The following is a 72,089-nucleotide window of genomic DNA, read 5'->3' as shown; positions in this document are numbered from 1 at the left end:
CATGACGTTCAAAACGTCTTTGAAGTCCCGATTCTAAGCCGTTAAGCATGGTGCACTAAACTATCAAGTTGTCATCATATTGAGCTAGCCAAACGTTCATAACGTCTGCATCTGCTCCTGCAATAGGTCTGTCACCTAGCGGTGCATCAAGGACATAATTCTTCTGTGCAGCAATGAGGATAAACCTCAGATCACGGATCCAATCCGCATCATTGCTACTAACATCTTTCAACACAATTTTCTCTAGGAACATATTAAAATTAACATATGAAAGCAACAACGCGAGCTATTGATCTACAACATAGATATGCTAATACTACCAGGAGTAAGTTCATGATAAATTAAAGTTCAATTAATCATATTACTTAAGAACTCCCACTTAGATAGACATCCCTCTAATCCTCTAAGTGATCACTTGATCCAAATCAACTAAACCATAACCGATCATCACGTGAAATGGAGTAGTTTTCAATGGTGAACATCACTATGTTGATCATATCTACTATATGATTCACGCTCGACCTTTCGGTCTCTGTGTTCCGAGGCCATATCTGCATATGCTAGGCTCGTCAAGTTTAACCTGAGTATTCTGCGTGTGCAAAACTGGCTTGCACCCGTTGTAGATGGACGTAGAGCTTATCACACCCGATCATCACGTGGTGTCTGGGCACGACAAACTTTGGCAACGGTGCATACTTAGGGAGAACACTTCTTGATAATTAGTGAGAGATCATCTTAAAATGCTACCATCAATCAAAGCAAGATAAGATGCATAAAAGATAAACATCACATACAATCAATATAAGTGATATGATATGGCCATCATCATCTTGTGCTTGTGATCTCCATCTCTGAAGCACCGTCATGATCTCTATCGTCACCGGCATGACACCATGATCTCCATCATCTTGATCTATATCAATGTGTCATCACATGATCGTCTTGCCAACAATTGCTCTTGCAACTATTGCTATCGCATAGCGATAAAGCAAAGCAATTATTGGGCACTTGCATCTTATGCAATAGAGAGACAACCATAAAACTTTTGCCAGTTGCCGATAACTTCAACAAAACATGATCATCTTATACAACAACTTATATCTCATCTTTGACCATATCATATCACAACATGCCCTGCAAAAACAAGTTAGACGTCCTCTACTTTGTTGTTGCAAGTTTTACGTGGCTGCTACTGGGCTTAGCAAGAACCGTTCTTACCTACGCAACAAAACCACAACGATAGTTTGTCAAGTTGGTGCTGTTTTAACCTTCGCAAGGACCGGGCGTAGCCACACTCGGTTCAACTAAAGTTGGAGAAACTGACACCCGCTAGTCACCTGTGTGCATAGCACGGTGTAAAACCAGTCTTGCGTAAGCGTCTGCGTAATGTCGGTCCGGGCCGCTTCATCCAACAATACCGCCGAACCAAAGTATGACATGCTGGTAAGCAGTATGACTTATATCGCCCACAACTCACTTGTGTTCTACTCGTGCATATAACATCAACACAAAAACCTGGCTCTGATACCACTGTTGGGGAACGTAGTAATTTCAAAAAATTTCCTACGCACACACAAGATCATGGTGATGCATAGCAACGAGAGGGGAGAGTGTTGTCTACGTACCCTCGTAGACCGAAGCGAAAGCGTTGATGCAACGTAGAGGAAGTAGTCGTACGTCTTCTCGGTTCAACCGATCCAAGCACCGTTACTCCGGCACCTCCGAGTTCTTGGCACACGTTCAGCTCGATGACGCTCCCCGGGCTCCGATCCAGCAAAGCTTCGGGGAGGAGTTCCGTCAGCACGACGGCATGGTGACGATCTTGATGTTCAACTGTCGCAGGGCTTCGCCTAAGCACCGCTACAATATGACCAAGGTGTAATATCGTGGAGGGGGGCACCGCACACGGCTAAGGAACGATCACGAAGATCAACTTGTGTGTCATGGGGTGCCCCCTGCCCCCGTATATAAAGGAGCAAGGGGGGAGGGGGCGGCCGGCCTAGGAGGGGGCGCGCCAAGGGGAGTCCTACTCCCACCGGGAGTAGGACTCCCTCCTTCCTTGTTGGAGTAGGAGAAGGGGAAAGAGGGGGAGAGGAAGAAGGAAAAGAGGGCTGCGCCCCTTGTCCAATTCGGACCAGAGGGGGGGCGTAGGCCTCCTTCCTTTTGGCCTCTCTCCTCTATTCCCGTATGGCCCAATTGTTGGGGAACACAGTAATTTCAAAAAATTTCCTACGCACACGAAAGATCATGGTGATGCACAGCAACGAGAGGGGAGAGTGGTGTCTACGTACCCTCGTAGACCGCAACGGAAGCGTTGACGCAACGTAGAGGAAGTAGTCGTACGTCTTCCCGATCCGACCGATCCAAGCACCGTTACTCCGGCACCTCCGAGTTCTTAGCACACGTACAGCTCGATGACGCTCCCCAGGCTCCGATCCAGCAAAGTTTCGGGGATGAGTTCCGTCAGCACAATGGCGTGGTGACGATGATGATGTTCTACCGGCGCAGGGCTTCGCCTAAGGACTACAACGATATGATCGAGGTGGAATATGCTGGCAGGGGGCACCGCACACGGCTAAGGAACGATCACGTGGATCAACTTGTGTGTCTAGAGGTGCCCCCTGCCCCCGTATATAAAGGATCCAAGGGGAGGGGGTGCGGCCTGCTCTAGGAGGCGCGCAGGAGGAGTCCTACTCCTACCGGGAGTAGGACTCCCCTCCCAATCCTTGTCCAACTAGGAGAGGTGGAGGGAGAATAGGAAAGGGGGGGCGCCGCCCCTCCCTCCTTGTCCAATTCGGACTAGGGGGAGAGGGGGCGCGTGGCCTGCCCTGGCAGCCCCTTCCTCTTCTCCACATTAGGCCCATGAGGCCCATTAACCCCCCGGGGGGTTCCGGTAACCCCCCGGTTCTCCGGTTTTCACTACAAGAGATCGGGCCTACTATGACGAGCCAAAGAATGTCATGGAATGGCCAAAAACGTCACAAAATACACCTTCATGACATTTTATGGGCGTCACAAGCATCGTCACAGAATCTCCGTCACAGATTACTCGTAGTGACGAGGCGCACACTAAACGTCACTGAAAATGGGACCTTCGGTGACGTCCTCTATAATGTCATCGACTTTGGTATTTATGTGACGGGCAATAAACGTCACATGTTAGATGAAAATATGCCATAGTCTACCATATTCAATGACAAAGCAACGCCACTGACTTGATGCCACGCTAGCATAGGCCACATCATGAATTATCAAATCCAATATAGTCAAAATGCATATCACAACAGGTATTTAATTCACATCCCATTATATAAATAAATTAGAGCCAATGCACATTATAGATTGAAATAAAATACAAATCATATTATAAATTCCATTATCTTAGCCAAATCATCCTCTTAACAAAAATTACACAGATTCACAAGCACGACAATAAAAAGTTGCAAAGCAATATTTATAGATAACTAAAGACCACAAAATTGTTGCCCCAATGGCCTTCATGCACAAGTTTGGATTGGGACTAAATAGTTGCTCGAGCCTTTAAGAGAAGACAAATCAGTTTATCCATTTCGTGTGGCTTCATTTTCAGGCTTCACTCTTGTCTTGCTGGATCTTCTTCACATATTCAGATTTTTCTTGTCGCGTCCTCTTCATCTCTTCAGGTGCTCTCTCTTCTGCTCAAGTCTCACGATTAACTCCTCACACTGCCTATAAATTAACAAAACACAACAACATTGCAACTTCGTTAAATGAAAACAAACAAGACAACAAGTTACAAGAGTACCACTAAGAATCTCACAATCTACCAATTTATGAATGTGAAATAGAAAAGTGCACTATTAAATAAACGCAAGAATTAGTTATAATGGTTAAAGAACATGCCTAACCCATAGCTAGAGTTATAATGGTTAAAGAACCTGCAATATGTGCATTCCTTAGGTTAGCATACACCTCGCGCTGCGTTTATCTTCCGCAAGAAATGCCCTCCTTTCCCTCTCACTTTACGAAACTAGTGGCATGATTGAGCACCTGAAGCTGCAAAAATATGACAGAAAATGGCACTGGATGAATTGCCAAAATACCTTTCAGCCTATGGTATCAACACTAACTAAATGAATTCCGCTTAAATTTGTTTGGAACTGGACCTTAACAATGCAGCCATTTTACATGTGCATATGTATTTTTCTAAAGCACGCATGAAGCTAATCAAGCAGCTAACTTAGAATGCAGATACAAGTTGCACTAGTATTGTATATTTCTCACGGCATTGATACTAAAACTGACTTGCTGCACCTGCACAAAAAAACTTCTGGAATATTTCTCAAAGTGCCAAGTATCTATGCACATAAAAGTGCTCCCAAATCACAGAAGGTGCTGATCTATATAACAATAAATTCTAACCATCTGAAATAAGTGTTAATTAACAAAGGTATTAGTTCATCACCTAGTTCATCACTAGCAAGTTCACTAGATGACCTATAACAGGGGGAAATAGAGAGAGAGAGAAAAGGGGATCTCCTCACGGTGCTCGTTGTCATATAGTTGGCCGGTGACCCGCTGCATCCATCGACCATTCGCGGGTGGAGCCTCTGGACGGCGGAAGCGGATCTGACGGTGAGGCAGGCAGGGGGTTGGCCTTGGCGGATGGTCGTCCTCGTGGCGGTGGTGGCGGATTAGGGTTAATGGGGATTAGGGTCGTCCGGTTTTAGTTAAATGGGCTTCGCTCCACAAAAAATGGCCACCCCACCTAAGCAACTTTCCGGACGACCCTAATAAGTACTTATAAAATTTCATTTTCGGCGCGCCAGAGGGCAAATCGATTCCACCCTTAAACTAGTGAATTTGACACGCTTACAAGAGAAAGTAGTAGGTTTTTTTATTATAAGACAAAATAAAAATAGTGGGTTTGACAAGTACCATGTCCGTGTATAATCTGATAAAAAACGCAGGTAACATGTATGTGTGTAATATTATTAAAAAAAGTAAAAAAGCACGTACCATATACGTGTATAGTCTGATCAAAACATTGGGAAACATTGGATTCATTTTGTGCTATACATGTGGGTTAGATGCAAATACAAATTTTCCTAAAAAAGACATAAATACAAATGTTTGTCGTGCAACCATAATAAAAAAATACCAACGAATAATAATGATCGCCAAAATTCTGAACTCGTGTACATTATAGAAAGCTGTGTTGCAGCTGGCAAATTCAAACTCTTCCTACCGAACTAATTCCCATCCAATCTCTTATTTCCTTTTTTGATAGAATGAAACAACTGCGACACTATGCTTCCATATCCATTGATGACGAACACCACCTATAAAATGCTACATTTGTAATCATCAATGACAGTAGTAGGTTCATCACGGAAATTACCAACACTTCATAGAAATTGGCAACCAGGTGTGGCTCAGTGGCCCAGGCGATTTAGTGACATTAATCGTCTTTGATTCATAGTAATAAGTGACACGACCTTCAAAACGTCACACATTAGATATTTCGATGACACTGTCAACCATCGTCACGAGGACTTTCGTCACAGTATCTCAATTTTCTTGTAGTGTTTATCTGATACTCCTCCGGAACCCTTCCGGTGTCCGAATATAGTCATCCAATATATCAATCTTTATGTCTCGATCATTTCGAGACTCCTCGTCATGTCCGTGATCACATCCGGGACTCCGAACTAACTTCGGTACATCAAAATGCATAAACACATAATAACTATCATCGTAACATTAAGCGTGCGGACCCTACGGTTCGAGAACAATGTAGATATGACTGAGACAAATCTCGGGTCAATAACCAATAGCGGGACCTGGATGCCCATATTGGCTCCTACATATTCTACGAAGATCTTTATCGGTCAGACCGCATGACAACATACGTTGTTCCCTTTGTCATCGGTATGTTACTTGCCCGAGATTCGATCGTCGGTATCCAATACCTAGTTCAATCTCGTTACCGGCAAGTCTGTTTACTCGTTCTGTAATACATCATCCCGCAACTAACTCATTAGTTGCAATGCTTGCAAGGCTTATGTGATGTGCATTACCGAGAGGGCCCAGAGATACCTCTCCGACAATCGGAGTGACAAATCCTAATCTTGAAATACGCCAACCCAACATCTACCATTGGAGACACCTGTAGAGCTCCTTTATAATCACCCAGTTATGTTGTGACGTTTGGTAGCACACAAAGTGTTCCTCCGGTAAACGGGAGTTGCATAATCTCATAGTCATAGGAACATGTATAAGTCATGAAGAAAGCAATAGCAACATACTAAACGATCGGGTGCTAAGCTAATGGAATGGGTCATCTCAATCAGATCATTGACCTAATGATGTGATCCCGTTAATCAAATAACAACTCTTTGTTCATGGTTAGGAAACATAACCATCTTTGATTAACAAGCTAGTCAAGTAGAGGCATACTAGTGACACTAGGTTTGTCTATGTATTCACACATGTATTATGTTTCCGATTAATACAATTCTAGCATGAATAATAAACATTTATCATCATGTAAGGAAATAAATAATAACTTTATTATTGCCTCTAGGGCATATTTCCTTCAGTCTCCCACTTGCACTAGAGTCAATAATCTAGATTACATAGTAATGATTCTAACACCCATGGAGTCTTGGTGCTGATCATGTTTTGCTCGTGGAAGAGGCTTAGTCAACGGGTCTGCCACATTCAGATCCGTATGTATCTTGCAAATCTCTATGTCTCCCACCTGGACTAGATCCCGGATGGAATTGAAGCGTCTCTTGATGTGTTTGGTTCTCTTGTGAAATCTAGATTCCTTTGCCAAGGCAATTGCACCAGTATTGTCACAAAAGATTTTCATTGGACCCGATGCACTAGGTATGACACCTAGATCGGATATGAACTCGTCCATCCAGACTCCTTCATTTGCTGCTTCCGAAGCAGCTATGTACTCTGCTTCACATGTAGATCCCGCTACGACGCTTTGTTTGGAACTGCACCAACTGACAGCTCCACCGTTTAATGTAAACACGTATCCGGTCTGCGATTTAGAATCGTCCGGATCAGTGTCAAAGCTTGCATCAACGTAACCTTTTACGATTAGCTCTTTGTCACCTCCATATACGAGAAACATATCCTTAGTCCTTTTCAGGTATTTTAGGATGTTCTTGACCGCTGTCCAGTGATCCACTCCTGGATTACTTTGGTACCTCCCTGCTAAGCTTATAGCAAGGCACACATCAGGTCTGGTACACAGCATTGCATACATGATAGAGCCTATGGCTGAAGCATAGGGAACATCTTTCATTTTCTCTCAATCTTCTGCGGTGGTCGGGCATTGAGTCTGACTCAACTTCACACCTTGTAACACAGGCAAGAACCCTTTCTTTGCTTGATCCATTTTGAACTTTTTCAAAATCTTGTCAAGGTATGTGATTTGTGAAAGTCCAATTAGGCGTCTTGATCTATCTCTATAGATCTTTATGCCCAATATGTAAGCAGCTTCACCGCGGTCTTTCATTGAAAAACTCTTATTCAAGTATCCCTTTACGCTATCCAGAAATTCTATATCATTTCCAATCAGTAATATGTCATCCACATATAATATCAGAAATGCTACAGAGCTCCCACTCACTTTCTTGTAAATACAGGCTTCTCCGAAAGTCTGTATAAAACCAAATGCTTTAATCACACTATCAAAACGTTTATTCCAACTCCGAGAGGCTTGCACCAGTCCATAAATGGATCGCTGGAGCTTGCACACTTTGTTAGCTCCCTTTGGATCGACAAAACCTTCCGGTTGCATCATATACAACTCTTCTTCCAGAAATCCATTCAGGAATGCAGTTTTGACATCCATCTGCCAAATTCCATAATCATAAAATGCGGCAATTGCTAACATGATTCGGACAGACTTAAGCATCGCTACAGGTGAGAAGGTCTCATCGTAGTCAACCCCTTGAACTTGTCGAAAACCTTTTGCGACAAGTCGAGCTTTGTAGACAGTAATATTACCGTCAGCGTCAGTCTTCTTTTTGAAGATCCATTTATTCTCAATTGCTTGCCGATCATCGGGCAAGTCAACCAAAGTCCATACTTTGTTCACATACATGGATCCCATCTCAGATTTCATGGCTTCAAGCCATTTTACGGAATCTGGGCTCACCATCGCTTCTTCATAGTTCGTAGGTTCATCATGATCTAGTAGCATGACTTCCAGAACTGGATTACCATACCACTCTGGCGCGGATCTCACTCTGGTTGATCTACGAGGTTCAGTAGTATCTTGTTCTGAAGTTTCATGATCATTATCATTAACTTCCTCACTTATTGGTGTAGGTGTCGCAGAAACAGTTTTCTGTGATGTACTACTTTCCAACAAGGGAGCAGGTACAGTTACCTCGTAAGGTTCTACTTTCCTCCCACTCACTTCTTTCGAGAGAAACTCCTTCTCCAGAAAGTTTCCGAATTTAGCAACAAAAGTCTTGCCTTCGGATCTGTGATAGAAGGTGTATCCAATAGTTTCCTTTGGATATCCTATGAAGACACATTTCTCCGATTTGGGTTCGATCTTATCAGGTTGAAGCTTTTTCACATAAGCATCGCAGCCCCAAACTTTCAGAAACGACAACTTTGGTTTCTTGCCAAACCACAGTTCATAAGGCGTCGTCTCAACGGATTTTGGTGGTGCCCTATTTAACGTGAATGCGGCCGTCTCTAGAGCGTATCCCCAAAACGATAGCGGTAAATCAGTAAGAGACATCATAGATCGCACCATATCTAGTAAAGTACGATTACGACGTTCGGACACACCATTACGTTGTGGTGTTCCGGGTGGCGTGAGTTGTGAAACTATTCCACAATTTTTCAAATGTACACCAAACTCGTAACTCAAATATTCTCCTCCACGATCAGATCGTAGAAACTTTATTTTCTTGCTACGATGATTTTCAACTTCACTCTGAAATTCTTTGAACTTTTCAAATGTTTCAGACTTATGTTTCATTAAGTAGATATACCCATATCTGCTTAAGTCATCTGCGAAGGTGAGAAAATAACGATATCCGCCATGAGCCTCAACATTCATCGGACCACATACATCTGTATGTATGATTTCCAACAAATCTGTTGCTCTCTCCATAGTACCGGAGAATGGTGTTTTAGCCATCTTGCCCATGAGGCACGGTTCGCAAGTACCAAGTGATTCATAATCAAGTGGTTCCAAAAGTCCATCAGTATGGTGTTTCTTCATGCGCTTTACACCGATATGACCTAAACGGCAGTGCCACAAATAAGTTGCACTATCATTATCAACTCTGCATCTTTTGGCTTCAACATTATGAATATGTGTATCACTACTATCGAGATTCAATAAGAATAGACCACTCTTCAAGGGTGCATGACCATAAAAGTTATTTCTCATATAAATAGAACAACCATTATTCTCTGATTTAAATGAATAACCGTTTCGCAATAAACAAGATCCAGATATAATGTTCATGCTCAACGCTGGCACCAAATAACAATTATTTAGGTCCAATACTAATCCCGAAGGTAGATGTAGAGGTAGCGTGCCGACCGCGATCACATCGACTTTGGAACCGTTTCCCACGCGCATCGTCACCTCGTCCTTAGCCAATCTTCGCTTAATCCGTAGTCCCTGTTTCGAGTTGCAAATATTAGCAACAGAACCAGTATCAAATACCCAGGTGCTACTGCGAGCATTAGTAAGGTACACATCAATAACATGTATATCACATATACCTTTGTTCACCTTGCCATCCTTCTTATCCGCCAAATACTTGGGCAGTTCCGCTTCCAGTGACCAGTCTGCTTGCAGTAGAAGCACTCAGTTTCAGGCTTAGGTCCAGACTTGGGTTTCTTCTCTTGAGCAGCAACTTGCTTGCCGTTCTTATTGAAGTTCCCCTTCTTCCCTTTGGCCTTTTTCTTGAAACTAGTGGTCTTGTTGACCATCAACACTTGATGCTCCTTTTTGATTTCTACCTCCGCAGCTTTCACCATTGCGAAGAGCTCGGGAATAGTCTTGTTCATCCCTTGCATATTATAGTTCATCACGAAGCTCTTGTAGCTTGGTGGCAGTGATTGGAGAATTCTGTCAATGACGCAATCATTTGGAAGATTAACTCCCATCTGAATCAAGTGATTATTATACCTAGACATTTTGAGTATATCCTCACTGACAGAACTGTTCTCCTCCATCTTGCAGCTATAGAACTTATTGGAGACTTCATATCTCTCAATCCGGGCATTTGCTTGAAATATTAACTTCAACTCCTGGAACATCTCATATGCTCCATGACGTTCAAAATGTCGTTGAAGTCCCGATTCTAAGCCGTAAAGCATGGCACACTGAACTATCGAGTAGTCATCAGCTTTGCTCTGCCAGACGTTCATAACATCTGGTGTTGCTCCAGCAGCAGGCCTGGCACCCAGCGGTGCTTCCAGGACGTAATTCTTCTGTGCAGCAATGAGGATAATCCTCAAGTTACGGACCCAGTCCGTGTAATTGCTACCATCATCTTTCAACTTTGCTTTCTCAAGGAACGCATTAAAATTCAACGGAACAACAGCACGAGCCATCTATCTACAATCAAACATAAACAAGCAAGATACTATCAGGTACTAAGTTCATGATAACTTTAAGTTCAATTAATCAAATTACTTAAGAACTCCCACTTAGATAGACATCCCTCTAATCCTCTAAGTGATCACGTGATCCAAATCAACTAAACCATGTCCGATCATCACGTGAGATGGAGTAGTTTCATTGGTGAACATCACTATGTTGATCATATCTACTATATGATTCACGCTCGACCTTTCGTCTCCGTGTTCCGAGGCCATATCTGTATATGCTTGGCCCGTCAAGTATAACCTGAGTATTCCGCGTGTGCAACTGTTTTGCACCCGTTGTATTTGAACGTAGAGCCTATCACACCCGATCATCACGTGGTGTCTCAACACAAAGAACTTTCGCAAGGGTGCATACTCAGGGAGAACACTTCTTGATAATTAGTGAGAGATCATATTATAATGCTACCGTCAATCAAAGCAAGATAAGATGCATAAAAGATAAACATCACATGCAATCAATATAAGTGATATGATATGGCCATCATCATCTTGTGCCTGTGATCTCCATCTCCGAAGCACCGTCATGATCACCATCGTCACCGGCGCGACACCTTGATCTCCATCGTAGCATCGTTGTCGTCTCGCCAATCTTATGCTTCCACGACTATCGCTACCGCTTAGTGATAAAGTAAAACATTACATCGCGATTGTATTGCATACAATAAAGCGACAACCATATGGCTCCTGCCAGTTGCCGATAACTCGGTTACAAAACATGATCATCTCATACAATAAAATTTAGCATCATGTCTTGGCCATATCACATCACAACATGCCCTGCAAAAACAAGTTAGACGTCCTCTACTTTGTTGTTGCAAGTTTTACGTGGCTGCTACGGGCTTAAGCAAGAACCAATCTCACCTATGCATCAAAACCACAACGATAGTTTGCCAAGTTGATGCCATTTTAACCTTCGCAAGGACCGGGCGTAGCCACACTTGGTTCAACTAAAGTTGGAGAAACAGTCACCCGCAAGCCACCTTTGTGCAAAGCACGTCGGGAGAACCGGTCTCGTGTAAGCGTACGCGTAATGTCGGTCCGGGCCGCTTCATCCAACAACAATACCGCCGAACCAAAGTATGACATGCTGGTAGGCAGTATGACTTATATCGCCCACAACTCACTTGTGTTCTACTCGTGCATATAACATCAAACCATAAAACCTGGCTCGGATGCCACTGTTGGGGAACGCAGTAATTTCAAAAAATCTCCTACGCACACGCAAGATCATGGTGATGCACAGCAACGAGAGGGGAGAGTGTTGTCTACGTACCCTCGTAGACCGCAACGGAAGCGTTGACACAACGTAGAGGAAGTAGTCGTACGTCTTCCCAATCCGACCGATCCAAGCACCGTTACTCCGGCACCTCCGAGTTCTTAGCACACGTACAGCTCGATGACGCTCCCCAGGCTCCGATCCAGCAAAGTTTCGGGGATGAGTTCCGTCAGCACAACGGCGTGGTGACGATGATGATGTTCTACCGGCGCAGGGCTTCGCCTAAGCACTACAACGATATGATCGAGGTGGAATATGGTGGCTGGGGGCACCGCACACGGCTAAGGAACGATCACGTGGATCAACTTGTGTGTCTAGAGGTGCCCCCTTCCCCCGTATATAAAGGATCCAAGGGAGGGGGTGCGGCCGGCTCTAGGAGGCGCGCAGGAGGAGTCCTACTCCTACTGGGAGTAGGACTCCCCTCCCAATCCTTGTCCAACTAGGAGAGGTGGAGGGAGAATAGGAAAGGGGGGGTGCCGCCCCTCCCTCCTTGTCCAATTCGGACTAGGGGGAGAGGGGGCACGCGGCCTGCCCTGGCAGCCCTTTCCTCTTCTCCACATTAGGCCCAAGAGGCCCATTAACCCCTCGGGGGGTTCCGGTAACCCCCCGGTTCTCCGGTTTTATCCGATACTCCTCCGGAACCCTTCCGGTGTCCGAATATAGTCATCCAATATATCAATCTTTATGTCTCGACCATTTCGAGACTCCTCGTCATGTCCATGATCACATCCGGGACTCCGAACTAACTTCGGTACATCAAAATGCATAAACTCATAATAACTGTCATCGTAACGTTAAGCGTGCGGACCCTACGGTTCGAGAACAATGTAGACATGACTGAGACAAATCTCGGGTCAATAACCAATAGCGGGACCTGGATGCCCATATTGGCTCCTACATATTCTACGAAGATCTTTATCGGTCTGACCGCATAACAACATACGTTGTTCCCTTTGTCATCGGTATGTTACTTGCCCGAGATTCGATCGTCGGTATCCAATACCTAGTTCAATCTCGTTACCGGCAAGTCTCTTTACTCGTTCTGTAATACATCATCCCGCAACTAACTCATTAGTTGCAACGCTTGCAAGGCTTATGTGATGTGCATTACCGAGAGGGCCCAGAGATACCTGTCCGACAATCGGAGTGACGAATCCTAATCTCGAAATACGCCAACCCAACATATACCCTTGGAGACACCTATAGAACTCCTTTATAATCACCCAGTTACGTTGTGACGTTTGGTAGCACACAAATTGTTCCTCCGGTAAACGGGAGTTGCATAATCTCATAGTCATAGGAACATGTATAAGTCATGAAGAAAGCAATAGCAACATACTAAATGATCGGGTGCTAAGATAATGGAATGGGTCATGTCAATCAGATCATTCACCTAATGAAGTGATTCCGTTAATCAAATAACAACTCTTTGTTCATGGTTAGGAAACATAACCATCTTTGATTAACGAGCTAGTCAAGTAGAGGCATACTAGTGACACTAGGTTTGTCTATGTATTCACACATGTATTATGTTTCCGGTTAATACAATTCTAGCATGAATAATAAACATTTATCATGATGTAAGGAAATAAATAATAACTTTATTATTGCCTCTAGGGCATATTTCCTTCACCAATAAGGCCCATATACTCCCCGGCGAATTCCCGTAACTTTTCGGTACTCCGAAAAATACCCGAACCACTCGGAACTTTCCGATGTCCGAATATAGTCGTCCAATATATCGATCTTTACGTCTCGACCATTTCGAGACTCCTTGTCATGTCCCCGATCTCATCCGGGACTCCGAACTCCTTCGGTACATCACAACTCATAAACTCATAATATAACTGTCATCGAAACCTTAAGCGTGCGGACCCTACAGTTCGAGAACAATGTAGACATGACCGAGACACGTCTCTGGTCAATAACCAATAGCGGGACCTGGATGCCCATATTGGCTCTTACATATTCTACGAAGATCTTTATCGGTCAGACCACATAACAACATACGTTGTTCCCTTTGTCATCGGTATGTTACTTGCCCGAGATTCGATCGTCAGTATCCAATACCTAGTTCAATCTCATTACCGGCAAGTCTCTTTACTCGTTCCGTAATACATCATCCCGCAACTAACTCATTAGTTGCAATGCTTGCCAGGCTTAAGTGATGTGCATTACCGAGAGGGCCCAGAGATACCTCTCCGACAATCGGAGTGACAAATCCTAATCTCGAAATACGCTAACCCAACAAGTACCTTCGGAGACACCTGTAGAGCACCTTTATAATCACCCAGTTACGTTGTGACGTTTGGTAGCACACAAAGTGTTCCTCCAGTAAACGGGAGTTGCATAATCTCATAGTCACAGGAACATGTATAAGTCATGAAGAAAGCAATAGCAACAAACTAAACGACCAAGTGCTAAGCTAACGGAATGGGTCAAGTCAACCAGATCATTCATCTAATGATGTGATCCCATTAATCAAATAACAACTCTTTGTCTCTGGTTAGGAAACATAACCATCTTTGATTAATGAGCTAGTCAAGTAGAGGCATACTAGTGACACTCTGTTTGTCTATGTATTCACACATGTATTATGTTTCCGGTTAATACAATTCTAGCATGAATAATAAACATTTATCATGATATATGGAAATAAATAATAACTTTATTATTGCCTCTAGGGCATATTTCCTTCATCAAAACGGTTAATAATGTACCAAATTATCAGATTTCTATAGGTAAGTTGCTATCTGAGGTGCATATAGATGCATGGACTACCCTCGAAGCATGAAATGGTGGAAACGATTTCGGGAGATGTCGATGACGCTTAATTAATAAGTTTTTAGTTTTGAACGAAGTGAAAATCTATAGTGATGGATCAAAAGGGAACAAAATTGGTGATGAAATTATATGCTTACTAGTTATAAGTTGTTATACGAGATCCATATGGTCGAATATACTACTTCCGAAGCTTGAAAGGAAGAAATGCTGGTGCAATGTCTAAATGATGCTATTTAAGTAAGTTTTCTATTTAGAGAATAAAAAATCGTCGGTAACGGATCAAAAGTTTATGTAAAGGTGCCAAACATGAATAATCTATGTGGATAAGCTGATCTATGACTTCCACATGGCGGTCGAGACTACTGTCGAAGAATGGAATGATGGAAAGGCTCTTATAATGTGTCTAATGTCCTACTTAAATGAGTTCTAAGTTTTGAAGGAGGAGAAAATGTAAAGTAATAAATCAAAATGTTATAAAAAATTATTGAAAATAATGTGACTCCTACATATATAAGTTGTTGTAGGATTTTCAAAATGGCGGCATAGACAACTTCGAAACAAGAAACGAAGCAAGGCTTCTATCACTTGTCGATAATGCTATTTTAACAAGTTTTCAGTTTCACAAAAATAGAAAATCTACCATGATGGGTCAAAATGGTTAATAATGTACCAAATTATCAGATTTCTATAGGTAAGTTGCTATGTGAGGTGCATATAGATGCATGGACTACCCTCGAAGCATGAAATGGTGGAAACGATTTCGGGAGCTGTCGATGACGCTTAATTAATTAGTTTTCAGTTTTGAACGAAGTGAAAATCTATAGTGATGGATCAAAAGGGAACAAAATTGGTGATGAAATTATATTCTTACTAGTTATAAGTTGTTATACGAGATCCATATGGTCGAATATACTACTTCTGAAGCTTGAAAGGAAGAAATGTTGGTGCAATGTCTAAATGATGCTATTTAAGTAAGTTTTCTGTTTAGAGAATAAAAAATCATCGGTAACGGATCAAAAGTTTATGTAAAGGTGCCAAACATGAATAATCTATGTGGATAAGCTGTTCTATGACTTCCACATGACGGTCGAGACTACTCTCGAAGAATGGAATGATGGAAAGGCTCTTATAATGTGTCTAATGTCCTACTTAAATGAGTTCTAAGTTTTGAAGGAGGATAAAACGTAAAGTAATAAATCAAAATGTTATAAAAAAACTACTAAAAATAATATGACTCCTACATATATAAGTTGTTGTAGGATTTTCAAATGGCGGCATAGACAACTTCGAAACAAGAAACGAAGCAAGGCTTCTATCACTTGTCGATAATGCTATTTTAACAAGTTTTCAGTTTTGCAAAAATAGAAAATCTACCATGATGGGTTAAAACGGTTAATAATGTACCAAATTATCAGATTTCTATAGGTAAGTTGCTATCTGAGGTGCATATAGATGCATGGACTACCCTCGAAGCATGAAATGGTGGAAACGATTTCGGGAGATGTCGACGACGCTTAATTAATAAGTTTTCAGTTTTGAACGAAGTGAAAATCTGTAGTGATGGATCAAAAGGGAACCAAATTGGTGATGAAATTATATGCTTACTAGTTATAAGTTGTTATACGAGATCCATATGGTCAAACATACAGCATCCGAAGCATGAAAGGAAGAAATGCTGGTGCAATGTCTAAATGATGATATTTAAGTAAGTTTTCTGTTTAGCGAATCAAAAATCATCGGTAACGGATCAAAAGTTTGTGTAAAGGTGCCAAACATGAATAATCTATGTGGATAAGCTGTTCTATGACTTCCACATGGCGGTCGAGACTACTCTCGAAGAATGAAATGATGGAAAGGCTGTTATAATGTGTCTAATGTCCTCTTTAAATGAGTTCTATGTTTCGAAGGAGGAGAAAGTATAAAGTATTCAATCAAAATGTTATAAAAAAACTACTGAAAATAATGTGACTCCTACATATATAAGTTGTTGTAGGATTTTCAAATGGCGGCATAGACAACTTCGAAACAATAAACAAAGCGAGGCTTCTATCACTTGTCGATAATGCTATTTAAATAAGTTTTCAGTTTCGCAAAAATAGAAAATCTACCATGATGGGTCAAAACAGTTAGTAATGTACCAAATTATCAGATTTCTATAGGTAAGTTGCTATCTGAGGTGCATATAGATGCATGGACTACCCTCGAAGCGTGAAATGGTGGAAACGATTTCGGGAGATGTCGATGACGCTTAATTAATAAGTTTTCAGTTTTGAACGAAGTGAAAATCTATAGTGATGGATCAAAAGGGTACAAAATTGGTGATGAAATTATATGCTTACTAGTTATAAGTTGTTATACGAGATCCATATGGTCGAACATACAACTTCCGAAGCATGAAAGGAAGAAATGCTGGTGCAAAGTCTAAATGATGCTATGTAAGAAAGTTTTCTGTTTAGCGAATAAAAAATCGTCGGTAACGGATCAAAAGTTTATGTAAAGGTGCCAAACATGAATAATCTGAAGGAAATATGCCCTAGAGGCAATAATAAAGTTATTATTTATTTCCTTATTTCATGATAAATGTTTATTATTCATGCTAGAATTGTATTAACCGGAAACATAATACATGTGTGAATACATAGACAGACAGAGTGTCACTAGTATGCCTCTACTTGACTAGCTTGTTAATCAAAGATGGTTATGTTTCCTAACCATGGACAAAGAGTTGTTATTTGATTAACGGGATCACATCATTAGATGAATGATCTGATTGACATGACCCATTCCGTTAGCTTAGCACTTGATCGTTTAGTTTGTTGCTATTGCTTTCTTCATGACTTATACATGTTCCTCTGACTATGAGATTATGCAACTCCCGTTTACCGGAGGAACACTTTGTGTGCTACCAAACGTCACAACGTAACTGGGTGATTATTAAAGAGCTCTACAGGTGTCTCCGAAGGTACATGTTGGGTTGGCGTATTTCGAGATTAGGATTTGTCACTCCGATTGTCGAAGAGGTATCTCTGGGCCCTCCCGGTAATGCACATCACTTAAGCCTTGCAAGCATTGCAACTAATGAGTTAGTTGCGAGATGATGTATTACGAAACGAGTAAAGAGACTCGCCGGTAACGAGATTGAACTAGGTATTGGATACCGACGATCGAATCTCGGGCAAGTAACATACCGATGACAAAGGGAACAACGTATCTTGTTATGCGGTCTGACCGATAAAGATCTTCGTAGAATATGTAGGAGCCAATATGAGCATCCAGGTTCCGCTATTGGTTATTGACCGGAGACGTGTCTCGGTCATGTCTACATTGTTGTCGAACCGTAGGGTCCGCATGCTTAAGGTTTCGATGACAGTTATATTATGAGTTTATGAGTTTTGATGTACCGAAGGAGTTCGGAGTCCCGGATGAGATCGGGGACATGACGAGGAGTCTCGAAATGGTCGAGACGTAAAAATCGATATATTGGACGACTATATTCGGACTTCGGAAAGGTTCCGAGTGATTCGGGTATTTTTCGGAGTACCGGAGAGTTACGGGAATTCGCCCGGAGAAGTATTGGGCCTTATTGGGCCATACGGGAAAGAGAGAGGGGCTGCCTAGGGCAGGCCGCGCGCCCCCCAAGGCCTAGTCCGAATTGGACTAGGGGGAGGGGCCGCGCCCCCTCCTTCTTTCCCTTCTCCCTTCCCCTTCCTTGTCTCCTACTCCTACGACATGGAAGGACTCCTAGTTGGACTAGGAAAGGGGGAATCCTACTCCCGGTGGGAGTAGGACTCCCCTAGGGCGCGCCATAGAGAGGGCCGGCCCTCCCCTCCTCCACTCCTTTATATACGGGGGCAGGGGGCACCCCATAGACACACAAGTTGATCCACGTGATCATATTCTTAGCCGTGTGCGGCGCCCCCTGCCACCATAGTCCTCGATAATATTGTAGCAGTGCTTAGGCGAAGCCCTGCGACAGTAGTACATCAAGATCGTCAGCATGCCATCGTGCTGACGAAACTCTTCCCCGACACTTTGCTGGATCGGAGTCCGGGGATCGTCATCGAGCTGAACGTGTGCTAAAACTCGGAGGTGCCGTAGTTTCGGTGCTTGATCAGTCGGGCCGTGAAGACGTACGACTACATCAACCGTGTTGTGCTGTCGGTCTACAAGCGTACGTAGATCACACTCTCCCCTCGTTGCTATGCATCACCATGATCTTGCATGTGCGTAGGAATTTTTTTGAAATTACTACGTTCCCCAACAGTGGCATCTGAGCCTAGATTTTATGTGTTGATGTTATATGCACAGGTAGAACACAAGTGAGTTGTGGGTGATATAAGTCATACTGCTTACCAGCATGTCATACTTTGGTTCGGCGGTATTGTTGGATGAAGCGGCCCGGACCGACATTACGCGTACGCTTACGCGAGACCGGTTCTCCCGACGTGCTTTGCACATAGGTGGCTTGCGGGTGACAGTTTCTCCAACTTTAGTTGAACTGAGTGTGGCTACGCCCAGTCCTTGCGAAGGTTAAAACAGCACCAACTTGACAAACTATCGTTGTGGTTTTGATGCGTAGGTAAGATTGGATCTTGCTTAAGCCCGTAGCAGCCACGTAAAACATGCAACAACAAAGTAGAGGACGTCTAACTTGTTTTTGCAGGGCATGTTGTGATGTGATATGGTCAAGACATGATGCTAAATTTTATTGTATGAGATGATCATGTTTTGTAACCGAGTTATCGGCAACTGGTAGGAGCCATATGGTTGTCGCTTTATTGTATCCAATGCAATCGCGTTGTAATGCTTTACTTTATCACTAAGCGGTAGCGATAGTCGTGGAAGCATAAGATTGGCGAGACGACAACGATGCTACGATGGAGATCAAGGTGTCGCGCCGGTGACGATGGTGATCATGACGGTGCTTCGGAGATGGAGATCACAAGCACAAGATGATGATGGCCATATCATATCACTTATATTGATTGCATGTGATGTTTATCTTTTATGCATCTTATCTTGCTTTGATTGATGGTAGCATTATAAGATGATCTCTCGCTAAATTATCAAGAAGTGTTCTCCCTGAGTATGCACCGTTGCGAAAGTTCTTCGTGCTGAGACACCACGTGATGATCGGGTGTGATAGGTTCTACGTTCAAATACAACGGGTGCAAAACAGTTGCACACGCGGAATACTCAGGTTATACTTGACGAGCCAAGCATATACAGATGTGGCCTCGGAACACGGAGACCGAAAGGTCGAGCGTGAATCATATAGTAGATATGATCAACATAGTGATGTTCACCAATGAAACTACTCCATCTCACGTGATGATCGGACATGGTTTAGTTGATTTGGATCATGTAATCACTTAGAGGATTAGAGGGATGTCTATCTAAGTGGGAGTTCTTAAGTAATATGATTAATTGAACTTTAATTTATCATGAACTTAGTCCTGGTAGTATTAGCATATCTATGTTGTGGATCAATAGCTCGCGTTGTTGCTTTCATATGTTTATTTTGATATGTTCCTAGAGAAAATTGTGTTGAAAGATGTTAGTAGAAATGATGCGGACTGGATCCGTGATCTGAGGTTTATCCTCATTGCTGCACAGAAGAATTATGTCCTTGATGCACCGCTAGGTGACAGACCTATTGCAGGACCAGATGCTGACGTTATGAACATTTGGCTAGCTCAATATGATGACTACTTGATAGTTTAGTGCACCATGCTTAACAGCTTAGAATCGGGACTTCAAAGACGTTTTGAACGTCATGGACCATATGAGATGTTCCAGGAGTTGAAGTTAATATTTCAAGCAAATACCCGAGTTGAGAGATATGAAGTCTCCAACAAGTTCTATAGCTAAAAGATGGAGGAGAATCACTCAACTAGTGAGCATGTGCTCAGATTGTCTGGGTACTACAATCGCTTGAATCAAGTGGGAGTTAATCTTTCAGAAAAAATAGTGATTGATAGAATTCTCTAGTCACCATCACCAAGTTAGTAGAACTTCGTGATGAACTATAATATGCAAGGGATGACAAAAGTAATTCCCAAGCTCTTCGTGATGCTAAAATCGACGAAGGTAGAAATCAAGAAAAACATCAAGTGTTGATGGTTAACAAGACCACTAGTTTTAAGAAAAGGGCAAAGGGAAGAAGGGGAACTTCAAGAAGAACAGCAAGCAAGTTGCTGCTCAAGTGAAGAAGCCCAAGTCTGGTCCTAAGCCTGAGACTAAGTGCTTCTACTGCAAAGGGACTGGTCACTGGAAGCAGAACTGCCCCAAGTATTTGGCGGATAAGAAGGATGGCAAAGTGAACATAAGTATATTTGATATACATGTTATTGATGTGTACTTTACTGGTGTTTATAGCAACCCCTCAGTATTTGATACTAGTTCAGTTGCTAAGATTAGTAACTCGAAACGGGAGTTGCAGAATAAACAGAGACTAGTTAAGGGTGAAGTGACGATGTGTGTTGGAAGTGGTTCCAAGATTGATATGATCATCATCGCACACTCCCTATAATTTCGGGATTAGTGTTGAACCTAAATAAGTGTTATTTGGTGTTTGCGTTGAGCATGAATATGATTTGATCATGTTTATTGTAATAAGGTTATTCATTTAAGTAAGAGAATAAATTGTTGTTATGTTTACATGAATAAAACCTTATGTGGTCATACACCCAATGAAACAGGTTCGTTGGATCTCGATCGTAGTGATACACATATTCATAATATTGAAACCAAAAGATGCAAAGTTAATAATGATAGTGCAACTTATTTGTGGCACTGCCGTTTAAAGTCATATTGGTGTAAAGCGCATGAAGAAACTCCATGCTGATGGGCTTTTGGAATCACTTGATTATGAATCACTTGATGCTTGCGAACCATGCCTTATGGGCAAGATGACTAAAATGCCGTTCTCCGGAACAATGAAGCAAGCAACAGATTTGTAGGAAATCATACATACTGATGTATGTGGTCCGATGAATATTAAGGCTTGCAGCAGGTATCATTATTTTCTGACCTTCACAGATGATTTGAGCAGATATGGGGATATCTACTTGATGAAACATAAATCTGAAACATTTGAACAGGTCAAAGAATTTCAGAGTGAAGTGGAAAATCATCGTGACAAGAAAATAAAAAGTTTCTACGATATGATCGCAGAGGTAAAATATTTGAGTTACGAGTTTGGCCTTCAATTAAAACAATGTGAAATAGTTTCATTACTCACGCCACCTGGAACATCATAGTGTAATGGTGTGTCCGAACGTCATAACCGTACTTTATTAGATATAGTGCGATCTATGATGTCTCTTACCGATCTACCACTATCGTTTTGGGGTTATGCATTAGAGACAGCTGCATTCACGTTAAATAGGGCACCATCTAAATCTGTTGAGACGACACTGTGTGAACTATGGTTTGGCAAGAAACCTAAGCTGTCGTTTCTTAAAGTTTGGAGTTGCGATGCTTATGTGAAAAAGTTTCATCTCGATAAGCTCAAACTCAAATCAGAGAAATATGTCTTCATAGGATACCCAAAGGAGACAGTTAGGTACACCTTCTATCACAGATCCGAAGGCAAGACATTCATTGCTAAGAATGGATCCTTTCTAGAGAAGGATTTTCTCTCGAAAGAAGTGAGTGGGAGGAAATTAGAACTTGACGAGGTAACCGTACCTGCTCCCTTATTGGAAAGTAGTACATCACATAAACCTGTTTCTGTGACTCCTACACCAATTAGTGAGGAAGCTAATGATAATGATCATGAAACTTCGGATCAAGTTACTACCGAATCTCATAGGTAAACCAGAGTGAGATCCGCACCAGAGTGGTATGGTAATCCTGTTCTGGAGGTTATGTTACTAGACCATGACGGACCTATGAACTATGAAGAAGCGATGGTGAGCCCAGATTCCGCGAAATGGTTTGAGGCCATGAAATCTGAGATGGGATCCATATATGAGAACAAAGTGTGGACTTTGGTTGACTTGCCCGATGACCGGCAAGCCATAGAAAATAAATGGATCTTCAAGAGGAAGACGGACGTTGATAGTAGTGTTACTATCTACAAAGCTAGAATTGTCGCAAAAGGTTTTCGACAAGTTCAAGGTGGTGACTACGATGAGAGTTTCTCTCTCGTATCTATGCTTAAGTCTGTCCGAATCATGTTAGCAATTGCCGCATTTTATGAAATCTGGCAAATGGATAAACAAAACTGCATTCCTTAATGAATTTATTAAAGAAGAGTTGTATATGATGCAACCAGAAGGTTTTGTCAATCCTAAAGGTGCTAACAAAATATGCAAGCTCCAGCGATGCATCTATGGACTGGTGCAAGCATCTCGGAGTTGGAATATACGTTTTGATAAGTTGATCAAAGCATATAGTTTTATACAGACTTGCGGTGAAGCCTGTATTTAGAAGAAAGCGAATGGGAGCACTACAACATTTCTGATAAGTATATGTGAAAGACATATTGTTGATCGGAGAAAATGTAGAATTATTCTGCAAAGCATAGAGGAATATTTGAAAGGAGTTTTTCAAAGAAAGACCTCGGTGAAGCTGCTTACATATTGAGCATCAAGATCTATAGAGATAGATCAAGACACTTGATAAGTTTTTTCAATAAGTACATACCTTGACAAGATTTTGAAGTAGTTCAAAATGGAACAGTCAAAGAAGGAGTTCTTGCCTGTGTTGCAAGGTGTGAAGTTGAGTAAGACTCAAAACCCGACCACGGCAGAAGATAGAGAGAGAATGAAAGTCATTCCCTATGCCTCAGCCATAGGTTCTATAAAGTATGCCATGCTGTGTACCAGATCTATTTTATACCCTACACTGTTTTTGGCAAGGGAAGTACAATAGTGATCTAGAAGTAGATCACTGGACAGCGGTCAAAATTATCCTTAGTGGAATAAGGATATGTTTCTCGATTACGGAGGTGACAAAAGGTTCGTCATAAAGGGTTACGTCGATGCAAGTTTTGACACTGATCCAGATGACTCTAAGTCTCAATCTAGATACATATTGAAAGTGGGAGCAATTAGCTAGAGTAGCTCCATGCAGAGCATTGTTGACATAGAAATTTGCAAAATACATAACGGATCTGAATGTGAAAGACCCGTTGACTAAGATTCTCTCACAAGCAAAACATGATCACACCTTAGTACTCTTTGGGTGTTAATCACATAGCGATGTGAACTAGATTACTGAATCCAGTAAACCCTTTGGGTGTTGGTTACATGGCGATGTGAACTATGGGTGTTAATCACATGGTGATGTGAAATATTGCTGTTAAATCACATGACGATGTGAACTAGACTATTGACTCTAGTGCAAGTGGGAGACTGAAGGAAATATGCCCTAGAGGCAATAATAAAGTAATTATTTATTTCCTTATTTCATGATAAATGTTTATTATTCATGCTAGAATTGTATTAACCGGAAACATAATACATGTGTGAATACATAGACAAATAGAGTGTCACTAGTATGCCTCTACTTGACTAGCTCGTTAATCAAAGATGGTTATGTTTCCTAACCATGGACAAAGAGTTGTTATTTGATTAACGGGATCACATCATTAGATGAATGATCTGATTGACATGACCCATTCCGTTAGCTTAGCACTTCATCGTTTAGTATGTTGCTATTGCTTTCTTCATGACTTATACATGTTCCTCTGACTATGAGATTATGCAACTCCCGTTTACCGGAGGAACACTTTGTGTGCTACCAAACATCACAACGTAACTGGCTGATTATAAAGGAGCTCTACAGGTGTCTCCGAAGATACATGTTGGGTTGGCGTATTTCGAGATTAGGATTTGCCACTCCGATTGTCGGAGAGGTATCTCTGGGCCCTCTCGGTAATGCACATCACTTAAGCCTTGCAAGCATTGCAACTAATGAGTTAGTTGCGAGATGATGTATTACGAAACGAGTAAAGAGACTTGCCGATAACGAGATTGAACTAGGTATTGGATACCGACGATCGAATCTCGGGCAAGTAACATACCGATGACAAAGGGAACAACGTATGTTGTTATGCGGTCTGACCGATAAAGATCTTCGTAGAATATGTAGGAGCCAATATGAGCATCCAGGTTCCGCTATTGGTTATTGACCGGAGACGTGTCTCGGTCATGTCTACATTGTTCTCGAACCGTAGGGTCCGCATGCTTAAGGTTTCGATGACAGTTATATTATGAGTTTATGAGTTTTGATGTACCGAAGGAGTTCGGAGTCCCGGATGAGATCGGGGACATGACGAGGAGTCTCGAAATGGTCGAGACGTAAAGATCGATATATTGTACGACTATATTCGGACTTCGGAAAGGTTCCGAGTGATTCGGGTATTTTTCGAAGTACCGGAGAGTTACGGGAATTCGCCCGGAGAAGTATTGGGCCTTATTGGGCCATACGGGAAAGAGAGAGGGGCTGCCTAGGGCAGGCCGCGCGCCCCCCAAGGCCTAGTCCGAATTGGACTAGGGGGAGGGGCCGCGCCCCCTCCTTCTTTCCCTTCTCCCTTCCCCTTCCTTGTCTCCTACTCCTACGACATGGAAGGACTCCTAGTTGGACTAGGAAAGGGGGAATCCTACTCCCGGTGGGAGTAGGACTCCCCTAGGGCGTGCCATAGAGAGGGCCGGCCCTCCCCTCCTCCACTCCTTTATATACGGGGGCAGGGGGCACCCCATAGACACACAAGTTGATCCACGTGATCATATTCTTAGCCGTGTGTGGCGCCCCCTGCCACCATAGTCCTTGATAATATTGTAGCGGTGCTTAGGCGAAGCCCTGCGACAGTAGTACATCAAGATCGTCACCACGCCGTCGTGCTGACGGAACTCTTTCCCGACACTCTACTGGATCGGAGTCCGGGGAACGTCATCGAGCTGAACGTGTGCTAAAACTCGGAGGTGCCATAGTTTCGGTGCTTGATCGGTCGGGCCGTGAAGACGTACGACTACATCAACCGCGTTGTGCTAACGCTTCCGCTGTCGGTCTACAAGGGTACGTAGATCACACTCTCCCCTCGTTGCTATGCATCACCATCATCTTGCGTGTGCGTAGAATTTTTTTTGAAATTACTACGTTCCCCAACATAATCTCTGTGGATAAGCTGTTCTATGACTTCCACATGGCGGTCGAGACTACTCTCGAAGAATGAAATGATGGAAAGGTAGTTATAATGTGTCTAATGTCCTCTTTAAATGAGTTCTATGTTTCGAAGGAGGAGAAAATATAAAGTAATAAATCAAAACGTTATAAAAAACTACTGAAAAATAATGTGACTCCTACATATATAAATTGTTGTAGGATTTTCAAAAGGCGGCATAGACAAATTCGAAACAATAAACGAAGCAAGGCTTCTACCACTTGTCGATAATGCTATTTAAACAAGTTTTCAGTTTCGCAGAAATAGAAAATCTACCATGATGGGTCAAAACAGTTAATAATGTACCAAATTATCAGATTTCTATAGGTAAGTTGCTATCTGAGGTGCATATAGATGCATGGACTACCCTTGAAGCATGAAATGGTGGAAACGATTTCGGTAGATGTCGATGAGGCTTAATTAATAAGTTTTCAGATTTGAACGATGTGAAAATCTATAGTGATGGATCAAAAGGGAACAAAATTAGTGATAAATTATATGCTTACTAGTTATAAGTTGTTATACGAGATTCATATGGTCGAACATACTACTTCTGAAGCTTGAAAGGAAGAAATGGTGGTGCAATGTCTAAATGATGATATTTAAGTAAGTTTTCTGTTTAGGGAATAAAAAATCGTCGGTAACGGATCAAAAGTTTATGTAAAGGTGCCAAACATGAATAATCTATGTGGATAAGCTGTTCTATGACTTCCACATGGCAGTCGAGACTACTCTCGAAGAATGGAATGATGGAAAGGCTCTTATAATGTGTCTAATGTCCTATGTAAATGAGTTCTAAGTTTTGAAGGAGGAGAAAATGTGAAGTAATAAATAAAAATGTTATAAAAAAACTACTGAAAATAATGTGACTCCTACATATATAAGTTGTTGTAGGATTTTCAAATGGCGGCATAGACAACTTCGAAACAAGAAACGAATCAAGGCTTCTATCACTTGTCGATAATGCTATTTAAACAAGTTTTCAGTTTCGCAGAAATAGAAAATCTACCATGATGGGTCAAAACGGTTAATAATGTACCAAATTATCAGATTTCTATAGGTAAGTTGCTATCTGAGGTGCATATAGAAGCATGGACTACCCTCGAAGCATGAAATGGTGGAAACGATTTCGGGAGATGTCGATGAGGCTTAATTAATAAGTTTTCAGATTTGAACGAAGTGAAAATCTATAGTGATGGATCAAAAGCGAACAAAATTAGTGATGAAATTATATGCTTACTAGTTATAAGTTGTTATACGAGATTCATATGGTCGAACATACTACTTCTGAAGCTTGAAAGGAAGAAATGCTGGTGGTATGTCTAAATGATGCTATTTAAGTAAGTTTTCTGTTTAGGGAATAAAAAATCGTCGCTAACAGATCAAAAGTTTATGTAAAGGTGCCAAACATGAATAATCTATGTGGATAAGCTGTTCTATGACTTCCACATGGCAGTCGAGAGTACTCTCGAAGAATGGAATGATGGAAAGGCTCTTATAATGTGTCTAATGTCCTATGTAAATGAGTTCTAAGTTTTGAAGGAGGAGAAAATGTGAAGTAATAAATAAAAATGTTATAAGAAAACTACTGAAAATAATGTGACTCCTACATATATAAGTTGTTGTAGGATTTTCAAATGGCGGCATAGACAACTTCGAAACAAGAAACGAATCAAGGCTTCTATCACTTGTCGATAATGCTATTTAAACAAGCTTTCAGTTTCGCAAAAATAGAAAATCTAGCATGATGGGTCAAAACGGTTAATAATGTACCAAATTATCAGATTTCTATAGGTAAGTTGCTATCTGAGGTGCATATAGATGCTTAGACTAGCCTCGAAGCATGAAATGGTGGAAACGATTTCGGGAGATGTCCATGACGCTTAATTAATAAGTTTTCAGTTTTGAACGAAGTGAAAATCTATAGTGATGGATCAAAAGGGAACAAAATTGGTGATGAAATTATATGCTTGCTAGTTATAAGTTGTTATACGAGATCCATATGGTCGAATATACTACTTCCGAAGCTTGAAAGGAAGAAATGCTGGTGCAATGTCTAAATGATGCTATTTAAGTAAGTTTTCTGTTTAGCGAATAAAAAATCATCGGTAACGGATCAAAAGTTTATGTAAAGGTGCCAAACATGAATAATCTATGTGGATAAGCTGTTCTATGACTTCTACATGGCGGTCGAGACTACTCTCGAAGAATGCAATGATGGAAAGGCTCTTATATGTGTCTAATGTCCTACTTAAATAAGTTCTGAGTTTTGAAGGAGGAGAAAATGTAAAGTAATAAATCAAAATGTTATAAAAAACTATTGAAAATAATGTGACTCCTACATATATAAGTTGTCGTAGGATTTTCAAATGGCGGCATAGACAACTTCAAAACAAGAAACAAAGCAAGGCTTCTATCACTTGTCGATAATGCTATTTTAACAAGTTTTCAGTTTCGCAAAAATAGAAAATCTACCATGATGGGTCAAAACGGTTAATAATGTACCAAATTATCAGATTTGTATAGGTAAGTTACTATCTGAGGTGCATATAGATGCATGGACGACCCTCGAAGCATGAAATGGTGGAAACGATTTCGGGAGATGTCGATGATGCTTAATTAATAAGTTTTCAGTTTTGAACGAAATGAAAACTATAGTGATGGATCTAAAGGAAACAAAATTATTGTTGAAACTATATGCTTACTAGTTATAACTTCTTATACGAGATCCATATGGTCGAACATACTACTTCCGAAGCTTGACAGGAAGAAATGCTGGTGCAATGTCTAAATGATGATATTTATGTAAGTTTTCTGTTTAGTGAATAAAAAAGCATTGGTAACGGATCAAAAGTTTATGTAAAGGTGCCAAACATGAATAATCTATGTGGATAAGCTGTTCTATGACTTCCACATGGCGGTCGAGACTACTCTCGAAGAATGGAAAGATGGAAAGGCTCTTATATGTGTCTAATGTCCTATGTAAATGAGTTCTAAGTTTTGAAGGGGGAGAAAATGTAAAGTAATAAATCAAAATGTTATAAAAAACTGAAAATAATGTGACTCCTACATATGTAAGTTGTTGTAGGATTTTCAAATGGCGGCATAGACAACTTCGAAACAAGAAACGAAGGAAGCAAGGCTTCTATCACTTGTCGATAATGCTATTTAAACAAGTTTTCAGTTTCGCAAAAATAGAAAATCTACCATGACGGGTCAAAACAGTTAATAATGTACCAAATTATCAGATTTCTATCGGTAAGTTGCTATCTGAGGTGCATATAGATGCATGGACTACCCTCGAAGCATGAAATGGTGGAAACGATTTCGGGAGATGTCGATGACGCTTAATTAATAAGTTTTGAGTTTTGAACGAAGTGAAAATCTATAGTGATGGATCAAAATGGAACAAAATTGGTGATGAAATTATATGCTTACTAGTTATAAGTTGTTATACGAGATCCATATGGTCGAATATACTACTTCCGAAGCTTGAAAGGAAGAAATGCTGGTGCAATGTCTAAATGATGCTATTTAAGTAAGTTTTCTGTTTAGCGAATAAAAAATCATCTGTAACGGATCAAAAGTTTATGTAAAGGTGCCAAACATGAATAATCTATGTGGATAAGCTGTTCTATGACTTCCACATGGCGGTCGAGACTACTCTCGAAAAATGTAATGATGGAAAGGCTCTTATAATGTGTCTAATGTCCTTTTTAAATGAGTTGTAAGTTTCGAAAGAGGAGAAAATGTAAAGTAATAAATCAAAATGTTATAAAAAACTACTGAAAATAATGTGACTCCTACATATATAAGTTGTTGTAGGATTTTTAAATGGCGGCATAGACAACTTCGAAACAAGAAATGAATCAAGGCTTCTATCACTTGTCGATAATGCTATTTTAACAAGTTTTTAGTTTCGCAAAAATAGAAAATCTACCATGATGGGTCAAAACGGTTAATAATGTACCAAATTATCAGATTTCTATAGGTAAGTTGCTATCTGAGGTGCATATAGATGCATGGACTACCATCGAAGCATGAAATGGTGGAAACGATTTCGGGAGATGTCGATGACGCTTAATTAATAAGTTTTCAGTTTTGAACGAAGTGAAAATCTATAGTGATGGATCAAAAGGGAACAAACTGGATGATGAAATTATATGCTTGCTTGTTATAAGTTGTTATACGAGATCCAGATGGTCGAACATACTACTTCCGAAGCTTGAAAGGAAGAAATGCTAGAGCAATGTCTAAATGATGCTATTTAAGTAAGTTTTCTGTTTAGTGGATAAAAAATCATTGGTAACGGATCAAAAGTTTATGTAAAGGTGCCAAACATGAATAATCTATGTGGATAAGCTGTTCTATGACTTCCACATGGTGGTCGAGACTACTCTCGAAGAATGTAATGATGGAAAGGCTCTTATAATGTGTCTAATGTCCTATTCAAATGAGTTCTAAGTTTTGAAGGAGGAGAAAATGTAAAGTAATAAATGAAAATGTTATTAAAAACTACTGAAAATAATGGGACTCCTACATAGATAAGTTGTTGTAGGATTTTAAAAAGGCGGCATAGACAATTTCGAAACAAGAAACGAAGCAAGGCTTCTATCACTTGTCGATAATGCTATTTTAACAAGTTTTCAGTTTCACAAAAATAGAAAATCTACCATGATGGGTCAAAACGGTTAATAATGTACCAAATTATCAGATTTCTATAGTTAAGTTGCTATCTGAGGTGCATATAGATGCATAGACTAGCCTCGAAGCATGAAATGGTGGAAACGATTTCGGGAGATGTCCATGACGCTTAATTAATAAGTTTTCAGTTTTGAACGAAGTGAAAATCTATAGTGATGGATCAAAAGGGAACAAAATTGGTGATGAAATTATATGCTTGCTAGTTATAAGTTGTTATACGAGATCCATATGGTCGAATATACTATTTCCGAAGCTTGAAAGGAAGAAATGCTGGTGCAATGTCTAAATGATGCTATTTAAGTAAGTTTTCTGTTTAGCGAATAAAAAATCGTCGGTAACGGATCAAAAGTTTATGTAAAGGTGCCAAACATGAATAATCTATGTGGATAAGCTGTTCTATGACTTCTACATGGCGGTCGAGACTACTCTCGAAGAATGGAATGATGGAAAGGCTCTTATATGTGTCTAATGTCCTACTTAAATAAGTTCTGAGTTTTGAAGGAGGAGAAAATGTAAAGTAATAAATCAAAATGTTATAAAAAACTATTGAAAATAATGTGACTCCTACATATATAAGTTGTCGTAGGATTTTCAAATGGCGGCATAGACAACTTCGAAACAAGAAACAAAGCAAGGCTTCTATCACTTGTCGATAATGCTATTTTAACAAGTTTTCAGTTTCGCAAAAATAGAAAATCTACCATGATGGGTCAAAACGGTTAATAATGTACCAAATTATCAGATTTCTATAGGTAAGTTACTATCTGAGGTGCATATAGATGCATGGACGACCCTCGAAGCATGAAATGGTGGAAACGGTTTCGGGAGATGTCGATGATGCTTAATTAATAAGTTTTCAGTTTTGAACGAAGTGAAAACTATAGTGATGGATCAAAAGGAAACAAAATTATTGTTGAAACTATATGCTTACTAGTTATAAGTTGTTATACGAGATCCATATGGTCGAACATACTACTTCCGAAGCTTGAAAGGAAGAAATGCTGGTGCAATGTCTAAATGATGCTATTTGAGTAAGTTTTCTGTTTAGTGAATAAAAAAGCATTGGTAACGGATCAAAAGTTTATGTAAAGGTGCCAAACATGAATAATCTATGTGGATAAGCTGTTCTATGACTTCCACATGGCGGTCGAGACTACTCTCGAAGAATGGAATGATGGAAAGGCTCTTATAATGTGTCTAATGTCCTATGTAAATGAGTTCTAAGTTTTGAAGGAGGAGAAAATGTAAAGTAATAAATCAAAATGTTATAAAAAACTGAAAATAATGTGACTCCTACATATGTAAGTTGTTGTAGGATTTTCAAATGGCTGCATAGACAACTTCGAAACAAGAAACGAAGGAAGCAAGGCTTCTATCACTTGTCGATAATGCTATTTAAACAAGTTTTCAGTTTCGCAAAAATAGAAAATCTACCATGATGGGTCAAAACGGTTAATAATGTACCAAATTATCAGATTTCTATAGGTAAGTTACTATCTGAGGTGCATATAGATGCATAGACTAGCCTCGAAGCATGAAATGGTGGAAACGATTTCGGGAGATGTCCATGACGCTTAATTAATAAGTTTTCAGTTTTGAACGAAGTGAAAATCTATAGTGATGGATCAAAAGGGAACAAAATTGGTGATGAAATTATATGCTTGCTAGTTATAAGTTGTTATACGAGATCCATATGGTCGAATATACTATTTCCGAAGCTTGAAAGGAAGAAATGCTGGTGCAATGTCTAAATGATGCTATTTAAGTAAGTTTTCTGTTTAGCGAATAAAAAATCGTCGGTAACGGATCAAAAGTTTATGTAAAGGTGCCAAACATGAATAATCTATGTGGATAAGCTGTTCTATGACTTCTACATGGCGGTCGAGACTACTCTCGAAGAATGGAATGATGGAAAGGCTCTTATATGTGTCTAATGTCCTACTTAAATAAGTTCTGAGTTTTGAAGGAGGAGAAAATGTAAAGTAATAAATCAAAATGTTATAAAAAACTATTGAAAATAATGTGACTCCTACATATATAAGTTGTCGTAGGATTTTCAAATGGCGGCATAGACAACTTCGAAACAAGAAACAAAGCAAGGCTTCTATCACTTGTCGATAATGCTATTTTAACAAGTTTTCAGTTTCGCAAAAATAGAAAATCTACCATGATGGGTCAAAACGGTTAATAATGTACCAAATTATCAGATTTCTATAGGTAAGTTACTATCTGAGGTGCATATAGATGCATGGACGACCCTCGAAGCATGAAATGGTGGAAACGGTTTCGGGAGATGTCGATGATGCTTAATTAATAAGTTTTCAGTTTTGAACGAAGTGAAAACTATAGTGATGGATCAAAAGGAAACAAAATTATTGTTGAAACTATATGCTTACTAGTTATAAGTTGTTATACGAGATCCATATGGTCGAACATACTACTTCCGAAGCTTGAAAGGAAGAAATGCTGGTGCAATGTCTAAATGATGCTATTTGAGTAAGTTTTCTGTTTAGTGAATAAAAAAGCATTGGTAACGGATCAAAAGTTTATGTAAAGGTGCCAAACATGAATAATCTATGTGGATAAGCTGTTCTATGACTTCCACATGGCGGTCGAGACTACTCTCGAAGAATGGAATGATGGAAAGGCTCTTATAATGTGTCTAATGTCCTATGTAAATGAGTTCTAAGTTTTGAAGGAGGAGAAAATGTAAAGTAATAAATCAAAATGTTATAAAAAACTGAAAATAATGTGACTCCTACATATGTAAGTTGTTGTAGGATTTTCAAATGGCTGCATAGACAACTTCGAAACAAGAAACGAAGGAAGCAAGGCTTCTATCACTTGTCGATAATGCTATTTAAACAAGTTTTCAGTTTCGCAAAAATAGAAAATCTACCATGATGGGTCAAAACGGTTAATAATGTACCAAATTATCAGATTTCTATCGGTAAGTTGCTATCTGAGGTGCATATAGATGCATGGACTACCCTCGAAGCATGAAATGGTGGAAACGATTTCGGGAGATGTCGATGACGCTTAATTAATAAGTTTTCAGTTTTGAACGAAGTGAAAATCTATAGTGATGGATCAAAATGGAACAAAATTGGTGATGAAATTATATGCTTACTAGTTATAAGTTGTTATACGAGATCCATATGGTCGAATATACTACTTCCGAAGCTTGAAAGGAAGAAATGCTGGTGCAATGTCTAAATGATGCTATTTAAGTAAGTTTTCTGTTTAGCGAATAAAAAATCGTCGGTAACGGATCAAAAGTTTATGTAAAGGTGCCAAACATGAATAATCTATGTGGATAAGCTGTTCTATGACTTCTACATGGCGGTCGAGACTACTCTCGAAGAATGGAATGATGGAAAGGCTCTTATATGTGTCTAATGTCCTACTTAAATAAGTTCTGAGTTTTGAAGGAGGAGAAAATGTAAAGTAATAAATCAAAATGTTATAAAAAACTATTGAAAATAATGTGACTCCTACATATATAAGTTGTCGTAGGATTTTCAAATGGCGGCATAGACAACTTCGAAACAAGAAACAAAGCAAGGCTTCTATCACTTGTCGATAATGCTATTTTAACAAGTTTTCAGTTTCGCAAAAATAGAAAATCTACCATGATGGGTCAAAACGGTTAATAATGTACCAAATTATCAGATTTCTATAGGTAAGTTACTATCTGAGGTGCATATAGATGCATGGACGACCCTCGAAGCATGAAATGGTGGAAACGGTTTCGGGAGATGTCGATGATGCTTAATTAATAAGTTTTCAGTTTTGAACGAAGTGAAAACTATAGTGATGGATCAAAAGGAAACAAAATTATTGTTGAAACTATATGCTTACTAGTTATAAGTTGTTATACGAGATCCATATGGTCGAACATACTACTTCCGAAGCTTGAAAGGAAGAAATGCTGGTGCAATGTCTAAATGATGCTATTTGAGTAAGTTTTCTGTTTAGTGAATAAAAAAGCATTGGTAACGGATCAAAAGTTTATGTAAAGGTGCCAAACATGAATAATCTATGTGGATAAGCTGTTCTATGACTTCCACATGGCGGTCGAGACTACTCTCGAAGAATGGAATGATGGAAAGGCTCTTATAATGTGTCTAATGTCCTATGTAAATGAGTTCTAAGTTTTGAAGGAGGAGAAAATGTAAAGTAATAAATCAAAATGTTATAAAAAACTGAAAATAATGTGACTCCTACATATGTAAGTTGTTGTAGGATTTTCAAATGGCTGCATAGACAACTTCGAAACAAGAAACGAAGGAAGCAAGGCTTCTATCACTTGTCGATAATGCTATTTAAACAAGTTTTCAGTTTCGCAAAAATAGAAAATCTACCATGATGGGTCAAAACGGTTAATAATGTACCAAATTATCAGATTTCTATCGGTAAGTTGCTATCTGAGGTGCATATAGATGCATGGACTACCCTCGAAGCATGAAATGGTGGAAACGATTTCGGGAGATGTCGATGACGCTTAATTAATAAGTTTTCAGTTTTGAACGAAGTGAAAATCTATAGTGATGGATCAAAATGGAACAAAATTGGTGATGAAATTATATGCTTACTAGTTATAAGTTGTTATACGAGATCCATATGGTCGAATATACTACTTCCGAAGCTTGAAAGGAAGAAATGCTGGTGCAATGTCTAAATGATGCTATTTAAGTAAGTTTTCTGTTTAGCGAATAAAAAATCATCTGTAACGGATCAAAAGTTTATGTAAAGGTGCCAAACATGAATAATCTATGTGGATAAGCTGTTCTATGACTTCTACATGGCGGTCGAGACTACTCTCGAAGAATGGAATGATGGAAAGGCTGTTATAATGTGTCTAATGTCCTTTTTAAATGAGTTGTAAGTTTCGAAAGAGGAGAAAATGTAAAGTAATAAATCAAAATGTTATAAAAAACTACTGAAAATAATGTGACTCCTACATATATAAGTTGTTGTAGGATTTTCAAATGGCGGCATAGACAACTTCGAAACAAGAAATGAATCAAGGCTTCTATCACTTGTCGATAATGCTATTTTAACAAGTTTTTAGTTTCGCAAAAATAGAAAATCTACCATGATGGGTCAAAACGGTTAATAATGTACCAAATTATCAGATTTCTATAGGTAAGTTACTATCTGAGGTGCATATAGATGCATGGACGACCCTCGAAGCATGAAATGGTGGAAACGGTTTCGGGAGATGTCGATGATGCTTAATTAATAAGTTTTCAGTTTTGAACGAAGTGAAAACTATAGTGATGGATCAAAAGGAAACAAAATTATTGTTGAAACTATATGCTTACTAGTTATAAGTTGTTATACGAGATCCATATGGTCGAACATACTACTTCCGAAGCTTGAAAGGAAGAAATGCTGGTGCAATGTCTAAATGATGCTATTTGAGTAAGTTTTCTGTTTAGTGAATAAAAAAGCATTGGTAACGGATCAAAAGTTTATGTAAAGGTGCCAAACATGAATAATCTATGTGGATAAGCTGTTCTATGACTTCCACATGGCGGTCGAGACTACTCTCGAAGAATGGAATGATGGAAAGGCTCTTATAATGTGTCTAATGTCCTATGTAAATGAGTTCTAAGTTTTGAAGGAGGAGAAAATGTAAAGTAATAAATCAAAATGTTATAAAAAACTGAAAATAATGTGACTCCTACATATGTAAGTTGTTGTAGGATTTTCAAATGGCTGCATAGACAACTTCGAAACAAGAAACGAAGGAAGCAAGGCTTCTATCACTTGTCGATAATGCTATTTAAACAAGTTTTCAGTTTCGCAAAAATAGAAAATCTACCATGATGGGTCAAAACGGTTAATAATGTACCAAATTATCAGATTTCTATAGGTAAGTTACTATCTGAGGTGCATATAGATGCATAGACTAGCGTCGAAGCATGAAATGGTGGAAACGATTTCGGGAGATGTCCATGACGCTTAATTAATAAGTTTTCAGTTTTGAACGAAGTGAAAATCTATAGTGATGGATCAAAAGGGAACAAAATTGGTGATGAAATTATATGCTTGCTAGTTATAAGTTGTTATACGAGATCCATATGGTCGAATATACTATTTCCGAAGCTTGAAAGGAAGAAATGCTGGTGCAATGTCTAAATGATGCTATTTAAGTAAGTTTTCTGTTTAGCGAATAAAAAATCGTCGGTAACGGATCAAAAGTTTATGTAAAGGTGCCAAACATGAATAATCTATGTGGATAAGCTGTTCTATGACTTCCACATGTCGGTCGAGACTACTCTCGAAGAATGAAATGATGGAAAGGCTCTTATAATGTGTCTAATGTCCTACTTAAATGAGTTCTATGTTTCGAAGGAGGAGAAAATGTAAAGTAATAAATCAAAATGTTATAAAAAAACTACTGAAAATAATGTGACTCCTACATATATAAGTTGTTGTAGGATTTTCAAATGGCGGCATAGACAACTTCGAAACAATAAACGAAGCAAGGCTTCTATCACTTCTCGATAATGCTATTTAAACAAGTTTTCAGTTTCGCAAAAATAGAAAATCTACCATGATGGGTCAAAACGGTTAATAATGTACCAAATTATCAGATTTCTATAGGTAAGTTACTATCTGAGGTGCATATAGATGCATGGACGACCCTCGAAGCATGAAATGGTGGAAACGGTTTCGGGAGATGTCGATGATGCTTAATTAATAAGTTTTCAGTTTTGAACGAAGTGAAAACTATAGTGATGGATCAAAAGGAAACAAAATTATTGTTGAAACTATATGCTTACTAGTTATAAGTTGTTATACGAGATCCATATGGTCGAACATACTACTTCCGAAGCTTGAAAGGAAGAAATGCTGGTGCAATGTCTAAATGATGCTATTTGAGTAAGTTTTCTGTTTAGTGAATAAAAAAGCATTGGTAACGGATCAAAAGTTTATGTAAAGGTGCCAAACATGAATAATCTATGTGGATAAGCTGTTCTATGACTTCCACATGGCGGTCGAGACTACTCTCGAAGAATGGAATGATGGAAAGGCTCTTATAATGTGTCTAATGTCCTATGTAAATGAGTTCTAAGTTTTGAAGGAGGAGAAAATGTAAAGTAATAAATCAAAATGTTATAAAAAACTGAAAATAATGTGACTCCTACATATGTAAGTTGTTGTAGGATTTTCAAATGGCTGCATAGACAACTTCGAAACAAGAAACGAAGGAAGCAAGGCTTCTATCACTTGTCGATAATGCTATTTAAACAAGTTTTCAGTTTCGCAAAAATAGAAAATCTACCATGATGGGTCAAAACGGTTAATAATGTACCAAATTATCAGATTTCTATCGGTAAGTTGCTATCTGAGGTGCATATAGATGCATGGACTACCCTCGAAGCATGAAATGGTGGAAACGATTTCGGGAGATGTCGATGACGCTTAATTAATAAGTTTTCAGTTTTGAACGAAGTGAAAATCTATAGTGATGGATCAAAATGGAACAAAATTGGTGATGAAATTATATGCTTACTAGTTATAAGTTGTTATACGAGATCCATATGGTCGAATATACTACTTCCGAAGCTTGAAAGGAAGAAATGCTGGTGCAATGTCTAAATGATGCTATTTAAGTAAGTTTTCTGTTTAGCGAATAAAAAATCATCTGTAACGGATCAAAAGTTTATGTAAAGGTGCCAAACATGAATAATCTATGTGGATAAGCTGTTCTATGACTTCTACATGGCGGTCGAGACTACTCTCGAAGAATGGAATGATGGAAAGGCTGTTATAATGTGTCTAATGTCCTTTTTAAATGAGTTGTAAGTTTCGAAAGAGGAGAAAATGTAAAGTAATAAATCAAAATGTTATAAAAAACTACTGAAAATAATGTGACTCCTACATATATAAGTTGTTGTAGGATTTTCAAATGGCGGCATAGACAACTTCGAAACAAGAAATGAATCAAGGCTTCTATCACTTGTCGATAATGCTATTTTAACAAGTTTTTAGTTTCGCAAAAATAGAAAATCTACCATGATGGGTCAAAACGGTTAATAATGTACCAAATTATCAGATTTCTATAGGTAAGTTGCTATCTGAGGTGCATATAGATGCATGGACTACCATCGAAGCATGAAATGGTGGAAACGATTTCGGGAGATGTCGATGACGCTTAATTAATAAGTTTTTAGTTTTGAACGAAGTGAAAATCTATAGTGATGGATCAAAAGGGAACAAACTGGGTGATGAAATTATATGCTTGCTTGTTATAAGTTGTTATACGAGATCCAGATGGTCGAACATACTACTTCCGAAGCTTGAAAGGAAGAAATGCTAGAGCAATGTCTAAATGATGCTATTTAAGTAAGTTTTCTGTTTAGTGGATAAAAAATCGTTGGTAACGGATCAAAAGTTTATGTAAAGGTGCCAAACATGAATAATCTATGTGGATAAGCTGTTCTATGACTTCCACATGGTGGTCGAGACTACTCTCGAAGAATGTAATGATGGAAAGGCTCTTATAATGTGTCTAATGTCCTATTCAAATGAGTTCTAAGTTTTGAAGGAGGAAAAAATGTAAAGTAATAAATGAAAATGTTATTAAAAACTACTGAAAATAATGAGACTCCTACATAGATAAGTTGTTGTATGATTTTAAAAAGGCGGCATAGACAATTTCGAAACAAGAAACGAAGCAAGGCTTCTATCACTTGTCGATAATGCTATTTTAACAAGTTTTCAGTTTTACAAAAATAGAAAATCTACCATGATGGGTCAAAACGGTTAATAATGTACCAAATTATCAGATTTCTATAGGTAAGTTGCTATCCGAGGAGCATATAGATGCATGGACTATCCTCGAAGCATGAAATGGTGGAAACGATTTCGGGAGATGTCGATGACGCTTAATTAATAAGTTTTCAGTTTTGAACGAAGTGAAAATCTATAGTGATGGATCGAAAGGGAACCAAATTGGTGGTGAAATTATATGCTTACTAGTTATAAGTTGTTATACGAGATCCATATGGTCAAACATACAACTTCCGAAGCATGAAAGGAAGAAATGCTGGTGCAATGTCTAAATGATTATATTTAAGTAAGTTTTCTGTTTAGCGAATAAAAAATCATCGGTAACGGATCAAAAGTTTATGTAAAGGTGCAAAACATGAATAATCTATGTGGATAAGCTGTTCTATGAGTTTCAAATGGCGGTCGAGACTACTCTCGAAGAATGAAATAATGGAAAGGCTGTTATAATGTGTCTAATGTCCTCTTTAAATGAGTTCTATGTTTTGAAGGAGGAGAAAATATAAAGTAATAAATCAAAATGTTATAAAAAACTACTGAAAATAATGTGACTCCTACATATATAAGTTGTTGTAGGATTTTCAAATGGCGGCATAGACAACTTCGAAAGAATAAACGAAGCAAGGCTTCTATCACTTGTCGATAATGCTATTTAAGCAAGTTTTCAGTTTCGCAAAAATAGAGAATCTACCATGATGGTTCAAAACGGTTAATAATGTACCAAATTATAAGATTTCTATAGGTAAGTTGCTATCTGAGGTGCATATAGATGCATGGACTACCCTCGAAGCATGAAATGGTGGAAACAATTTCGGGAGATGTCGATGATGCTTAATTAATAAGTTTTCAGTTTTGAACAAAGTGAAAATCTATAGTGATGGATCAAAAGGGAACAAAATTAGTGATGAAATTATATGCTTACTCGTTATAAGTTGTTATACGAGATCCATATGGTCGAACATACTACTTCCGAAGCATGAAACGATGAAATGCTGGTGCAATGTCTAAATGATGCTATTTAAGTAAGTTTTCTGTTTAGCGAATAAAAAATCATCTGTAACGGATCAAAAGTTTATGTAAAGGTGCCAAACATGAATAATCTAATGTCCTATTTAAATGAGTTCTAAGATTCGAAGGAGGAGAAAATGTGAGGTAATAAATCAAAATGTTATAAAAAACTACTGAAAATAATGTGACTCCTACATATATAAGTTGTTGTAGGATTTTCAAATGGCGGCATAGACAACTTCGAAACAAGAAACGAATCAAGGCTTCTATCACTTGTCGATAATGCTATTTAAACAAGTTTTCAGTTTTGCAGAAATAGAAAATCTAGCATGATGGGTCAAAACGGTTAATAATGTACCAAATTATCAGATCTTTATAGGTAGGTTGCTATCTGAGGTGCATATAGATGCATGGACTACCCTCGAAGCAAGAAATGGTGGAAATGATTTCGGGAGATGTCAATGACGCTTCATTAATAAGTTTTCAGTTTTGAATGAAGTGAAAATCTATAGTGATGGATCAAAAAGGAACAAAATTGGTGATGAAATTATATGCTTGCTAGTTATAAGTTGTTATACGAGATCCATATGGTCGAAAATACTACTTCCAAAGCTTGAAAGGAAGAAATGCTGGTGCAATGTCTAAATGATGCTATTTAAGTAAGTTTTCTGTTTAGCGAATAAAAAATCGCCGGTAACGGATCAAAAGTTTATGTAAAGGTGCCAAACATGAATAATCTATGTGGACAAGCTGTTCTACGACTTCCACATGGCGGTCGAGACTACTCTCGAAGAATGAAATAATGGAAAGGCTCTTATAATGTGTCTAATGTCCTATTTAAATGAGTTCTAAGTTTCGAAGGAGGAGAAAATGTAAAGTAATAAATCAAAATGTTATAAAAAACTACTAAAAATAATGTGACTCCTACATATATAAGTTGTTGTAGGATTTTTAAATGGCGGCATAAACAACTTCGAAACAAGAAACGAATCAAGGCTTCTATCACTTGTCGATAATGCTATTTAAACAAGTTTTCAGTTTCGCAGAAATAGAAAATCTACCATGATGGGTCAAAACGGTTAATAATGTACCAAATTATCAGATTTCTATAGGTAAATTGCTATCTGAGGTGCATATAGATGCATGGACTACCCTCGAAGCATGAAATGGTGGAAACGATTTCGGGAGATGTCGATGAGGTTTAATTAATAAGTTTTCAGATTTGAATGAAGTGAAAATCTATAGTGATGGATCAAAAGGGAACAAAATTGGTGATGAAATTATATGCTTGCTAGTTATAAGTTGTTATACGAGATCCATATGGTCGAACATACTACTTCCGAAGATTGAAAGGAAGAAATGCTGGTGCAATGTCTAAATGATGCTATTTAAGTAAGTTTTCTGTTTAGCGAATAAAAAATCTTCGATAATGGATCAAAAGTTTATGTAAAGGTGTCAAACATGAATAATCTATGTGGATAAGCTGTTCTATGACTTCCACATGGCGGTCGAGACTACTCTCGAAGAATGGAATGATGGAAAGGCTCTTATAATGTGTCTAATGTCCTATGTAAATGAGTTCTATGTTTTGAAGGAGGAGAAAATGTAAAGTAATAAATCAAAATGTTATTAAAAACTACTAAAAATAATGTGACTCCTGCATATATAAGTTGTTGTTGGATTTTCAAATGGCGGCATAGACAACTTCGAAACAAGAAACGAAGCAAGGCTTCTATCACTTGTCGATAATGCTCTTTTTACAAGTTTTCAGTTTCACAAAAATAAAAAATCTACCATGATGGGTCAAAACGGTTAATAATATACCAAATTATCAGATTTCTATATGTAAATTGCTATCTGAGGTGCATATAGATGCATGGACTACCTTCAAAGCATGAAATGGTGGAAACGATTTCGGGATATGTCGATGATGCTTAATTAATAAGTTTTCAGTTTTGAACGAATTGAAAATCTATAGTGATGGATCAAAAGGGAACAAAATTAGTGATGAAATTATATGCTTACTAGTTATAAGTTGTTATACGAGATCCATATGGTCGAACATACTACTTCCGAAGCATGAAACGAAGAAATGCTGGTGCAATGTCTAAATGATGCTATTTAAGTAAGTTTTCTGTTTAGCGAAAAAAAAAATCGTCGGTAACGGATCAAAAGTTTATGTAAAGGTGCCAAACATGAATAATCTATGTGGATAAGCTGTTCTATGACTTCCACATGGCGGTCGAGACTACTCTCGAAGAATGGAATGATGGAAAGGCTCTTGTAATGTGTCTAATGTCCTATTTAAATAAGTTCTAAGTTTTGAAGGAGGAGAAAATGTAAAGTAATAAATCAAAATGTTATAAAAAACTACTGAAAATAATGTGACTCCTACATATATAAGTTGTTGTAGGATTTTCAAATGGCGGCATAGACAACTTCGAAACAAGAAACGAATCAAGGCTTCTATCACTTGTCGATAATGCTATTTAAACAGGTTTTCAGTTTTGCAGAAATAGAAAATCTAGCATGATGGGTCAAAACGGTTAATAATGTACCAAATTATCAGATCTCTATAGGTAGGTTGCTATCTGAGGTGCATATAGATGCATGGACTACCCTCGAAGCATGAAATGGTGGAAACGATTTCGGGAGATGTCGATGACGCTTCATTAATAAGTTTTCACTTTTGAACGAAGTGAAAATCTATAGTGATGGATCAAAAGGGAACAAAATTGGTGATGAAATTATATGCTTACTAGTTATAAGTTGTTATACGAGATCCATATGGTCGAACATACTACTTCCGAAGCTTGAAAGGAAGAAATGCTGGTGCAATGTCTAAATGATGCTATTTAAGTAAGTTTTCTATTTAGCGAAAAAAAATATCGCCGGTAACGGATCAAAAGTTTATGTAAAGGTGCCAAACATGAATAATCTATGTGGATAAGCTGTTCTATGACTTCCACATGGCGGTCGAGACTACTCTCGAAGAATGGAATGATGGAAAGGCTGTTATAATGTGTCTAATGTCCTTTTTAAATGAGTTGTAAGTTTCGAAAGAGGAGAAAATGTAAAGTAATAAATCAAAATGTTATAAAAAACTACTGAAAATAATGTGACTCCTACATATATAAGTTGTTGTAGGATTTTCAAATGGCGGCATAGACAACTTCGAAACAAGAAATGAATCAAGGCTTCTATCACTTGTCGATAATGCTATTTAAACAAGTTTTCAGTTTCGCAAAAACAGAAAATCTACCATGATGGGTCAAAACGGTTAATAAAGTACCAAATTATTAGATTTCTATAGGTAAGTTGCTATCTGAGGTGCATATAGATGCATGGACTACCCTCGAAGCATGAAATGGTGGAAACGATTTCGGGAGATGTCGATGACGCTTAATTAATAAGTTTTCAGTTTTGAACGAAGTGAAAATCTATAGTGATGGATCAAAAGGGAACCAAATTGGTGATGAAATTTTATGCTTACTAGTTATAAGTTGTTATAAGTTGTTATACGAGATCCATATGGTCAATTCAGCCGATATCTCTACATGAATTTACTGCTTCTTACTCTGATTAGAGTGGTACTCACTCTGCTCACTCGTTTTTGTAGTGAAGTGAACAAGAACGCATGAGCAACATGGGAATTCATTAATTTTCTCGTGGATATAAATCATACTTTCTTATAGTTTCTACAGTCATGTATATTTACAAATCAATGTAGGCAATTAGTACTGCACACAAATGTATGAGGCAGATTTAGGGGGTCCACTGCCGCAAGGCTACACTAATCATGCCTGCTACCAAGAGCATTGCTAAAACAAACTGAATGAGCAGACCATGCATAAGGGAGGCTTGAGACGAGCCTGGTTTGAAATAACAAAACCATCAACCGGCCAAGACTAAACCATGCAGTTTCAGTACTTCCAACCACCAACTCCCTCTTACAAGATAGGGAAGATAAATAGTACTCCCTCCGTTCACTTTTATAAGATGTTTTGGAAATTTCAATATGGACTACGTACAGACTGAAATGAGTGAATAAACACACTAAAACACGTCTATATACATCTGATTCAGAAAAAAGTTAGAACATCTTACAGAAGTGAATGGAGGGAGTATATGATAAGAATGCTAGTGCTGAACAAAATAATGAGGCAACACTCATCAACACAGTCATACAATGTGGTACTAAACTTTACAAACTCTCCGTACAACAAGATGACCCTTACAAATTAGGTTTGGAGCAAAACCTACGTCACATATATAGGAAAATTACTAAGCACTCTACGAACAAAATACAATACCATTAACATGCCAACTTTATCAATTGATTTTGTCTTAAAGATTGTTCGCTTTACCAAGGCTTAGTGGACTCCATAGATGCTCGAATATATCAAGAAAATGATAGTTAATGCGTATGGCCAGAGAGACACCATAAGGGTGGCTACCATTGTAAACGCAAACCGCAAGCATGCTCTCATACCAAGCCTATTAAAATGCACCAATTGCGCCGCAGTTGCCATGTACACAAACCAACCAATGTCAAGCAGCATGACACTGCTAAACGCCATCGTAACAACAACATATGTACGGTCAACCGGAGCCAACACAGCATATATGCCAACTGAAAATGTGGCTGTCAGGCTCCGGACTGAGCTGTTGAGGAACATGATGGAGAGGATAAATGCTTTCGCACGTATCCTGAGGTCGATGATGGTCAATCCAGCGTACATAAGGCTGACAAGGGAAAGGCCAGAGCAAAGCAATGCAAGATTGTTGGCCATGATGAACCCCAAAAAAAAGTAGTTCTGGGCAAGCACTGGCGTCCCAGCTTTATGTTGATCATCACCGCCTCGGTACCCACCTGGTACGGAGAAAGCGGATGTGAATGAAACTGTTATGAGGAGTGCTGCAGCAATGGCAATGGTCGGTATGTAACCGTTGATCTTGTCTGCTTCCTCCTTCTCATTTAGTTGAGGGCCGTGTTCTTTAAGGTGAGCACCATATTTAGCACCAGCAGCCGCTAGCAGAGTGTATATCTGATACCACGAATCCTGACAAAAATTAAGACTCGACATTAAATGAAGGAACAATAATCATTGCAACAACCCAGGTACAGAGTATATAAAGAGTAAATTTCCCACAGATTTTATTATCATACTCACAAAACACCGATATTTCATGGCTAGCGGCTTTGAACCATGAGTTTTATGGTTGTATGATTTTAAAAAATCCCACCCAAATGAAATCATAGCATGTATAAGTTTGTTTTGACTGCTGGTGCATGCACCTCCTTTGTAGTGGTGTTAAAAAGATAGGGACTCATATCCTCTTTTGTAATGTATATATAAGTTGAGTTCTTAAAATGTCAACTAGCAAAAAACCTAGGTTCTTTTTTAGTTGTGACAAAAAATGTGGGGATTTCTAGAATTTTCTATGGAAATAATATAAAGGGTAAATATTACTTTAGGTCCCTAAACATGTAATTTATATATACAAATATATTTTACCTATATGATTTTATTGAAATTTTATTTCTGATTTTGCATATATTTATGAACCAATTTTTAACAATAATTCAATCTGTACCCAAAATCACATATACCAAAATAATTGATCCCCACTAACCCAAATTCTCTTAAAATGTAACTATGACAATTCACCATTGCATCATGCAGGAGAAAAGACCTACTTAACATGCACCATGCATGGTACTCATATTCAATAAATATTTGACAAATATACAATAATAAAACACAATGAGTTACATGTAGTTTAGTCCAATTTCTCATATTGTCGTAGGATTCTACAGCCATACAATAATAACACAATAAAGTATATGTATTTTTGTTTCAATTCTCATATTGTTAATCCAAATGTTAAGGTTTTATACAACCATATCTCATTGGGATAATTGCAACCAATTCCTGCAGCAACACACTGGGTATAATATAGTTTGAAATTACTTGTAAACATAGTTTTAAATAGCCTGATATGTCGGCGCTATAGCATTTGTAGGGGTATCATGCTAAACACATCATGTACAATTTGACACCATATGGCATGCTATGGCGCCAATTCACTGTCAAACGTGCAATGATTATAATATAGTATAAGCTGTTACAACTCAGACGTACTAAATGGAAAATTAGATCTTTCTATTATTTAAAAATATAATTAGTAAGACAGATTTACGTACCACCCCAAAATGAACACCAGTGGGTTTCTTGCTCAGTGCAAGATCTAATGCAGTTTGCCCACTGTTATTTGGTAAATTCAATTGGATTTCCTTGTTCCACAGTAAGCAATGTAAGGTACGTACTCTCCCAGCCAGGACAGCAAGGTGTAACCCTGTGTTACCTTCATTGTCCTGCTTATCCATGATCGATGCAAACCTCCAGACCTGATGGCTTGCACGAAAAAGACCAAAAACATAACGAAATAGAGTGTCTTTTTTCTCACAGACGACAACATGGAGGAAGGTTCTGCCCTGGGCGTCCCTTAGTTCAGCGCAGTCGGGGCACTTCTCCAACAACACACGAACTACACAAGCCTTGTTTGCTAGGTGTATAGGAAATGACCCCTTGTTGTCAGGCCGATATGCTGAACATTTGTCAGCATTTATCAACGATATGACCGCTTGATCAAAACCACATGATGCTGCAAAATGTAGAGGCGTACTTCCGTTGTTTGAGTCACCTTGTTTGCTGAGGTCCCTGTTCCATTCTAGTAGCTTATTTGTCATCCCTACAAACACAGTAGGGGCAATAGACAAACATATAAGAAATAGGCGTCACCAAAAAGATACACTAGGACACAATATCAATGCTCCAGACCCTACTAATGAAGGAAATATGCCCTAGAGGCAATAATAAAGTTATTATTTATTTCCTTATTTCATGATAAATGTTTATTATTCATGCTAGAATTGTATTAACCGGAAACATAATACATGTGTGAATACATAGAGAAACAGAGTGTCACTAGTATGCCTCTACTTGACTAGCTCGTTAATCAAAGATGGTTATGTTTCCTAACCATGGACAAAGAGTTGTTATTTGATTAACGGGATCACATCATTAGGTGAATGATCTGATTGACATGACCCATTCCATTAGCTTAGCACCCGATCGTTTAGTATGTTGCTATTGCTTCCTTCATGACTTATACATGTTCCGATGACTATGAGATTATGCAACTCCCGTTTGCCGGAGGAACACTTTGGGTGCTACCAAACGTCACAACGTAACTGGGTGATTATAAAGGAGCATTACAGGTGTCTCCAAAGGTAGATGTTGGGTTGGCGTATTTCGAGATTAGGGTTTGTCACTCCGATTGTCGGAGAGGTATCTCTGGGCCCTCTCGGTAATGCACATCACATAAGCCTTGCAAGCATTGCAACTAATGAGTTAGTTGCGAGATGATGTATTACGGAACGAGTAAAGAGACTTGCCGGTAACGAGATTGAACTAGGTATTGGATACCGGCGATCGAATCTCGGGCAAGTAACATACCGATGACAAAGGGAACAACGTATGTTGTTATGCGGTCTGACCGATAAAGATCTTCGTAGAATATGTAGGAACCAATATGGGCATCCAGGTCCCGCTATTGGTTATTGACCGGAGACGTGTCTCGGTCATGTCTACATTGTTCTCGAACCGTAGGGTCCGCACGCTTAAGGTTTCGATGACAGTTATATTATGAGTTTATGAGTTTTGATGTACCGAAGGAGTTCGGAGTCCCGGATGAGATCGGGGACATGACGAGGAGTCTCGAAATGGTCGAGACGTAAAGGTCGATATATTGGACGACTATATTCGGACTTCGGAAATGTTCCGAGTGATTCGGGTATTTTTCGGAGTACCGGGTAGTTACGGGAGAAGTAATGGGCCTTGATGGGCTTTAGTGGGAAGAGGAAAAAGGCTGCTGCGCCCCCCCCCTCCCCTGTAGTCCGAATTGGACTAGGGAAAAGGGGGCCGGCCACCTTTCCTACTCCTCCACTTCCTTCTCCCTTCCTCCCCTCTTGGTGGACTCCTACTAGGACTTGGAGTCCTAGTAGGACTCCACACCTGGCGCGCCTCTCCTAGGGCCGGCCTCCTCCTCCATCCTTTATATACAGGGGCAGGGGGCACCCCATAGACACACAAGTTGATCCTTGAGATCGTTCCTTAGCCGTGTGCGGTGCCCCCTGCCACCATATTCCACCCCGATCATATCGTTGTAGTGCTTAGGCGAAGCCCTGCGTCAGTAGAACATCAAGATCGTCACCACGCCGTCGTGCTGACGGAACTCTTCCCCGACGCTTTGCTGGATCGAAGCCCGGGGATCGTCATCGAGCTGTATGTGTGCTAAGAACTCGGAGGTGCCGGAGTAACGGTGCTTGGATCGGTCGGATCGGGAAGACGTACGACTACTTCCTCTACGTTGTGTGATCGCTTCCGCAGTCGGTCTGCATTGGTACGTAGACAACACTCTCCCCTCTCGTTGCTATGCATCACCATGATCTTGCGTGTGCGTAGGAATTTTTTTGAAATTACTACGTTTCCCCAACAGTGGCATCCGAGCCTAGGTTTTATGTGTTGATGTTATATGCACGAGTAGAACACAAGTGAGTTGTGAGCGATATAAGTCATACTGCCTACCAGCATGTCATACTTTGGTTCGGCGTTATTGTTGGATGAAGCGGCCCGGACAGACATTACGCGTACGCTTACGCGAGACCAGTTTCCCCGACGTGCTTTGCACATAGGTGACTTGCGGGTGACTGTTTCTCCAACTTTAGTTGAACCGAGTGTGGCTACGCCCGGTCCTTGCGAAGGTTAAAACGGAGTCAAATTGACAAACTATCGTTGTGGTTTTGATACGTAGGTGAGATTGGTTCTTGCTTAAGCCCGTAGCAGCCACGTAAAACTTGCAACAACAAAGTAGAGGACGTCTAACTTGTTTTTGCAGGGCATGTTGTGATGTGATATGGTCAAGACGTGATGAGATATAAGTTGTTGTATGAGATGATCATGTTTTGTTGAAGTTATCAGCAACTGGCAAAATCCTTATGGTTGTCTCTCTATTGCATGAGATGCAAGCATCCAATAATTGATTTACTTTATCGCTATGCGATAGCAATAGTTGCAAGAGCAATAGTTGGCGAGACGACCATGTGACGACATATTGATATAGATCAAGATGATGGAGATCACGGTGTCATGCCGGTGACGATGGAAATCATGATGATGCTTTGGAGATGGAGATCAAAGGCACAAGATGATGATGGCCATATCATGTCACATATTTTGATTGCATGTGATGTTTATCTTTTATACATCTTATTTTGCTTAGTTTGACGGTAGCATTTTAAGATGATCTCTCACTAATTATCAAGAAGTGTTCTCCCTGAGTATGCACCGTTGCCAAAGTTCGTCGTGCCCAGACACCACGTGATGATCGGGTGTGATAAGCTCTACGTCCATCTACAACGGGTGCAAGCCAGTTTTGCACACGCGGAATACTCAGGTTAAACTTGACGAGCCTAGCATATGCAGATATGGCCTCGGAACACGGAGACCGAAAGGTCGAGCGTGAATCATATAGTAGATATGATCAACATAACGATGTTCACCATTGAAAACTACTCCATCTCACGTGATGATCGGTCATGGTTTAGTTGATTTGGATCACGTAATCACTTAGAGGATTAGAGGGATGTCTATCTAAGTGGGAGTTCTTAAGTAATATGATTAAATTGAACTTAAATTTATCATGAACTTAGTCCTGGTAGTATTTTGCAAATTATGTTGTAGATCAATAGCTTGCGTTGTTGCTTTCATATGTTTATTTTGATATGTTCCTAGAGAAAAATTGTGTTGAAAGATGTTAGTAGCAATGATGCGGATTGGATCCGTGATCTGAGGTTTATCCTCATTGCTGCACAGAAGAATTATGTCCTTGATGCACCGCTAGGTGACAGACCTATTGCAGGACCAGATGCTGACGTTATGAACGTTTGGCTAGCTAAATATGATGACTACTTGATAGTTTAGTGCACCATGCTTAATGGCTTAGAATCGGGAGTTCAAAAACATTTTGAACGTCATGGAGCATATGAGATGTTCCAGGAGTTGAAGTTAATATTTCAAGCAAATACCCGAGTTGAGAGATATGAAAGTCTCCAACAAGTTCTATAGCTAAAAGATGGAGGAGAATCGCTCAACTAGTGAGCATGTGCCCAGATTGTCTGAGTACAACAATCGCTTGAATCAAGTGGGAGTTAATCTTCCAGATAAGATAGTGATTGACAGAATTCTCTAGTCACCATCACCAAGTTAGTAGAACTTTGTGATGAACTATGATATGCAAGGGATAACGGAAACGATTCCCAAGCTCTTCGTAATGCGGAAATTGACGAAGGTAGAAATCGAGAAAAACATCAAGTGTTGATGGTAGACAAGACCACTAGTTTCAAGAAAAGGGCAAAGGGAAGAAGGGGAACTTCAAGAAGAACGGCAAGCAAGTTGCTGCTCAAGTGAAGAAGCCCAAGTCTGGTCCTAAGCCTGAGACTAAGTGCTTCTACTGCAAAGGGACTGGTCACTGGAAGCGGAACTGCCCCAAGTATTTGGCGGATAAGAACGATGGAAAGTGAACATAAGTATATTTGATATACATGTTATTAATGTGTACTTTACTAGTGTTTATAGCAACCCCTCAGTATTTGATACTAGTTCAGTTGCTAAGAGTAGTAACTCGAAACAGGAGTTGCAGAATGAACAGAGACTAGTTAAGGGTGAAGTGACGATGTGTGTTGGAAGTGGTTCCAAGATTGATATGATCATCATCGCACACTTCCCTATACTTTCGGGATTAGTGTTAAACCTAAATAAGTGTTATTTGGTGTTTGCGTTGAGCATGAATATGATTTGATCATGTTTATTGTAATACGGTTATTCATTTAAGTAAGAGAATAAATTGTTGTTCTGTTTACATGAATAAAACCTTATATGGTTACACACCCAATGAAAATAGTTCATTGGATCTCGATCGTAGTGATACACATAATCATAATATTGAAACCAAAAGATGCAAAGTTAATAATGATAGTGCAACTTATTTGTAGCACTGCCGTTTAGGTCATATTGGTGTAAAGCGCATGAAGAAACTCCATGCTGATGGGCTTTTGGAATCACTTGATTATGAATCAGTTGATGCTTGCGAACCATGCCTCATGGGCAAGATGACTAAGACTCTGTTCTTCGGAACAATGGAGCAAGCAACAGATTTGTTGGAAATCATACATACTGATGTATGTGGTCCGATGAATATTGAGGCTCGCGATAGGTATCATTATTTTCTGATCTTCACAGATGATTTGAGCAGATATGAGTATATCTACTTGATGAAACAAAGGTCTGAAACATTTGAAAAGTTCAAAGAATTTCAGAGTGGAGTGGAGAATCATCGTAACAAGAAAATAAAAGATTCTACGATATGATCGCAGAGGTAAAATATTTGAGTTACGAATTTGGTCTTCAATTAAAACAATGTGGAATAGTTTCACAAACTCATGCCACCTGGAACACCACAGCATAATGGTGTGCCCGAATATCATAACCGTACTTTATTAGATATGGTGCGATCTATGATGTCTCTTACCGATCTACCACTATCGTTTTGGGGTTATGCATTAGAGACAGCTACATTCACGTTAAATAGGGCACCATCTAAATCCGTTGAGACGACACCGTGTGAATTATGGTTTGGCAAGAAACCTAAGCTGTCGTTTCTTAAAGTTTGGGACTGCGATGCTTATGTGAAAAAGTTTCAACATGATAAGCTCGAACCCAAATCGGAGAAATATGTCTTCATAGGATACCCAAAGGAGACTGTTGGGTACACCTTCTATCACAAATTCGAAGGCAAGACTTTTGTTGCTAAATTCGGAGTTTTTCTAGAGAAAGAGTTTCTCTCGAAAGAAGTGAGTGGGAGGAAAGTAGAACTTGACGAGGTAACTGTACCCGCTCCCTTACTGGAAAGTAGTACATCGCAGAAAACTGTTTCAGTGACACCTACATCAGTTAGTGAGGAAGCTAATGATAATGATCATGAAACTTCAGATCAAGGTACTACTGAACCTCGTAGATCAACCAGAGTAAGATCCGCACCAGAGTGGTACGGTAATCCTGTTCTGGAAGTCATGCTACTAGATCATGATGAACCTACGAACTATGAAGAAGCGATGGTGAGCCCAGACTCCGCAAAGTGGCTTGAAGCCATGAAATCTGAGATGGGATCCATGTATGAGAACAAAGTATGGACTTTGGTTGACTTGCCCGATGATCGGCAAGCAATTGAGAATAAATGGATCTTCAAGAGGAAGACGGACGCTGATAGTAGTGTTACTATCTACAAAGCTAGAATTGTCGCAAAAGGTTTTCGACAAGTTCAAGGTGTTGACTACGATGAGAGTTTCTCACTCGTATCTATGCTTAAATCTGTCCGAATCATGTTAGCAAATTGCCGCATTTTATGAAATCTGGCAAATGGATAAACAAAACTGCATTCCTGAATGGATTTCTGGAAGAAGAGTTGTATATGATGCAACCAGAAGGTTTTGTCGATCCAAAGGGAGCTAACAAAGTGTGCAAGCTCCAGCGATCCATTTATGGAATGGTGCAAGCCTCTCGGAGTTGGAATAAACGTTTTGATAGTATGATCAAAGCATGTAGTTTTATACAGATTTGCGGTGAAGCCTGTATTTACAAGAAAGTGAGTGGGAGCACTACAATATTTCTGATAAGTATATGTGAATGACATATTGTTGATCGGAAATAATGTAGAATTATTCTGTAAAGCATAAAGGAGTGTTTGAAAGGAGTTTTTCAAAGAAAGACTTCGGTGAAGCTGCTTACATATTGAGCTTCAAGATCTATAGAGATAGATCAAGACGCTTGATAAGTTTTTCAATGAGTACATACCTTGACAAGATTTTGAAGTAGTTCAAAATGGAACAGTCAAAGAAAAAGTTTCTTACCTGTGTTACAAGGTGTGAAGTTGAGTAAGACTCAAAGCCCGACCATGGCAGGAGATAGAAAGAGAATGAAAGTCATTCCCTATGCCTCAGTCATGGGTTCTATAAAATATGCCATGCTGTATACCAGATCTATTGTATGCCCTACCACTTAGTTTGGCAAGGGAGTACGATAGTGATCTAGGAGTAGATCGGTCAAAATTATCCTTAGTGGAATAAGGATATGTTTCTCGATTATGGAAGTGAAAAAAAAGGTTCGTCGTAAAGGGTTACGCCGATGCAAGTTTTGACACTAATCTAGATGACTCTAAGTCTCGGTCTAGATACATATTGAAAGTGGGAGCAATTAGCTAGAGTAGCTCCATGCAGAGCATTGTTGACATAGAAATTTGCAAAATACATGCGGATCTAAATGTGGCAGACCCGTTGACTAAGATTCTCTCACAAGCAAAACATGATCACACCTTAGTACTCCTTGGGTGTTAATCACATAGCGATGTGAACTAGATTACTGAATCTAGTAAACCCTTTGGGTGTTGGTCACATGGCGATGTGAGCTATGGGTGTTAATCACATGATGATGTGAACTATCGATGTTAATCACATGGTGATGTGATCTAGATTATTGACTCTAGTGCAAGTGGAAGACTGAAGGAAATATGCCCTAGAGGCAATAATAAAGTTATTATTTATTTCCTTATTTCATGATAAATGTTTATTATTCATGCTAGAATTGTATTAACCGGAAACATAATACATGTGTGAATACATAGACAAACAGAGTGTCACTAGTATGCCTCTACTTGACTAGCTCGTTAATCAAAGATGGTTATGTTTCCTAACCATGGACAAAGAGTTGTTATTTGATTAACGGGATCACATCATTAGGTGAATGATCTGATTGACATGACCCATTCCATTAGCTTAGCACCCGATCGTTTAGTATGTTGCTATTGCTTCCTTCATGACTTATACATGTTCCTATGACTATGAGATTATCCAACTCCCGTTTGCCGGAGGAACACTTTGGGTGCTACCAAACGTCACAACGTAACTGGGTGATTATAAAGGAGCATTACAGGTGTCTCCGAAGGTAGATGTTGGGTTGGCGTATTTCGAGATTAGGATTTGTCACTCCGATTGTCGGAGAGGTATCTCTGGGCCCTCTCGGTAATGCACATCACATAAGCCTTGCAAGCATTGCAACTAATGAGTTAGTTGCGAGATGATGTATTACGGAACGAGTAAAGAGACTTGCCGGTAACGAGATTGAACTAGGTATTGGATACCGACGATCGAATCTCGGGCAAGTAACATACCGATGACAAAGGGAACAACGTATGTTGTTATGCGGTCTGACCGATAAAGATCTTCGTAGAATATGTAGGAACCAATATGGGCATCCAGGTCCCGCTATTGGTTATTGACCGGAGACGTGTCTCGGTCATGTCTACATTGTTCTCGAACCGTAGGGTCCGCACGCTTAAGGTTTCGATGATAGTTATATTATGAGTTTATGAGTTTTGATGTACCGAAGGAGTTCGGAGTCCCGGATGAGATTGGGGACATGACGAGGAGTCTCGAAATGGTCGAGACGTAAAGATCGATATATTGGACGACTATATTCGGACTTCGGAAAGGTTCCGAGTGATTCGGGTATTTTTCGGAGTACCGGGTAGTTACGGGAGAAGTAATGGGCCTTGATGGGCTTTAGTGGGAAGAGGAAAAAGGCTGCTGCGCCCCCCCCCCCCTCCCCTCTAGTCCGAATTGGACTAGGGAAAAGGGGGCCGGCCACCTTTCCTACTCCTCCACTTCCTTCTCCCTTCCTCCCCTCTTGGTGGACTCCTACTAGGACTTGGAGTCCTAGTAGGACTCCACACCTGGCGCGCCTCTCCTAGGGCCGGCCTCCTCCTCCATCCTTTATATACAGGGGCAGGGGCACCCCATAGACACACAAGTTGATCCTTGAGATCGTTCCTTAGCCGTGTGCGGTGCCCCCTGCCACCATATTCCACCCCGATCATATCGTTGTAGTGCTTAGGCGAAGCCCTGCGTCGGTAGAACATCAAGATCGTCACCACGCCGTCGTGATGACGGAACTCTTCCCCGACGCTTTGCTGGATCGGAGCCCGGGGATCGTCATCGAGCTGTACGTGTGCTAAGAACTCGGAGGTGCCGGAGTAACGGTGCTTGGATCGGTCGGATCGGGAAGACGTACGACTACTTCCTCTACGTTGTGTGATTGCTTCCGCAGTCGGTCTGCGTTGGTACGTAGACAACACTCTCCCCTCTCGTTGCTATGCATCACCATGATCTTGCGTGTGCGTAGGAATTTTTTTGAAATTACTACGTTCCCCAACAACTATACATGCTTAAACACATTATTCCTAGAATTGATAGCTATTGCATGCATTTAAGCATAATTTAGTTACATCCATACATGTTTAAATGAAAGAGCACACGTTGAGTAATATCAACCAGTTATACTGAGTAAATAAAAAGTATGCCAAGTCCCCAGTTTTGACCAAGGAGAGGCTAGTCTGCCAAGTCGCCAATTCACCCCGCCGATCGATTGGAGAAGCGTGGTTGGGTCAATTGTGGTCTTTGTCCACTATGCAAGAGAGAGCAAGAAACGGGGCCACACCTCTTCTTCAAGTGTCGTTACACTCTTAGGCTTTGGAGATCTATCATCGAGAAGCTTGGGCTGCCTCACGCCAACATTCCCGATTGGCATCTTGATGAATCCGTCAAGGAGTGGTGGGTCAAGCGTACCGATGACCGAAACCCGAATTGGCATGCCATGTCCTCTCTCGTCATGCTCACCTCTTGGACCATTTGGAACGAGCGAAATGCTAGGGTATTTCGGCAAAAATTTGCGCCACCGCCTATTCTCTTCCAAACCATCATTGGTGAGGCAAAGTTATGGGTTACTGCCGGCGCCAAGAAGCTAGGGACTATCATTGTATGTGAGTAATTGTCATGTCGCTTGTATGGGGTGTCCTGTAAAACTGTAAACTCGATTCTCTCCTTATTTAATAGATGAGGCAAATCTTATGCCTCCGTTTTGAAAAAAAATTCACCTCAGCCAACGATCACCCGATGACGACATTTGAAAAACTTGATCATGTGCTCATGGATACCACCTAGAAACTAAAATACCCACTCATAACTGTGCGCCCACTTGAACGTGTCGAGTCTCTTTTGGACCATGACTTGCCATTTTTTTACTCTAGTTCTATGAATCCCTCGGCTGCACGTGACCCATTCATATTTGAATTGGGATGGTTACATTAGGAGGGCATTGCCCATCTGATCAATAACATTTGGCAAAGGCTGGCTGTTGGTTGAACACCAATCCATAGATGGAATTTTAAAATCCATGCCACATGATAATTCCTAACTTTTTTTGCGGGGTATGATAATTCCTAACTTGATGGGCCAAACACATCAGCGGTTTTTATAAAAAAAATAAAAGTAATACCTCGTCACTACAATTGATGACATCGAGAAAACAGCTGAGACTCATGCTCCATCTTCACAAGAGATTGGGAATAAAGACCAGTCTAATGAGCAGATAACACCACTCTTACAAGAAGAGGAAATTAAATGGTACCAGAGATCTAAGGCCTAGTTCATTCAATAAGGTGATATTAACACACAATATTTCCATATGGTTGCCAATGGACATCACAGGAAGAGGTGTATTTATTATCTCCAACAGGACGATGACTGGATCGAAGGATTGGAGATTAAACAGTTTGTCACAAATTACTAAAATTCTGTATTTGGGACTCCGGATGAGGGACATATAGCCACCGACGAGTCACAAATGGATGATATACCATATGTTACGGCAGAAGAAAATGACATCCCCACAACACCTTTCCTAGAAGTGGAGCTAAGAGCCGCGGTGTTCCAAATGGAGCACAACAAAGCTCTGGGTCTAGATGGCTTTCTCACATTGTTCTATTAGGAAATATGGGATGTCATCAAGTCCGACCTTAAAGAGATGTTAACATTTAGTTCTCTTCATGCTCACCAACATGACCTATCCAGGCTAAATTTTTGGTGAAATAATATTTTTTTCCAAAGAGTAAGGAGGTTGAACAGTACATACCCATTTGTCTCCTTAATTTGAACTTCAAAATTTTCTCCAAAGTAACGACTAATAGCCTCAATGCGGTTGCCGACCATGTTGTTCGGCTATCTCAAACGAGTTTCATGAAAAGAAGAAATATCTTGGATGGAGTAGCCATCCTTTGTGAGACCGTTCAGTAGATGCAATGGAAAGAACATGTTTTGGATAATATCAACTTTGAGAAAAGCCTATGACAAATCAAATGGTTTTTTCTCCAACAGACCCTTAGAATGAAGGTTGTCTCTGAGAATGGCGTGTGTGAGTCGATAATTTGGTTGCTGGAGTCAGTGTGTCTATAAAGGTCAATGATGAGGTTGGCCATTACTTCCAGACAAAGAAAGGACTATATCAGGGTGATCCATTGTCTCCAATATTATTAAACAGTCTAGCAGACATGTTGGCCCTTTTGATTGAGTGCCAAACAGGAAGACCAAATTGTAGGGGTAGTGCCATGTCTTGTGGATGGGGCATTTACATTCTGCAATATGCAGATGACACTTTGTTTATGAAACATTACCTCGATAAGGCTAGAAATCTGGAACTTTTGCTTTCAGCTTTTGAGAAGATGTTATGTCTAAAAAATTAATTTCCACAAAAGTGAATTGTTCTGTTTGGGAGGACCGGCGAGGCAGCCTCGCAATACACCAATTTGTTCGGTTGTGCGCAAGGCCAATTCCAGATTAAATGGATAATGATTTGAAAATATAGTATGATCAAATGGAGCATGATTTGTCGACCAAAAGACCATGGAGAACTTGTTATACATGATCTCCATGTCAAAAACAATTCCTTACTTAGTAAATGGTCGTATATGTTTCTTACCAAGGAAGGGGTCTGGCTAAGTCTCTTGCGCAAAATTATATTTGGGCCGAAAAGTTGTGTTGCATGCATATTGCAAACTTGAAGATTCACATTTCTAGGCAGGACTGATGATGACAAAGAAACATATTTTCTGCTTTGGATCCTTTTTGATCAAGGGAAGTGGCTGCAAAATGCTACTCTCTTGGAGCAGTACCCAGCCTTGTCGCGCATTTCACATGATAACATTGTTGCACTTGTGCAAGTTCCGAGCTCGTCCCCGCCGGATATATCTTCCAGACAGGATTTGGTAGGCTGCTTGAATTTGATCTACCTGATCCAGGTCCTGGACGTGTTTCATTGGAATCTTACTCAAAATTGGTCTTTCACAGCCTACTCTAAGTACCAGGTGCTTTCGCACTCGTAGACTCCAGTGGCCAACAACAAAATACGGAAGTAAAAAATACCACTAAAAGTAAAAATTGTCATGTGATACCTTCACCGAGGGGTTGTGCTGATAAAGGAGAACCTCGCACGATGCATTTGGCAGGGAAGCAAGAAGTGTCATTTTTGTCATCATGGCGATACAATTAAACACATCTTTTTTAGTTCAATTTTGTGCGTTCTGCTTGATCAGCCATTCATGTAACATCCAATTTTCATCCGCCCAAAGTGTTGCCAATATAGAGGGCATGCCTGGTGCAGGGGTGAAGTCCTCCCCACTTGTGCTAAGAGGTCCTAGGTACGAACCAGTCTCTCTGCATTGCACTTTGCAGGGGTAAGACTAGGTTCCTATAATCCCTCCCCAGACCCCACCTTGTGTGGGAGCTTCTATGCACTGGGTCTGTCCAAAGTGTTGCCAATATAAATACCGGCTCGATGGCATACCTACCAAGTTTGATATACCAATAAGGGTCGGAGCATTTGCCATATTATGTCTGCTTTGGCTATGTGTAAATGATATGGTTCTTGATGAAAAAGGTTTCACTCCTTTTGCATGTTATATACCGTTCTACAGATTGGCTCCGTACGTGGTCTACGCTACATTGAATCTAGTACCGATCATTGTTTACGTCTATCTATACGCGGTTGGAGCGGTTAGCCTGGGAGGTTTTCCCCCATATGGGTGGCGGCATAGTCTACGAATGGGCCCTCAATCCTCCTAGCTGTAGGCATAGTTTCCGTCTTATATGACTTTAATGTTGTAGGTGTTTTATTACTACAGTGTGCGTGAGCTTGCGTTGGCTATTTGTATCCTAGTTATGCAGAGGCTGGGTGTATAATCACTATGCATTGTATCCTCTTGATGCTTCATTATGAGTTAAAAGCACCCTTTATTGGAGAAAAAAACTGATACATCATTTTTAACTCCCTCCATATCACAATAAAGCAACGCTCGGATATTGACACGGTCTTCGGGATCAACCACTAAAATTTATTGTAATATATGTTTGATACCTATGACAATTATAATATTTTGTAGTGTGTTTCAAGAAAAAACTATTCATGCGATTTCTAGGTTTCTAGTCCAAATGATTTACATGATCGATATTGGTGCTCAGAGTTCTACAGGACTGGTTGAAGCTATGTCACACAAATTTCATTTATTTGTGAACTAGATGGAATCCAAAATACAAAGTTGAGAATGATTGACAGACCATATATTACATATCATACATTGTTAGAATATGATTTTTTATAAAATACAATATATTCATAACATATATAAATTGGTACAAAGACATTTTTTGCAGTGTGTTTATCTACACAGATAAAACTAGAATCATTGTGAAATAATACATCAACTTACCATCAATGTTGATTATAGTTCTATAATTATTTGAAATGTTATAAATAAATTATCCTATATGTCATCACAAGATTGGAGGGAATTGTGGTATGTTTGTTGTAATGCTTCTAGCTACCAGATGCTCGACCAAATGTGCAATAATTATTGATATTTAACTTTAAAGACACCAGTGCCACCCTTTGGGACATGATCCAGCCCCGGTCCTAACTTTCTTTAAATCTAAAGTAAAACTTGTGCATTGGCAAACATGTTTGGCCGTGTCAAGCCATAGCCCATTGGAAACACAACGTGGATGAAATGAAGACATATATAGACCCGGTGACAGTAAGACGCACAGGGAAAATAGACCGAGATGATAGAAGGGAGGAACATTACTTGTTTATAAAGTGCAAGAAGATTCAAAATATTTTGTTCACCAACCCACTAATTTATGTTAAATTTCATTATTTCAATCTAATTAATTTTATGCTTACAAAATCAATTGAAATAAAAGATTTCCTAAAACTAAAACAAATAAATGTAAGAGATTCCAAAGTTTTCATACTCATTATTTGTTTGTTATAACTTATGACTTTTGTCACGTCAATCATAACACACACAACATGCTACCAACAATTTTCCTTGAAACTGTGAAGCCCATTGCATAATAAATGAACTTTCTAGTAGTATCGCTTCAAAACGAGATTCTTTAGGGCATCTCCAGCCGTTGGCCCCCCCAGGACGCATAAAAATCGCCCCCTGGGGGCGAGCCGGCGATGCACTCGGCGCTGGGGGCGGGTTTGCGCCCAGCCGTCGCCCCCAGGCGCCGAAATTGGCCCACTTTGCAGCCCAATTTCGGCGAATAAACGGCCCATATGGGCGAGAATAGGCCCATATTCGGCGTGGTTTCGCCGTGTCTCGGCGTTCAATTATCAACACAATTATTTCTTATCACACATTTCATCACAGAAAAATCAAATACTTCAACAAAATACTACAACAACAAATAATTCAATACAAATTATATTGTTCAACAAATAAAAACTCGTATTTCATCACGAGGCATCCCCCTTGAGCCTCCATAGGTGCTCAATCAGATCTTTCTGCAGTTGATGATGCACCTGTGGGTCTCGGATCTCCTGACGCATACTGAGATAGGCAGTCCAAGTTGCCGGTAGCTGGTGATCAACTTCGGCTAGAGGACCCTGCCTGTAGTATGGTTCAGTGTCAATCACTGGGTCTTCTTGCTCGCTCTCGATGATCATGTTGTGCAAGATGACACAGCAAGTCATGATCTCCCACATTTGATCCTTTGACCAGGTCTGAGCTGGGTACCGAACAACAGCGAATCGAGATTGGAGCACACCAAATGCCCGCTCGACATCCTTCCGACAAGCCTCCTGAACTTTCGCAAACCAGGCGTTCTTGCCTCCTGGCACAGGGTTTGAGATCGTCTTCACAAATGTCGACCATCTCGGATAGATGCCGTCAGCTAGATAGTACCCCTTGTTGTATTGGTGCCCATTGATCTCGAAGTTCACCGAAGGAGAATGGCCCTCAACGAGCTTGGCAAAAACAGGAGAGCACTGCAGCACGTTGATGTCATTGTGAGTTCCTGGCATACCAAAGGAGTGCCAAATCCAGAGGTCCTGTGTGGCTACCGCCTCAAGCACCACACTGCAACCGCCTTTGGCGCCTTTGTACATCCCCTGCCAACCAAATGGGCAGTTCTTCCATTTCCAATGCATGCAGTCGATGCTTCCAAGCATCCCAGGAAATCCTCTTGCTGCATTCTGGGCTAGGATCCGAGCAGTGTCTTCCGCATTGGGTGTTCTCAAGTATTGTGGCCCAAACACTGCCACCACTGCCCGACAGAACTTGTAGAAACACTCTATGCTGGTGGACTCGGCCATGCGCCCATAGTCGTCGAGTGAATCACTTGGAGCTCCATATGCAAGCATCCTCATCGCTGTCGTGCACTTCTGGATGGAGGTGAATCCAAGAGCGCCAGTGCAATCCATCTTGCACTTGAAGTAGTTGTCGAACTCGCAGATGGAATTCACAATCCTGAGGAAGAGCTTTCGGCTCATCCGATAATGGCGCCGAAATGTTCTCTCGCCATGAAGTGGAGCATCGGCGAAGTAGTCGGAGTAGAGCATGCAGTAGCCTTGCGGACGATGCCGGTTCTTTGCTTTCACCCGCCCCGGCGCCGAGCACCTCGCCGCGGCTTTTCACTGCTCGCCAGCAGCTGGGCGAGGGCGGCGAGCACCATGAGATGCTCTTCTTCCTGGACATCGGCCGTGGCTTCCTCCTCCAGCAGTGCGGCGAGCTCTTCCTCCTCATCCGAGTCCATCGCCGAGGCAGGCAAAATGCCGAACACCTTGCGCTCGGTGGGCGTGTACCCGCCGTTAAACCACGCCTCCGCGGCCGGAAACGGCGGCCGGAAACGCCCAGCTGCTGTGGGAGGGGCTGCCGCGGTGAAGTGCTGCTATTTTCCGGCGGGGAATGGCTATCTAGCGGAGTAGGGCGGCGGCCATTGCCGGGATATAGCTAGTGGTGGCCGAGGGCACTGGGGGTGCGAGGCGAGTCGGGGGAAGAAAACCTTGACTTTTCCCCTGTCGGTGTGGGCCAGGCGTGCTTTTCCCTAGCGCCGGAGCTCCCAACGGCTCCCCAGCGCGCCGGGTTCGGCCTGTGACCGCCGGGCGGAAAAAAGGTCCGAACCGGCGATTTTCGGCGTCCTGGGGGCGCGACTGGGCCGTTTTTTCGGCGCCGGTGCCGAAAAAGTTGCCTGGGGGGGCCTGTTGGGGGCGCGGCTGGAGATGCCCTTAGATTTTAAACAATAATTGCATAAAATAAAGATGCTGCCCAGCCATTAGCAGGGGCCACTGTGCTAGTTGGGAACTAAAAAAAATGCGTAAAATATGATGGGACGGAACAGAAATACTCCTCGAAAATCGTACAACAATAATACAAACCTTGGCTCCTGAGAACTGCAACGTGCAAGACGTTTTGTCCATCTGGTCCAGAGTAGGACAACGCCTTGTCCTTAGAATACAGCAGCTCCGCAATATCATCGTGTCCTAGCGAGACAGCCAGGTACAATGGCGAGGTGACATTAGCAATCGGGAGGCGAGCCAATTCGGCATCGACCTCCATTAGCTTCTCAACCATTCCCCTGACCATCTTCTTGTCGGACAGGCGAAGGACCTCATGGAGGGCCGTCTCGCCTTTGTTGTTCTGCTTCCTCAGCACTGCCTTCACTTTCGCGTCACCACCCCCATCCGCCATCGCCAGATGGATGAGGTGAGAGAGCATTTTGATCCTCCCAGCTCCGGCTGCGCAATGCAAGGGCGTGTCACCCTTGTTATTGCCGGTGCCTAGAAGGTGCTTGGCCTTGCTGTGGATCAGACTTGCGCTCTCCAGGAACTCAGCAGAGTCTCCACAAGCTGCAACCACATGGAGAATCGAGTCCACCCTGCTGATGGCGAGGGAGTTTTCCTCAATGTTGACGATGACTTCAGGCATGGGCACAACGAGCTGAACTGCAGTCGCAGTTGCATCGTGGTTGCCCAGAAGATCAGGCAATCGTGCCGAATCGCCCTCCCGAGCAGCCATCATCAGCAACTCAGGGGCTGTCTCGGAAGGTCGCATTTTGTTCTCTGGCTCTGTTTGCATGCAACTGATGTGTGTGTAGTATATTAATTTTCGATTGATAGCACACACGCCATTTTTCAGGTACGTGTGTATATATAGTTAGCACAGCTGCAAATTTGCATTGGCATCTTAAGTACTCATTTGCACTGAGATGGATACTTAACTTGGGCACTTGAGATGATGTCTTTCCTTTCCTTGGATCGCCAGCAAGGAATATTAGCCGGCAAGAGGTGCTGTCTGAGAACCTGAAACCTACCTACCTGACTACAAGGCAAGCAAGAATATCTGATCGAGAGATGGCAATGAATATAATCTTTCTTTTCTTCTTTGCTGAGGCAAGGCATGTGAATTCTGTCTGAATTCATGCTCTTTTTCTGAGGTGAAGCAAGGCATATATCCTCCGGATCTGGTACTAGTAGCTTTGCTTCTTTTTATCTTTTTTGGTGCGTAGTGCACTTTGTGTTGTGGGGGTTGTACATTCCTTTATGTCCTTCCTTTCATATCAAAAACAGCTAAACATTGTCTCGCCAAAAAGGAAACTAAATATTGTACCCAACAGTTTTTTTCAACAAAAATGATCTATCTTTGCTTGCCTGAGAACTAATTGGCACACAATTAATTCAGACCAGACAATGTTTAGCTGTGGGGTTACAAATTTGTGGGGTCAAGGATTCATATCTCGATTCCTTACTCCCTAGGCAATTCCTTACTCCCGCTCCAACCCCTCGACCGGCCGGTTGGCTGGCCAGTCCGCAGCGGTGCAACGGCGATCCTACGGTTATGGAGCGAGGAAGAATGGACGGAATGAGGCGGAGGAGGAAGAAGATTGCCTCGCCGGCGCTGTCCCGGATTTGGGGATCGGCTCGCTCGGCCGTCCGGCGAGACTAAGCAGAGGAGGCGGCTGCGTCAATCTCGGTTGGGCCTCGTGGTGCGGCAAAAAAAAAGAAGGGGTCATCTCGCCATACATCTATCCTGTGCTAAAATTAAGCTGAACTGTGATCAACACATTAGATGCTCGCCTATCGTGTTTGCCATGAACACCAACAAGACACTCAGCTTACTGTGTGTGTGTGAACACTTGGCGGTCCTGCTTGACTCCTCAGCTTACTGTATGTTGTGCATCTCTCAAAAAAAATTGTATGTCGTGCACATTCAACGGACGCTCTGCTAATTTTATGGCCCCGTGCCCCCCCAGGCGTGACACTCGATTTACGCAATGCTGTTAACATGGGTTGTCTGTCTGATGCAAACTTGAACTTTTGAGGTATATATAGGCCTCTTATGAAGTGCTCTAGAGTGTAAACTGTACTGAATCATGTGTGTCGAATGCCGAAAGTAATGAACAGGCACCACATTTGCATATTGCATCTATATAATAAATAATTGTGGGCCATGAAACATGAAATTCCAATACGGGCATGTGCAAGGACGGTACAGAGAGATCTTTTATCATGCTCATCTACAGAAATTTAAAAGACAAAAAAACATATGGCTGTTCAATATGTTCAATGAGAGATGGGTGGAGAAAGAGAGAATAGTTGGAAGTTCACCAAAATAAAGTAAATAAAATGTCACAATTACACACCTTTCCCCATTCCACAAAAATAGTTGTCAAAAAATTGCATAAGATTTTTTTCGTCTCACAACTACCGTGATGTGTTGATCCATTCGGAAATATTTTATGTTGACTTCACATATACATTCTTATTAAAAATAAGAAGCTAGCACCAACGAAATGTTAGGGAATATGCATTTTCCACATATATTGGAGTTCCTCAATCAATCTTTATTACTCAATATACCTGACAGTAATTCAAAGTTGGTTAAAATTTGATATCTTACATTCCTGTTGTGTAGGGTCGTACCTCTAAAATCAAAGTTCAGGCTCTCTTGTAAAAGAAGTAAAATTAGACGTCCTACATTCTTATTGTGCAAGGACGTACCGCTGCACATGTTGGAACTGACAGGTGGGTTCTCCATGTCATAATCATGATTAAAATTTAACTAGTCAGTCACTTGGGTTTTTTGGAATAGCCAACCAAAATAGTGATAGTATATTGGGAAATTAAGAAAGTGGTAGTTTTCCATAATCGTAGCCCATAATGTGGTAGTTTTTTGCTATTTACTCGGCCTCGGTCGGTTGTACTGTCATAACATGAATTGGTTCGACAACCTGCTAGTTAATAGGCCGGTCATTTACCACCATGCATGTCATTGAATGGATGAAAGCTGGCTAAGAACATGCTCCTCCCATATAATTGGTATGTGCAGAGCAGTGTGACCCCATATATAGTGGAGCAATTCAAGCTGCCACAAGTCACGGAGGCAAGATAACGAGTGAGCAAAAGCGTGCATGCAGAGCTGATGTTGTGTGGCTCATACATGTACGTGGTTAGAATAAGTTGATGCAGCCTAGGAATGTGAGGCACTAGGAACATGGCAACACAAAGGAAATCCCAAAACTGTAGATACTCCCTGATCTGATGTAGAGTACATTTGCATGGACTGGGCCTTCACTGTCTAAACTTACGCGTAAAACGCCCAATGTTAAGGTGAGCAATGAGAACAAGTCACCGATGTGTCCTCGAGCCCGTCACTGGTGATGCATCCAAAACCAGAAATTTTGCAATAAGGTCATCCGACACCAGAACAAGTGATAGCTCTGGTGGTTGAATCTGTCCGTCAACGACGTGGTGCAGCTCGGACGATGCGGCTCGGAGGAGGAACTCCATCACATGACCCCGGATCCACCACTCGGATATTACCGCGCAGTTATATTCTTCCATTTATTGAGATTATAGTTTGTAAATTTTCGGCAGGTGTCCCAACACTTGAAAACACTATACTCTTATTCCATGTTATATGGAGAAAAACAAATCAGAAGTAGGAATTTACATGGCCGCAATCATCACAATATGGGTGGTGGCCAACCTTTTTCTATTTTATTGTTAGTCTAAATCTATTGTAACATTATGATTAAGCAACTTGACATTCATTGCACTAGAGTATTCACATGATAAATGGGAGTGTCACGGCAAACATCTGGTTGAAAACAAGAACTCGAGTCTGAGCCATCATTGTGAATACACTTTTTTTTTCTGAAATCACTCTTTGCACTTACATATAACCCTAACCTCCATGGAAGTCCAACTCTGAAAATTACATCTACAAAAATCAAGCTTTCCCGTCTCAGATCTCCTGTAACGGTTGGTTCAGATGAAGAAGCAACAAGGTTTTAGCTTAACTATGGGTAGGAGGGAGTGTTCATGGAATGGCACTAATGTCGCAGTAGAAGTGGGAGGCACTTGGAACATGAGTATAAGTGCAATAATGGCTGGGTGTATGCATGGGTGTATGACACTTTCTTTGTTCAAAGCTGCCGAGAGTTGCTCTTGCTTCATTCTATTGATCAGTGGTAGAGTGCCAGCATGGAGGCTTTGTGACCTTCTGTGCTCAGTCGCCATCAAGAAAGAACATTGCGGGGCTGCCACTATCTCTGCCTTGACATCTGAAGCTTGCCGCAATCGAGAGAGCCAGAAAGCGACAAGCATCCAGGGTCATGTGGTTCAGGGCTGGCGACGCAAACTCGAAGTTTTTCCATGCAAAAATCAGAGCAAGAAGGAGAAAGAACTACATTCATTCGATTAGGGTGGGCAACACTGTCATTACTGAACATCAGGAGAAGGCCTCGGCCGCGCGCGACCACTGTGCAGAGAGTTTGGGAAGGAGCCGGCAGCGCAACTGCACCCTAAACTGGGACGAACTGCAATTGCCAGTAGTAGACATGACGGGGCTCGATCTACCTTTCACCGAGCATGAGGTATGGGCGGCAATTCAGGTCTCGCCGGCGGAAAAAGCGCCTGGACCGGATGGATTCACCGGCCGTTTCTTCAGGGCTTGTTGGAACATCATCAAGGTTGACATTATGGCAGTTTTCCAGAAATTTTATGATCTAGCAGGAGCAAACTTTGACGATCTAAACAGAGCTTTCATAGCACTGTTGCCGAAAAAGGATGGAGCAACGGAGATGCGCCACTTCAGGCCTATCAGCCTCATACACTCCGTGTCAAAGCTCATAGCTAAGGTCCTATCTATGCGGCTGGCCCCAAAACTCAAGGACCTCATCTCGCCGGCGCAATCTACTTTCCAAAAGGGCAAGTGCATCCACGATAGCTATCAGTATGTGCAGGGCTGTGTAAGAGCACTCCACAGGGAGAAGAAATCGGCCCTTCTCTTCAAACTGGACATTGCCAAGGCCTCCGATTCAGTTTCTTGGGAATACCTACTGGAACTGCTTCAGAGAATGGGTTTTAGCCCACGATGGAGGGACTGGACCGCCATGCTGTTATCCTCTGCCTCCTCCTCCATCCTGATGAACGGCGAGCCGGGCGAGAAGTTCTGGCACCGACAAGGCCTGCGCCAGGGAGATCCTTTCTCCCCGCTTCTCTTCATCATCGCCATTGATCCACTTCACCGACTGCTCACAGCGGCTACGGAAAGAGGGACGCTGGCCCAGTTGCCGGGTCGGGGGGCGAGCATGAGGATTTGCCTTTACGCAGATGACGCGGTCATATTCGCCAATCCATCCAAGGCGGAGGTGGACACGCTTATTGATCTACTAACAAAATTCGGAGAGGCGACAGGGCTGCAGCTCAACCAAAGTAAATCTTCAGTGGCAGCCATTAGGTGCGAAGACATCGATTTGTCGGAAGTGCTATAGGGCTTCGGCGGCACTCTGACTGGTTTCCCCATGACTTACCTCGGCTTGCCGATCTCGACGGCCAGGCTGAGACTGAGCCACTTCCAGTTCTTGATTGACAGAATTAAGGCGCGATTGGCGGGTTGGAAAGGGAAACTGCTCAACTTGGCAGGTAGGAGGGTGCTGGTACGTAGCGTCCTCTCCGCCCTGCCAACTTTTGCCATGACTGTTCTGAAAGTGCCAAAGAAGATCATCAGAGAGATGGACAAAGCCCGAAGACGTTTCCTATGATGCCAGGATGACCAGCTCGTCGTGGGTAAGTGCAAGGTAGCCTGGTCGAAGGTCTGCTCCCCGGTGAGTGCAGGAGGGTTGGGGATCCTTGATCTAAACAAGTTCAGCACTGCCCTGCGCCTCAGATGGCAGTGGCTAACATGGGATCAACCAACAAGGCCGTGGGTGCAGCTAAATCCCTTGGTGTCGGAGAAGGACCGAGAGATTTTCAGTTTGGCAACAAAAGTTCAAATTGGAAACGGCCGCAAAGCAGACTTCTGGAAAGACAATTGGACAGGCGACTCCCCGCTGGCAATCTCATACCCAACAGTCTACAATCACGCTCGCAGAAAAAGTAGAAGCGTTGAAGCATCCCTCCGGAATGATCAGTGGATCAAAGATTTGCAACACGATGACACCATGGCCATTGCACCTGATTTTCTGTCCATGTGGCGTAAGTTACAGGCCGAAAACACGGTGCTGCGCCCACAAGAGGACGACCGCATACGATGGAGACACACCAACAATGGCTGCTACTCTGCAAATTCAGCATACAACATTCAGTTTCAGGCACCGGGTCAACCCATGTTCAGCAACCTAATCTGGAAGGTCTGGGCTCCAAACAAGCACAAGATGTTCATGTGGCTACTTCTCCAGGACAGGCTTTGGTGCAACGATCGTCTTCAGAGGAGGGGTTGGCCAAACAATTACTTCTGTCAATTGTGCCTTCGCAATCTGGAAACGTCCACACATCTATTTTGGGATTGCAGTTTTGCACGGGAAATATGGCTGCACACGGCAAGGCGTTCTAGATGCTCCTCCCTATCATCATTGACTAGGGGCCTCACCTCATCAGCTCAGGTATGCCAGCAGGCCATCAACCAAACTTTACCTCATAACAGAAGAGCAATCAGATCCATGATCATTATGGTTCTGTGGGAGATCTGGTGCGAGAGGAATGAATGCACTTTCAGGGGGGGCGACTCCAAGTAAACAGCGGATATGTGCGAAGATCAGTACTAACTTAGAACAATGGAGATTAGCAGGAGCAAAGAAGCTAGAGGCCCCGTTCGGGGATATGTTGGGAGAAGATTGACTTCAGAGTTTCCTGCATAAGATGGCGGTCACTTGGCCGTCTCTTATTATTTTCTATCCTTGATCGCTTCGATCAACCTTTGTACTCTCCTTCCTGCTAAATCAATGAAGCCAGCATTGCTGGGTCTTTCAAAAAAAAGACATCTGAAGCTTGCTGAGATGGTGCAGAGCATGAGATAGCTAGCAAACATGCCAACATGACGAGACTATCAAACACTTGTTTTTTGAGTGCAAGTTCGCTCGGGCAGTTTGGGCCATGGTCCAAGTAGCACTACTAGAAAAAGGGCTATAGATGGGATTGACACTAATGGCGCACCAGACAAGCGGTGCGCCATTAGTATATACTAATGGCGCACCACCTTCTGATATGCCATTAGAGTTGAAACTACTAATGGCGCACCTGGCCCAGGGTGCGCCATTAGTATCAAAAAAAATTTGAACTAGTGCGCCTGTCCAAACATACTAATGGCGCATCCAGACATAGTGCGCCATTACTAGTTGTAACTAGTAATGGCGCACCTGTCGGAAAGTGCGCCACTAATGTTGTTTTTTTATTACTAGTAATGGCGCACTGTGGAACAGTGCGCCATTAGTATGTTTTTTTTTTTGCAAAACTACTAATGGCGCACCACCATAAGGTGCGCCATTAGTAACCTGGATTACTGATGGCGCATTTAGAGTTGGTGCGCCATTAGTAAGTGGGCAGCAACAAGATATTTTGGACAGCCTCTCCTACCCACACTCACTTTCTCCCCACTTCATTCTCTCCACCTCCTCCTTGTCTCGGGTGCCTCCTCTTTTTCACCTCATTTCCACCATAGATTCATTCAAATTAAGTGGTTAAATTACCTTGTTTTGATAGGTAAGTAAGGGGGGAAGCTATATTTATGTTGTTCTCCCTACAACAATGTGCGCATGCACTTTTTATGGCCCAGCTAGATCTATGTATGTTCGTGGTGTTGCATATGTTTGTGGTGTTGCATATGTGTTTGTGTTTGGAGGTGTACCGATATTTGAAATGCGATAGTTGCCAATATTTTGCCGGAATATTGATTCATTTCCGTTTCGGCGAGAATTTTGGCATTAAGCATTCTTTTTGGTCCTATTTTTAGGGAAAGTCATGCAAAATTTTTTCTTGGTTCTAAAATATCGTTTTGCTCTACCCCGCAGGCGACCATGGTCCGCACGATGACCGAAGGCATCGTGAATAGGTTTTTGAGGTCCGCGAAGGCCGAGATGCTTCAAAAGAACGAGACGGAGATAAGATGTCCGTGTCAAAGATGCAAGCTGAAGAGCCTTATTGCGGACCCGGATTCCGGGCAGGTGCAGGACCACCTGCTCTTGCGTGGTTTCATGGATGGCTATCGGTGGCAAGGTGATGAAGATGACTACGAAGTCGTCCATGGGGGCCGGGCAAGAAATGAGGAAGGGCAGCAAGACAACCACCGCGGCTCGGGCGGGCGAGAAGACGATGAATCCCCAGGAGATGATCACGACGGTGATGCTGTACACAGTCATCATGTAGAAGATGCAGGACATGATGATGAGGAAGATGCCGGAGCAGACGACGGGCATGATCATGAAGATGATGATGCCGGCGGAGCAGACGATGCTGGACCATCGATGGGCTGGGTTCAGGACCCTCATATTCAAGAGCTGCTTCTCAAGCAGACGGATAACGCAAGAGCTGCCGCCCGAGAGAAAGCCAAGATGGATCAATTTGAGTTAGACGGGGTTACTCCATTGTATGACGGATGCAGGCCCGAGGATACCCGCCTGAAAGTAACGCTCATGGCTCTGGAGATGAAGGTAAAACACAAAATGACCGACACATGCTTCGACGAGAACATGTCATTCTGGCACGAACGTCTTCCCAAGGGGAACAAGTGCCCGACCAGTTTGGAGGAGGCGAAGAAAATTGTGTGTCCTCTGGGTTTACCGCACGTGAAATACCATGTGTGCATGAACAATTGCATCATTTATAGGGACGAGCACGCGGAGTCTACCATATGTCCGGTGTGCGGCATCACTCGATACAAGAAGAGGAAGAAAGCTCCTCGAAAAGTGGTGTGGTACTTTCCAATCACTCCTCGTCTGCAGCGGTATTTCGCGGACCCTAAGGTAGCAAAGCTCCTGCGTTGGCACGCGGATAGGGAGGAGAAAAAGCGAGAAGATGACGCAAATGATCCAGAGATAGATAAAAAAGACAAGATGCT

The 72,089-nt window shown here is 41.0% G+C and overlaps 2 protein-coding genes across 2 annotated transcripts; both read right to left on the bottom strand.

The window, feature by feature from the left end:
* Positions 1-44,613: 44,613 nt before the first annotated feature.
* Positions 44,614-63,895, bottom strand: LOC125553300 (protein ACCELERATED CELL DEATH 6). Its single transcript, XM_048717114.2, has 3 exons — positions 63,131-63,895; positions 46,609-47,156; positions 44,614-45,463 (listed from the first exon to the last, which is right to left on the bottom strand). The coding sequence occupies exons 1-3, from the start codon at positions 63,828-63,830 to the stop codon at positions 44,774-44,776; spliced, it is 1,938 nt and encodes a 645-aa protein (XP_048573071.2). The 5' UTR covers positions 63,831-63,895; the 3' UTR covers positions 44,614-44,773.
* On the bottom strand, positions 61,206-62,735 carry LOC147974265 (uncharacterized). The gene has a single exon (XM_087517376.1). The coding sequence runs from the start codon at positions 62,312-62,314 to the stop codon at positions 61,211-61,213; it is 1,104 nt and encodes a 367-aa protein (XP_087373502.1). The 5' UTR covers positions 62,315-62,735; the 3' UTR covers positions 61,206-61,210.
* Positions 63,896-72,089: the final 8,194 nt, after the last annotated feature.

Source organism: Triticum urartu, chromosome 4A, assembly GCF_056163025.1.
Source record: "Triticum urartu cultivar PI428250 chromosome 4A, HENAU_Tu73, whole genome shotgun sequence".
Taxonomy (NCBI): domain Eukaryota; kingdom Viridiplantae; phylum Streptophyta; class Magnoliopsida; order Poales; family Poaceae; genus Triticum; species Triticum urartu.
The sequence above is the reverse complement of the archived record's forward strand: the minus strand, read 5'-3'. Positions and strand labels throughout refer to the sequence as shown.

Bases quoted from the DNA above. Each gene is read 5' to 3' on its own strand.
- LOC147974265 (XM_087517376.1), bottom strand. From the start codon at position 62,314: ATGCTCTACTCCGACTACTTCGCCGATGCTCCACTTCATGGCGAGAGA.
- LOC125553300 (XM_048717114.2), bottom strand. From the start codon at position 63,830: ATGCAAACAGAGCCAGAGAACAAAATGCGACCTTCCGAGACAGCCCCT. The intron at 47,157-63,130 runs GTTTGTATTATT...CTGTGTTTGTAG, and splicing joins TGCAGTTCTCAGGAGCCAAG to GGATGACAAATAAGCTACTA. The intron at 45,464-46,608 runs GTACGTAAATCT...AATTTTTGTCAG, and splicing joins CTGGTGTTCATTTTGGGGTG to GATTCGTGGTATCAGATATA.